The sequence below is a fragment of the Thermobia domestica genome, chromosome 3 (genome assembly GCF_964235325.1).
Source record: "Thermobia domestica chromosome 3, izTheDome1.hap1.1, whole genome shotgun sequence".
NCBI classification, from domain to species: Eukaryota; Metazoa; Arthropoda; class Insecta; order Zygentoma; family Lepismatidae; genus Thermobia; species Thermobia domestica.
The window spans coordinates 237,377,232-237,449,320 of NC_137456.1; the positions used below are offsets into that span (position 1 = coordinate 237,377,232).

The 72,089-nt window shown below is 36.2% G+C and overlaps 2 protein-coding genes across 2 annotated transcripts; both read left to right on the forward strand.

Moving 5' to 3' along the window:
* Window positions 1-9,097: 9,097 nt before the first annotated feature.
* LOC145680986 (polyglutamine-binding protein 1-like) lies at window positions 9,098-10,810 on the forward strand. The gene has a single exon (XM_081752240.1). It carries the CDS (start codon window positions 9,106-9,108, stop codon window positions 9,988-9,990), a length of 885 nt encoding a protein of 294 aa, XP_081608366.1. The 5' UTR covers window positions 9,098-9,105; the 3' UTR covers window positions 9,991-10,810.
* A 13,001-nt stretch (window positions 10,811-23,811) lies between these two features.
* On the forward strand, window positions 23,812-60,170 carry LOC145680987 (small ribosomal subunit protein uS7-like). The gene is made up of 6 exons (XM_081752241.1): window positions 23,812-23,952; window positions 32,474-32,600; window positions 42,418-42,627; window positions 50,431-50,559; window positions 54,034-54,132; window positions 60,038-60,170. Exons 2-6 carry the CDS (start codon window positions 32,478-32,480, stop codon window positions 60,104-60,106), a joined length of 630 nt encoding a protein of 209 aa, XP_081608367.1. The 5' UTR covers window positions 23,812-23,952; window positions 32,474-32,477; the 3' UTR covers window positions 60,107-60,170.
* The last annotated feature ends 11,919 nt before the right edge of the window (window positions 60,171-72,089 follow it).

The window sequence follows — 72,089 nt, forward strand, 5'->3', positions numbered from 1 at the left end:
TATACTAATATAATCTAACCTAACCTAATCATAACTAACCTGAACCAACCTAACTAAGCTAATGTGAACAGAAACTACCGAAATCGTAACATTTCTTAGAAAAATTAGCTGGACCCTTTCTGCCAAATATTGCCCTTTACTTATTTTATCTATCATAAAACCAGTGGCGGCGATAAGGGCCCCGCAGACCCCGCGGTGCGGGGGGGCCCCGGACCTGAGGGGGCCCCCTACAAAGTACACTTAGCAAGGCACCTTGTACATGTTATTTATAATTTTAATGCATTTTGAAAGCGTTCTATACAGCCTATAACTAATTCTAACAGTTTCACTGAATTAAATAATGAAGTAATCATTAAAATTAAATAATGAGGTATGACTGTGAACATGAATGTCAGGCTGCTCTTTACGATTTTCCAAAGATTTAATTTTCCAGTGTAACATTTGTATATTATTATGTTAGTCTATTATGCCATATTTTCGTTATCGTGTATCTTAGACTACAATTACTGTGTATTACAATAAATAATCGTGTTTACTGGAAATATCTACCAAGAAAACAATTCGAGACATTGCAACTTGTTAATTGAAGAAGACAGTTGTTTACTGAGTAGTTGTCGGACTTGACTACTGCCTTACAGCTGCACCTCACACTTCCTGTCACAACTACCGGTACTGCAGCAGAGAGAAGTTTTTCAAAATTAAAAATTATCAAGAATTATTTACGGAACACCATGACAGAAGGTATATTGCGTGCGCTTGCCATCTTCAGCATCGAACATGAAAAATAAATAAATAAAATTATAGAGAAATTCTTGTTCCTAAAGAACCGAAGGTTATTGTGTAAACCAATGCTATTCAACATTTTTTTCTTCGTGTATCCCCAGACACAGTTCACCATCCAATTGTGTAGCTCTGAAGCTGTTTAAAAGAAATTAAGCCGAAATTAACTTATTAAATTTAATACAGATGATCTGTTGATTAAATGGTGGTGTGCAAATAGAGACAAAAAAAAATCAGTGTGTCAAGCGAAAGACCATTTACAGGGGAATAAAGTGTGCATCCGAAAAATTTACATGGGAAATTTCAAAACATATAGGAGACATCGAGTTCTACTGAGAAGGATTTTCCCCTCATCCTCCCTGATAATTCGTACACTGAGGACAATGTTAACTTTAGAAGTAACGTATTAATGAGATGACTGAGCTTGTTTCAGCGACGCCAACACCTCTATTCTTGGTCCAATCTTCGAGAGTGCGAGAATCAGAGCTGATTCTGGATCCAAACAATTTATGTGCTTCGTTTTTATTGATGTTAATGCAAAGGAACCCTGTTCACACAAATATGTTGATGGAAATGGAAGTTGTGAAATACTCACTAATTTCACTGTACTCTGTTCGAGCATAAATACAAAAGTCACAAATTGACAAGTTATCGAATTCTATTTGCAGTGAACTGTCAACAGATTTCCAGCAGACCCCCAGAAATATCTTCTCGTACCCCCGATTGAATAGCACTGGTGTAAACAGGTCTTAAAAATTTTGTATTCCATTCCATTCTAAGTGAAATATAGTGATAGTAATGCTTACAATAACTTTCCTTCGTTTTACCATGTGTATTTGTGTGTTGCGTGTTCCGATGTGATGATACAACAAGAGTTTCCCTTCCGTTTTATTCTAGGTAACGAGAGTACTGTGTTTTACGCGAGTACACAAAAATATTCTACGTTAATTTTTCTCTGTGTGGAATATAGTTACAGTATAATCACGGATAACCGAAACCCGAATTATGCGAAATTGCAAATCCAAAGACATGTACTGTACTGCACGGGAATAATCTAGAGGACGGGGACGCGCTAGGCTGTGCCTAATCCATATATCATTAGGATAAACAATTGCAGTACTAACTACAAATAGAATACGTACTGTAGTCCTAAAAATGTTCATTTAACTTACAAAAACTAAAAACTGAAACCACTTGCGTAACAGATCTTAAGTTCTGAGTCGGCCTCAACGCCATATGTTAACGACTGGTGGACCACGACCACCTGAGTGACGAACAGGTGGTCAGCCCATTGCGTCACCCTCCCCAACAGGCGTATCACTTCTCAGTTTTCCTCACGACGCTGGGCAGACGCCAAAAATTTAGAGTACTCCAGCGGAGGATTGAACCCGAGATCACGTGGATATGAATAAAACGCACTCACCACTAGACTATGGAGCTCCTTAACTTTAATAAAGAACGTAAGTGTAGCCTACAAAGAGAGTTTCGAACTTATTTGATCTTCAAAACATTTCAGATAAATAAAAAATACTGTAGTACAGGCCCGGTAATAGATGTCCATAACTTAACAAAAATATCCGGAATAACCACCCTACTTTAGTTCGGTTAACCGGGGTTATATTGTATTATTATTATTATTATTATTATTATTATTATTATTATTCGTAGTAACTGTAATCATAGTGATAATACTGTTAACATTGTAAAATGATACATTAGTATGCAATAGAAATTGTAAATAAAGTTCGAGTAACACATGGCCTTTTGTTCAGTTTCTGCGGGGGGGGGCCCGAAGCCGGTATCGCCGCCACTGCATAAAACATTTATAATGATTTTACACTAGCAACCCTACACTTGTAAACATAAAGTACAGGTGTATTACTTTGTATATAATTCTGTTGGTTGCAGAAATTTGTTTTATATATATATATAAATATGTCTTTTCATGCAAAGTATTGAATTTTACGTGTAAATCTTCTAAAATGTGGTGCTCCAAAAGTACACCAGAACCCTTCTGATTTTTATACTTTTTTCTCAAAAGGTATCCAATTTAACAATATAGCGGCTGATATTAATATCAGTAGGATGAGCAATGTAGTTAGCATAGAAATTCTTCAATTTTGTACTTTTATTAAATAGAACTATTTCATAATATTGATAGACATCATTCGGTCAGACAGAAAAACTCTTCACATGTATGGCAAGAATGGGTAGGATTTCCTACAAGATACGTCATAACATTTTCCGAAGATATATCCTAAGATATTTCCTAGGATTTATCTCGTAGTGTATAGCGTGACTTAAATGTATTAGTTTTATATTTTATTGCTATTTTTTTCTTAAATCGTTATTCTGAAAAGCAGTATTGGAAATGGTATTGGTCAAGTTTGCCATATCATATTTTGCGAAATTTAGGGATAAAATTCAACAGTCTGAGGGGGAAAATGTTTATAAGGAACACATTTCGGTAGGTGGCAATATTAAATAGTAAGTTATATGGCTGTATTTTATATTTACAAATGTAGGATTACTAAGGTAAAATCATTACAAAAATGCTATACGATAGTTAAATTAAGTGACTGCTTATAAAAGATTACTGTATTAAATATTTTCACCTGGTGGCGTGTTTCTGAACAGTGTACAAGAGCTATAATATTTACAAGTACAGCGTTAGTAGTGTGAAACCATCTCAAGTGCTATAGGAACTCCCATCACGGCGAAAACCCACGTGTTTACACAATAGGCAGCGCCAGGATTTTGGTAATGTGGGAGCAGGACCGTAAAAAAATATATTAACACGGTACGCAATATAAACTTTTATGTACATATTTAAAGAAATTTTATACATGGATGTTGTACGTGTATGTGAGTTATGGATTTATATATATATATATATATATATATATATATATATATATATATATATATATATATATATATATATATATATATATATATATATAAATTTAAGTGTACACTCCGCATAAAAAAATTGCGACAGTTAACGCCGTGCAGTTAGGCCGCCCAATATACACCTTCTTATCCCATAATCGTGTCAGGTAAAGAGACCCCCTCTCTCTCCTCATTTCTTCTCTCCCATATCAAAACTAGCTAACAACATAAGCGCAATTCTAATTTCAAATTACACATGTATTAGTTTCGATAAAATGAAATAAAACCGAGACGAAACAAGATTCATAGGTTGATGTAGGGAGAAACTAAAAACACACACAAAGAAAAATTGAAACTAATGGATGTCTATTACACAGAGATTCAAATATGAGGCAAAGGGAGAGAGAGAGAGAGAGAGAGAGAAGAGGAGATAAGAAGAAGAAAAAGAAAAGGGAGAACAGGTAAAACTGTTTAATTCTAACGTAGTAAGAAAAGATAATAACCATTTCCAGAAATCCAACAGTAATATAGAAATAGCGTTTGTTTTTACATATTTTTTCAGAACTATTCGAATATATACAGGATGCTTTAAACATTCATTATGTCACTTTCATAATGAATAGCATACTCAATTTCCAGTAGTAGTGTATATCTTTGAGATACATCTAATATAATGATCAAAGTTTAACACACATGCTTTGTTTCCGTGTGGTTCGATTGCAAATTCGGTAGTGTTCATTGGACGTACTGATCCGAAATACTTTCTAATATACCCAGCAGATAGCGTTGGTCATATCCTTCATTTCAGACTACTAATGCAAACTGAACAAGAAATAATTTTAGAAAACCGAAACGAAAAGGAAAAGAAAGAAAGAAAATTGAAGAGTGCTATTTCACTGCTAAAGTTTTATCAGAAATACCCTATATTAAAAGTCCAAACTGTATCCTAATGAAAAGTTACAAATGTTCTAAAGAAAAAGTTTATGTTCCTCATAGATGTAGCATGTTTCAAATTTCAACGTGCATAAAACACATTGAATTATATGATGGAAACAAATTTTGTGTCGAACTAGTATAAATAAAATTTTGTTTTCAAATAACCAAAGAGGTACCATTTTCAAGTCTTTTCCGAAGATGTATCTGTTCCGAACATCCAGTATTGATTTTATCTCTTCCGGATATAACGTAATTTGCACAGATAGAATGAACACCTGGCCCGATATACCTGGTCTGGAGAATCTAATTAACTGGGAACTTCGGCGTCGTGTTTTTCGTGCTCCGAGAATAACATCCCCATTCCTGGTCACCTCTGACATAAATACTGTTTAAACGCAAGAGAATAAGTAAAATATCTTTTTTATGATATGGGCTACGGAGCCTCAGTCGAATTACCTGGTCACTACGGATTTGAATCCTCGATTCAGTGCTGGTCTATAACCTAAGCAACATCATCCGACTGACACGATGATCCGTTTGAGCTTTTAGCGTGTTCATTCTATCTGTGCAAATTACGTTATATCCGGAAGAGATAAAATCAATACTGGATGTTCGGAACAGATACATCTTCGGAAAAGACTTGAAAATGGTACATCTTTGGTTATTTGAAAACAAAATTTTATTTATACTAGTTCGACACAAAATTTGTTTCCATCATATAATTCAATGTGTTTTATGCACGTTGAAATTTGAAACATGCCACATCTATGAGGAACATAAACTTTTTCTTTAGAACATTTGTAACTTTTCATTAGGATACAGTTTGGACTTTTAATATAGGTATTTCTGATAAAATTTTAGCAGTGAAATAGCACTCTTCAATTTTCTTTCTTTCTTTTTCTTTTCGTTTCGGTCTTTTAAAAATATTTTTTGTTCGGTTTGCATTAGTAGTCTGAAATGAAGGATATGACCAACGCTATCTGCTGGGTATATTAGAATGTATTTCGGATCAGTACGTCCAATGAACACTACCGAATTTGCAATCGAACCACGCGGAAACAAAGCATGTGTGTTCAACTTTGATCATTATATTAGATGTATCTCAAAGATATACACTACTACTGGAAATTGAGTATGCTATCCATTATGAAAGTGACATAATGAATGTTTAAAGCATCCTGTATATATTCGAATAGTTCTGAAAAAAATATGTAAAAACAAACGCTATTTCTATATTATTGTTGGATTTCTGGAAACGGAACTTTATAATGTTATTATCTTTTTTCACTACGTTTGAATTTCACAGTTTTACCTGTTCTCCCTTTTCTTTTTCTTCTTCTTATCTCCTCTTCTCTCTCTCTCTCTCTCTCTCTCCCTTTGCCTCATATTTGAATCTCTGTGTAATAGACATCCATTGGTTTCAATTTTTCTTTGTGTGTGTTTTTAGTTTCTCCCTACATCAACCTATGAATCTTGTTTCGTCTCGGTTTTATTTCATTTTATCGAAACTAATACATGTGTAATTTGAAATTAGAATTGCGCTTATGTTGTTAGCTAGTTTTGATATGGGAGAGAAGAAATGAGGAGAGAGAGGGGGTCTCTTTACCTGACACGATTATGGGATAAGAAGGTGTATATTGGGTGGCCTAACTGTACGGCGTTAGCTGTCGCAATTTTTTTGATACGGAGTGTACAAAAGTTCTTTTTATACAATGGCATCAATTACAAAAGCTTTGGTTGAAGATGTGTTTTTTATCCACCCAAGCAAAGTTTCTTGTTTTGATTTAAACATTTCAAGGGCAAATTAACTTGCCTACATGCGTACATACAATAACAATTCAACTAGCAATTACATCGCATTGTTCGCCAAAGACGTTCTGCCTAACATCCTAATCTCAAAAACCATTAAGTTTTACTTAGAAAAAAGTAGAAAAACACTGTATGATAGGAAGTAACGTATGGGAGATTTAAGAAGTCACTCAAATATATGCAAATATAGGAAACAATAAATATACAAAATAGAAACTTTTATTGTAGAAAATGTGAAAATCGAAGTTAATGTGGGTGCAACTGCACCCACTCTGGCGCCGCCAATGGTTTTCACTACCCTCGCTTACGCATATATCTGCTAACTTCGGACGCACACCTCATTATTGAGCGTGCCAGTGTTGCCACAATCCTAGCTCTGGAGTGGGCTGAAAAATAGTACCAAATTGAAACAAAAAGGGCTGAATTCGTTGTTTTATACCAGTGTAATACATGGCTCTATAGCACGAAACTAAAAGAGATAAAGTTCTAGAACACTCCGCCCCCCCCCCCCTTCGAAGAGTCCAAATCAAGAAAACGCTCTTTTTAAAAATTATTAAAAAAACATCCAAATAGGAGGACCCAGTGGCGTGGCAATGGTCTTTGGGGCCCTATGAAAAATTCCTAATGGTGCCCCCCTCACACATTTAATAGGCCAATGTATGACCATCTGTAACTTACGCGTACGCGCCATATCCTACATTTGATTACCTTTGGGCAGTGTTACCAACATGCTAAAACAGGGCTAAAAATTCGCTAACTGCAAAAAAAAAAAAAAAAAAAGTCATCACATCTACAAAAATACTGTAATATTGCAATCGGTATTTAAGAAGATCAGCTAATTATTACTATCCAATAATGTTGAGATTAGAGCCTAAATAGGTCAGTAGTATCGTTCTCATCCATTTAACACTACGTCATCTCAGTCAACGTCAGGAGCGGACGAAGGCAAAATTTTTACCCTGCCACTGAGTCTTTCCCCCTCACCTAGTCCTAGCCTATACTTTACATTTTATTACAGTGATGTTAGAAACTACGTTCGAAAATTTATTTTGAAGTGCTCGTTTGAGCGCCCCCTGACGTTAGCGTCCCGGGCAGTTGCCCGGTTTGCCCAACCTTTGGTGTTTGTGCTTGGTTCTCTGTAGCTGCAGTACGTGGCAATTGTACTGTGCCTCATGACAACACTTTTTAACTCGTTTTACTCCACATCTTATATGTCATAGAATTTGTCGTTATTGTTGAAAGCCTGTTGCGCAGAGGAATTTTATTTATAGTTAGTAAGCTTATGTAATATAGGACTGGTATCGTATTAAAACAGGAGGATTAATTTCTTAATCATACAGTGCTATAACCTCGACGAGTTAACAGTAATGCCAATAATTTGATACGCAAATGTAATAAACTGCGAGCGAAGTGAGCAGGAATTTTTATTCTTGGCATGTTTGGAAATGAAGACCACCATTTATATAAAACTTGGAGCTCCATTTATATAATTGCTTCTCTTTTACTAAAAACCGCCCCCCCTAATATACCGAAACGTCCTGCGCCCTTAGGCAATGCCTACCCTGCCTACCCTATTGCTACGCCACTGGGAGGAGCCCAAACAACCGTGGAAGTAGATGAAACTTTTCTCGCACGTAGGAAGTATGACAGAGAGCGCAAATTAAAAAAGAAAATAGTTATCGTCTTCGGTATGTATTGTAAGGAAATCAAACGCGCCTTTATTTCAAAGTGACCAATAAACCAAAACGGTATTATGGCCATATATGAATATACATATATATATATATATATATATAACGAGAAACAAATCAATTCTCTCCGAGTTCGCTCCTTATGACGTCACACAGTATGAGTAACGTGAGATGTAGGAAAAATCTTACTGACACTTTTGAAAATGTGACAAGTATTTGTTAAATGGTGCTGAATTGGGTAGAATTGTACCAACTTTTTCACAAAAGGGGCTGAAAATGCCTGCATAGTACCAACGATGCCGATGAATGACAAAAGGGGCTGAATTTGGTACAATTGTACCAAGTGTGGCAACAGTGGAGCGTGCCCACCAGCTTATCCCTACACTCACCTAGTTAGATAGCATTTGTGCTTTTTTGTAGTTACCTAATACAGATTGGTTTTTGTTCTTTTACTGTAGTTTTTATGGCACATGTCTAGACTGTATTTATACGAAAATTATTAAAGAATTAGTGTTTTAACAATTACTTCTATTGGTCCCTAGGACTATATATATATATGTTAAGTTGGATATTATTATGTCGTGCAGCCAAATGTTTTGGAAGACAATAGGAAGAAAATTCGTGATAGAATTATAATTTTTCAATATTTATTTCGTGTGGTTTGCCTAAACTTGGTCTGCACGTTGCAAATATGCGTATATTACGTAGCTCTCTATTATGTTAACGTCAATACACTCACTATTTTTTTCTTGAGTGGCATAATGTTATTTGCTTTTCCTATTTATACCTTTGTTAACCATTTCCTCTCGTAATGTCAAAATAAAACTAAGCATTTTTAGTCTAATAGAGATTTCAAAGTCATTATCAATTATTGTATTGTTCTCCCTCAGCTAGTGTGAAATGTATCATGCGTGTTGGCAACATTGGTTTGTATATAACAATAGTTGAAAGAAATAAGAAGTGTTTTGAAATTGCTTGGTTGGCTTGGTGTTTCAAGATGTTACCTGCTGTTTTAGCGGCTCGGTTAGCTAAACGTGGAATACTTAAAGTTGATAATCATAAAATAGACTCAACTTCAGCAGGTAAAGTTGCAGAAGTAGATAGTTCGTTGAATTGTAGAGAGTCTGAAACGATAGAAGAAGTTATTGCTGAGAACTACGACTGTCAACCGAAGGAGGTTCCAAATAGTAACACTAATAACAATAAAAATGTTGCTGAATTTTTTCCATTAGAACCGAGCAAGAAATTGAAAGGTCATCATGGTTGCCCTAATAAGTACAATATTTTCCATGAGTGTTCAACTTACTGTTGTGAACGATGGGGAAATGGTATTAGGGAACCTGATCGTGCTTATTTAGTCAAACAGCAAAACATGTTATGGAAATATCCACTTCCAGAACACTGGAAGGGAATCTATGATCCTGGAGTTGGAAGACATTATTACTGGAACACGAAAACTGACGAAGTATCATGGTTGCCACCCAGACACCCTCGTGCGAAAATCACATACCCAGCTGCCCGTTTCAGGGAAGAACTACAAATGATTTCTATGGAGGAAGAGGACATGCTCAGTGAAGATGATACTGAATCCGAAGAAAGCGAGGAAGATAATTCTCAAGAAATCGTGCGTGATGGCTGTGAGAAGCGTTGTGAAGAACGACAGAGATGTCACTGGCAATTAAAGCGTGATGATCTCGATCCCATGGATCCAGCTGCTTATTCTGATGCTCCACGTGGCAGTTGGACGTCGGGCCTGGGAAAGAAGAATGAAGCCAAAACTGGTGTTGACACAACTGCTTCCGGATCGCTATACCAGATGAGACCATATCCTAGCCCTAGTGAAGTGCTTCGACTTAATGCTGGATTTCCAAAGATCAAATAGTTTATATAGCAAAAGATTTAACAATAATACTGGGATTCGTAAGAATACCTTCCTGAAGAGTATGATTATTTTTAATATACCGGTGTCGTATATAATATTTGTTATCCTAGTGTTTAAAACGCTATAAATATATACTATCCGGTAACAGCTTCTAAGTGTAATTTGTGAAACAATGTTTATATAAATTGAAGTACAAGTAGAAAAGATAATTCCGACCTAAGTCTTGAACAGTCGAATCGTGCAAGTTGACAAACTGTTAATCTGCACCGTGTACGTGGTTATTCAGTCTATGTGTTTTGTTCTAAGTGTGGATATATGTATACATAATAGAGATATGTAACCAATGTAGTTAGTTTGTTAATTTAGTGTATTATTGTCTGGAACATTTCAAGTGTAAATTGTTTAAATAGTTGTTTAGAGAAGCATCCGTTCTTTTGAAATTTCATAGAATTTAATATCGTTAAAATCATATTAAGTAACAAAAATGTAATACAAGCACCTTTTAGTGTAAACATTGTCCAATGTTCCGATTCACTATTCCATTTACAAGCGATTTCAATCACTCATGATCGGAATACTCATGATTGGAAAGCAGGTTATAAAAGGAAAGGTAGTTTAGTTAATTATGCACATTCGAAAGGTGTTTGAACAATTGAAATAGTAATGCCCAGTTATTTCTAGTCAAACGAAAGACGAAATATAGAAAGATAATTTGCTTACGCAAATAATATATACGATACTGAAAGAATTGAGCAATAGCTCCTGCGCTGTTTATCATATGATCCTTTATAATTTAATAATAAGTTATTTTGGTTCAATATTATTGGTTCCAATTATTTTACTATTAATTCGCTTTATCAGCTCATGTTCTTAGTCATTGTAAGTGTTAAAAAAATAATTTGCGTAGGTGACAACGTAAGCAATACCTACAGTTATTCTTATTGATGTCTTCAATCATTTCATATATGAAGGGTAAGGGGGAAAACCAAGGAATGTCCATGTACGTGCTTTACCGAGTGCTTTGTCCTATCTCTTGGTGACTCTTGGTACTATTTGACTGTATATGCCATGCATGCGTACATGTAGAAATGTCCATGTAAAAAGAGGCAAAAGATTTAATAACCCTATTCTTTTTACGCGGTTTTCAATATTAAAACGCCGTTTTCTCGAAAACGCAGTTTTGTGACATTCTTTCTTTTTTCCCCTTACCCTTCATATTTCCATATGCACACTATGGATGTTTGAAATGGAAGAATTAATGTTAACAGATAGAGAATGTCACATAAGTAATGCGATGAAAGTACCTAATATAACCAGTAATAAACTTGGTAAAATTGTTTTCATGGATTTTATGTTCGAGTTTAAGGTCGTTTTCAGCAGAGGGGCTATATGAGACGCAATCTACTGTTGAAGTGGAATCCGAACCACTTTCCGGGTTTTTATCCGAAGTACCGGGAATCGAACCGGGGAACACGCTCACACAAAGCACAAACGTTATCCACGAAGGACCACACACACTTCTCATGTTCTGCTTAACACGATTTATAAGTAGATTTCAGTTTGGTGATATCTCGTAAAGGCTTTTGAATATAGGTTTACGTCCCACCACCTTTCCAAAACAAAATGTAGGGTCACTTCCAGCAATGTCATGTCACATTTTGCTAAAGACAGACAAAATTATAAACTCATATAAGAAATTCACGATTACTATGCAATTGACTGAACATGTATTTCTCAAATTCAAGGGGGAAGAAGTTCTCCAAAAGACGCCCCTGGACACTTCATGCAGCTAATGAGAGGGTGAACAAATGTATCAGAGGTTCTTTTCCTGTAATAATCAGAGGCAAATACCCCCTTCCCCTGAGCTTCACAAACACATATATCTCAATCAATTGTATAGTAATACATACTAATAAAAATTTGAAACTTATATTGATGACGCATCTTCCTTCCCAAAGCAAAATCTAAAAAGGACTGCAGGTAATGTAATGTAAGTCTTTCTAATGAAGAGTGAGTGACTTGTGTAATTGATAAACTGAAATTGAAACCATTCAAATAGTCAGTGTCATAAAAAATATGGACAATTCAAATAGTATGCAGCCTATGAGATAATTAAATCACAGTCCCTATGTCACAAAATAATATGACCCGTTCAAGTGGTATGTATACGCCTATATATTACGTAGCTACTTATTAATACATGTTTGCTTACCTGATTACCACTGTGATGATGCCCTAATTTGAAAGCTGAGGGCTATGGTGGCTCAGTTGTAGAGCTTTTACCCCTGGTGCGTGTGGTCCCTAGTTCAATTCCCAGCAAATTAAGTTTGTGGTGGACAACATCGTATAAGTGGGTTTTCTCAGCTACTCCCTATTCCTCCCACATTCTCATTCCACGAATTCTTACTTCGTTCACTTTCCTAAATCATTGTCTCCCTTAGTCTAAAGGTCATAATTCTGGGACGTTAAACTGAAATATTTAATTTTTATTTTGAAAGCTCTGTATAATAATATGGTCAACATTGGTTTTGCCACAGAAAAAAGTGTAAGCTGAATTAAATAGCCGGGCTATTCGAAAAGAAGGAACCAATTTAAAATATTTATTTCTAATGAACAACAAGAGATAAAGGCATACGATACATCACTCGATAGAGAGAAGTTTGAAGTTTTAAAGCCCCACATATTTCCATTCAATGTCTACAGGGCGCTGTGGTTTGCTTACGAAAAATGGTGACACTCAAAGAGAAGTTGGGTGTGCAAAGAATGAATCAATTTTTATCTGCGAGGCTACGTAAAAGAGTGCGTTTTTACCAGCTATGCCAGCTACTCTTCAACATCTGCGAGATCGAGTTGTTACAGAAAAGAATTCAGTAACCAGGGACACGTTAATTCGTGTGTAGCAATAACTGGACTAACGATTCGACGTTTGTCGGAAAACAAATAGAGCTTACATTCAACGTGTAAAATAAAGCTTTGAACTATAATGCCCAATGCATAAAGTAAAACTTTGAACTGTTCTCCATCAAGTGGTATATGTATACTGCTAAAAACAACTAGTGGGGCAGATGACAGATCACGTAAAATGTCTTACGAGATGTATCTGGTCCAGTTCGGAATATAATCGAGTAGCATGAATGCACAACGTAGTAAAGGACTGCTTCACACGCCTGTGCACATGACTGATGACGCAGTGCTGCGAGAAGGCGTTTAGTAGCGTGGTGCTGCGAGCGCTTTCAAGCTCAAGGAGTCATCTATGTTCAGTGTGAGCGTTCAGTGCGGGACAAGCCAACGTAGTGAAATGACTCAACAGCGTGATTTGCCAAAATCACTGACATGACAAGCTATCAGAAGGTGGGAAGCTGGTCAGTCATAGCGGGAGGGGACAAATGTCATTGAAGTGGCACAAAGTGTGATTTTCCCATTGTGGACTCAATTTTAAACTACTGGAAGTGTTCGAAGAAGTCGACAGGTCGTCCACAAGCAACTAGAACCACAGAGACGTTCGTTATCTTTTGTTAGTAGCCCGTTGAAATCGGCGGCAAAATACAACTCTGCTGCAATGAGTATTCCAAACAGTAACAAGACGCACAATATCCAGTCAAACGGTCTGCAATCGCCTTCGAGAAAGGGAACTCAATGCACGAAGACCCGTCGTGTGTGCCAATAACAGCACATTATGTTGCCAGAAGTTTGTGGTCGGAGGGACATCAAGGATGGGGTCGCAATTGAGTGGAGCCATATTTTGTTCTCTGTGACGAATAGTAATTCAATGTGGAACCTTATATTCGACCTGTTTTGATCTGCAAGGAATGAAACATGAAACAATCCAATATTTGTACGAGAAAGATCCTCGTATTGTGGTGGTGGACTTGTAGTGTGGAGAGGAATCATTATCGGTGGGCATACTAAACTCATATCTTCCGAAATGACTATTTGACAGCTCGCAGGTATGGAAATGCGATCCTTCAACCTCTCCTCCTGGCTTATGCTGGTGCTATTGATGATTAGTTCGTTTTTGTGAATGATAATGCTCGTCTTCACAGAGCTCGGTTAATGGATGGGATGCTGGAAGCTGAGGGTATAGGTCGTATGGTGTGGCCAGCATGCTCGCCAGATCTGTATCCCATTGATCTTAGATATACTTGGCAGATGGAATCTGGCTAAGCCAGTACATTCAACAACCGTTCCACAGCTGGAATTCCTCATGTGCTCTTGTGAGCTGGGTGAACTGAATAAGGTGACGCCGCTGCGGTACTTTACTTCTATCTGTAAGCATGTTTACTGCAGCAAACTTGGTGTTCAAACAGAAAGTTCGAGTGCATTGGGAAAACTTTATTTTCTTATCCATTTTAGATTTGACAGTTGACACACTTACTCAATACTTCAAGTTTAGACTGAATGCATTTATTAGTAAGTGCGAAGAAAATTCCACTCCAGATGTAACATTTCCAAAGGGAAAAGGGGATAAACCTATGATGCCTACTTAATCTAGATAGTCGTTCCCTGTAAATGCATACTTTTACCATCACTCCACCAACAATTGGATTTCGTGGTGAGGTCTGCGATGTACTCAATTTCCTTTATGCACCGCTCAATCATCCGGGAAAATCTTTTTTCTCAGTCTTTCTTTGAGTTTAACGTCCCAGATTTATACCCTTTAAGCTAAGAGAGACATGATTCAGGCAAGTTAATGATGATGAAAGAATTGGTGGAATGAGAATGTGATCGAAATGGGAGTACCCTGAGAAAATTCACGGACACGATGTTGTCCATCACAAACTTACTTGGTCGGGGATCGAACTAAAATCCTATGCATAAGAGATAAACGCTCTACCACTGAGTCACCGCGCTTCTATCTCAAGAATAATCCAGATGCCGAAAAAGATGGTAGTCAACGGGAAATCAAAAACCCACCAGATCAAAAACCGTGCATTTTGCGGGTAGAGGGGTAGTTAAGGAAACCACCCTGGACATGGTCACGATCAAACCATTGTCTTGACCATTTATGATTGTCAAAGCAGGTCGTCAACTTTTTTTCTTTTCTGAACTGACAATCTAATACAGAAAACTTCCACACTTACTTACTCTTAGAGAACCAATAAATGGCGATTCTTGATGGTCACCCATGAATCTTAACCTGTATACCTACCTGGCCGACCGCACAAGCTGCCGAACGACAGGAATGGAATATGCCTAACTCATTTGTATTGGCTCGAACATTTACAAGGGTTTGCTTCTACGCTGTACCTGAAGAGTTAATCAGAACATGATGTTAGTCAGTGTCCGCGGGGTTTATTTTCGAATGCTGTCACCGGAATGAAATCTGACAAACATTAGGCCTAAGATGCCTTCATTCGCCCTTCCTGGACCAATGGTGAACAACATCCTGTCCGTGAGTTTTCTCGAGGTACTCCTGTTTCCTCCCACATTCTCATAAAATCAACTCTTCCATCATCATTCACTTGCTTTAATCATCGTCTTCCGTAGACTAAAAGGCATAACCGTGGGACGTTAAACTGAAAGATTTCATTTCATTTCCTTCTGACCCAAATATATTTTTTCGTCTTGCTGTGGAGAATGTTCCACTTCGAATTCGTAAAGCAAAATAACTTGCAACTGTGGTTTTTCCATGGCTCATTTTTATACGCTCCTATTCAACAACATACTGCCTCCTGACTGCCAGGGTACCCTATTCTATTGGCCGAACGTGTACAGGGTTTGTAACATTGGATGTGTGACTTTAGTCCATCCCTGTGTTGTGTTAGTGATGCAAGTTTCCCACCAGTAGTTGAAGTGGATACCTCATTCGCACCAACCTAATAACCTGAAACTACAGTATTATCAGTACTGTTATATAACCCAATAAACATTTTTTATAGGTTCTATAGTCAGCAGAATTGGGACCAACATTGACCCGATACATTTGACGGCCAATTGCTCATGGAGAAATTTCTGTTCCTTGTTTCAACGTGGAAAGGTGTAGGTTCTTACTCGCTGATCATTTAGACTAATCGTAATTTCTTTAAGAATTTTCATATAAACATAAGAGAAGGGTTGCAAAATCTTCCACTGATCGATCGTAATTACGATTACTATGAAGCTTAAGTAAAAGAAGAAAATATGAGAATACTACAACAGGTGTGTTGGAGTCCTTACCCGCATCGTCTCATAATTAGAGTGAATGAACCAAGGACCATTCCAAGGCAATAACATCCTTGGAATGAACTGATTTTATCTGAACTGAAAGAGAAACGTGGAGTTTTACTATACGGATCCATAATATAAGTAATAAGTAGTTGGAGTTTGTAGGAACGGGTTAGAAGCCCCGCAGGAGTTTGTTGTGTTCTGTTCTCGACATAAAATGGGCAAGTTAAAGACTTTCTCTAATTTTCCCTACATTTTACAATCTGTTGATCCGTATAGTAAAACTGCACCAAGAGGAAAAAGTAAGTGGCTACATGTGACGCTGTTTGATTTTCAATGGAAGAGTATAAACATTTTTTAATTACTATTCACTTTCATTAATCATCTGTCTCCTTTAGCTCAAAAGGCGTAATGTTGGGAGGTTAAACTAATTTCATTTCTTTCTTTCTTTCTTCTTCTTTTTTTTACCAAAAGATAAGTTAACTAGCTAACTAGTGTACGGTACAATTCGTTCGAAGGTTATCTCAAACACATGTCATTATTTGATTACAATCAAATTATAATCAATATTACTATTTTATCATATATATTATTTGATTATAATCAATAATATAATAATCAAATCAATAGTTATTGATTTTATTTATTTCTAATCTCTGTGTAGCCCCATGGTGGCTTCATGTAGAACATTCATCTGTGGCACGTGGGTCCCTAGTTGGATCCCAGTTCTCAGCAAGTTAACTTCGTGGTGACAAACATCCTGTGCAGGAGTTTTCTCGAGCTTCTCTTATTTCTTCCCAGTTTATATCACCATTTCATTTTTTCTCATCATCATCATCTTTTTAGCTTGGTATTCCTGGGGCGTAAAGCTGATGGACTTCATTACATTTTTTGTCTCTCAAATACAGTTGTGGACATAAATCTAAGTCTAATATGGTCCAAAGCATAATCAATAAATCTAAGGATCCACTATTTTTGTTTGATTTGTGAACCAGGTTAACGTCAACTGAAGTTATTTACGATATATATTTTACATATATTTCAAACTCAAGACATGTTCGTGGTGTGAGAGTGAAATAGTGTCTTTATCATGTACACTTTACGCATAGTGTAAGCTGATATATATTAGCGTGAAAAATACCAAGAAAAACATATTGGTTCCTATCCCAAAGAGAAAAGGCCATGGAAATGCGAAGAACACAGAATGTAAAGTTAACTTTCCCATGCATCAAAAACACTGTGTAAAACTATCGCACAACGAATAGAAGGGAATATCAAAGAACGGCTATCGGAGGACCAGTTTAGATTCAGGAGAAAAAAGTGGAACAAGGGAAGCAATACTGAGCGCATGATTGATCATAGAATAAAACATCGGAATAAACAAACCAATTGTTATAGCATTTGTAGATATAGAAAATGCTTTTGACAACGTAGATTGGAATAACTTGTTCAGAGCGCTGAAGAATCTGAAAGTGGATTACAGAAACAGAAGAATAATATACTAACTTTATAGGAACCAGACAGCTGTTATAGGAAGAGATAAGAAGGAAGCAAGAATAAGCAAAGAAGTAAGGTAAGGATGTGTACTTCCACCTCTCCTGTTTAACATCTATATAGAAGACGCTATGAAAGAATTCTTTGATAAAAGCGAGAAAAATATAAAAATAAATGGCCAGGTTTTCAGCACAATAAGGTTTGCTGATGAGTGATGACATAGCACTGATAGCGGAGAAGGAACGGGACTTGCAGGAAGCATTTTCAAACTTGAACGACCAATTGGAAAAACATGCAAAATGAAGATAAATAACAAGAAAACCAAAGTGATAAAGTGCACAAAAGCAGGACTTTAAGGGGCAAACATATGGTTAGATCGAGAGAAAATCGAAGACGTTAGGACGTTCTCCCATTTAGGAAGTCTAATCTCCTTGGACGGAAGAAGTGAAAAAGACGTAAGTTCCAGAATAGCGCACTAAACAAGCATTCAGTACGAAAAGAGGACTACTAACATCAAGAAATGTGTCGTTGGACGTTCGTAAACGATTTATTAACACCCTGGTATGGAGCGTGGTGCTTTATGGATAAGAGACGTGGACATTGAGAAAAGCTGAAATATCCAAGTTGGAAACATTTCAAATGTGGTGTTGGTGCAGAATGCTGCGCATATCATGGACCGGAAGGATAAAGAATGAAGACGTGCTAAAGCAGGGATGCAAATAAGCACTCGCCCGAGGCGAGTGGTTCATCGGTGCGGGCGAGTATTTGATATCATACTGAAGGTAAGTAAATGATTTCTATTGTGGGATGTGGGCTAGTAGCTTTTTTCTTGGGCGAGTAAAATTTTGATGCTTATTTGCATCCCTGTGCTAAAGGAAGCTAGTGAAGAACGACGGATCATGAAGACAATAGAAAAAAGAAGAAACAACATGCTTGGCCATCTTATTCGGCACTCCGATTGGATCAACGTGCTGATAGAGGGAAAGGCAGAAGGAAAACCAGGAAGAGGAAGACCAAGGATAGAATATCTAGATGCAGTTACAAAGAAAAGACCTTATCAAAATATAAAACATCTCTTCCAAGGGAGAGAAGAGTTTTAAAATTTCCATGTTGCCCACCCTATGGTTGAGGTGAACAACATGATATAAATTATATTTCGTGGAATAAGTGCTTAAAATGAAAGTCAACATAAATAACCTATAGTAGTGCAAATCAAATTTGTTAACAACTCGTTCGTAATAAAGTTGAATCGACGTCTTTACAGTTTGTAAATTAATATTGCATACAGTAAGGAGAATAATATTAAGATGGATCTCGCAGAAATAGTAATAGAAAGTAGAAACTGGATCTGGTTGATAAAAGACAGAAATCAATGGAGAGCTTTTGTGAACGCTACATTGAACCTCCCAGGAAAAGGCCATAGAGTTATTTAATTAGAAGAGATTATTAACTAGTAGGCCCTATAGTAACATAATTTAATCTGTTTCTCTAATCGCTAGATTAGAAGAACATAGTGTATTCTATCAATTTCGCCCGATTCAGTCACCGGTATTATTATTATTATTATTATTATTATTATTATTATTATTATTATTATTATTATTATTATTATTATTATTATTATTATTATTATTATTATTATTATTATTTATGGGAAAGTGACCGCTTTAACGTATAAAGTAAATTATTATATATGCAGTTGTACAACATGCTGAAATTTAGAAAATCAAACTTCAGTCATTTGCTTTATATTCAGTAACTTCTTAGGCTTCCGACAGAACTTAGGTACTAGTTACATGATTTTCATAGAAACATAGTATAGGTCGTTTCCAGTGGGAGGATCTTAAAGGACTTTTCAAATAGTTTTTTTTACCTCCTTAATATTGCGTATAAAAATGAGAAAAACATTTATTTATTTATTTATTCCACGTGTCATTTTTTTAAAAAATAAAACAAATAAAAAGTAGTAGTGATCAGGCCCGCAACCAGAGTGGGCTAGAGGGTCTGGCCCCCCTAAACTTTTCGTAGCCCCTCCAGACCTTAACACAAAACACTATTATTAATACAAAAACCACAATTTAGCTATTTGTAAGAGAATTTTTAATGACTTGGTCCCCCTAATATATCCATGGCTCTCCCAAACCTCTGTAGATGGTTGCGGCCCTGGTAGTGATCCAGTTTATAAGTATTATACTGGTTACACTAGTTAACAAGGTTTTGGTAACATAAGAGAAAACACCTGATCTTGAAGAAACTGTGTGCACTGAATTCCAATATGCATTCAATTTTTCTCCGTTAAGTACGTTTTCCTTGACAAAGGGATTTTTGGAAAATTTCTTCAAAATTTTCCTTTTTCGCCTATTTCATAACCCTAGCTCCTATTCCCTTACGAATAATAACACAAGAATTACATCAAAGAAACCTTGATTAATACTAAATGGACCCTCCAAGTTTCAGAACAATCGCGTTATTATTTATAGAGAAATAAATATATATATGTATATGTCTATGCCTTCAGATCTCTTGATTTCGTGAAAAAAAGACTTACTTCATTACCACAAGCACTGACATAAAATACAATACAGTACAATTTACACGTATCACAGTTTACAAGAAACAATAATACAAATATACAAAAATGTCATGAAAAAGGCATTAAAAATACCAGAAGGTATGAAACTTCCATTGATTGACACAAATGTTCACTACTTCCTTCTTATGCAAGAAGTAGTGCATTCTATAACAAGACCCCAACAATAATCCCCAATCATTGAAGGATCCCATCGTCCCTGTAATCTTTTCTCCATTGCCATTATGTTTTGGCTCGCCAATGTTTAACTAACTGTCAAAGCTATCATCAACCATGCGTTTCCTGATCTCCCACTGAAATCTTAGCATCACTCAGGTTAAGAAACTTATATTTAATGCTTGAAACCTTCACCAGTTGTGTCCATGCCTTTAACAAAATTCTCCATAACTACTAACTTTATATGAAGTGGAGGCAGTAGTATCTTATTATGATATACGAAACGAGCTTATTTCATGTAGCATTCTCCGGAAACGTAGTTCACTCGATATTCCCACAGTCATTCACTTCATAATGCGTGTCATCAGCTCGGCTATCCTATAAACATAAAAAGCATTCCGTGCAACCAACTGCAGTCCTAATAGAGTACCAACTACCTTGAGATCACAACATATTTGCCAATAATGGTCGCCCTTATAATGTGTGGAATTTAGCAAAGTTGACATGATGGCATTGAGTTGAATCCGAATGTACATTTCGTTTTCCTCCAGCACGTACAATTTTACCGCGATAGAGGGATTTTCGAGAAATTCCCTAAAAAATGTCTCTTTTTCGCGTATTTCATAACCCTAGCTCCGGTCTCCTTATGAATAATAGCACAAAAATTACACCAAAGGAACTTTGATTAATACTCAATGAACCCTACAAGTTTCAGAACAATCGCTTTATTATTTCTATAGAAATAAAATATTTATACGTATACTGTGAGTATTGCTCATTGCACCATATTTCAGATATATTGATTGGAGGGAAAACGATTTGCTTCGTTACCACAAGCTGCCCTTTTACATAATGAAAGTCAAAAATCCTTGTACACCACTAGCGCACTTTCATTATGTAAAAGGACAGCTTGTGGTAACGAAGCAAATCGTTTTCCTCCAAATTAATATATGTGAAATATGATGCAATGAGCGGGTCTAGGAAAAATCGGTGTAAGAAATTTCGGTGTAGGAAAATTCGGTGTAAGAAAACTCGGTGTAGGAAAATTCGGTGTACAGAAAATTCGGTGTACGGAAAACTCGGTGTGGGGAAATTTAGGTGTAAGGTAGATTCGGTGTAATACATATTGAATATTACCACTTACGATAATTTACGACACTAAAGACGAAAACCATAAAATGTAACGAATAAAATGTTATTTCCTATTTCAAGAAAAGCAAATTTATTTTTTTGGCTTCAGTCCACTACCTCTTGCACGTCTTTCGCGGGGTATTACTATAAACTACTTTTCATCACACAATGAAGCTGACACTTTTTGTCAGAAATAAAACAATTATAAGTTCAGAGAATAGTTATAGGAACAACTAAAAACACCTTTCCTATAGTACATCATAGAACATATACAAGGTGATTCTTTTAAAACTCACGAATTTCATTTGGGTCTAGAATTTCTAACTGAAGTCCGATTTTCATGCGGTTTGTGGCAAATGATCAAGGAACGTTGGGAGATTTATGGAACTATGTTTACTGGTTTAAATTCATTTGGGGTAATATCGGCCACGCCTCTAGAAAAACAGCAAATATTCGCCACTGTGTCGAATTGGAATTTTGGAATTAGGTGAGGTGCGGTGTGGAGATCTGAGTTTCTTCGTTAGATGGCAACCTCGCGACGGTCAATAAGAAACAAGAAACTGGGCCGTTGTATTGAGAATTATGTTGTGCTACTGTATCAATATGATCAGGACACAGTTACAATAATGTACTCTTTGGAGCAACGTGATTTTATCGTTAAAAAGTTTTTGGAAAACGGGATCTGTTGTTGCTACGCAAAGGGCATTTACACGCAACTTTGCCTCACGTTCTGCCCCAGACAGGAACATAATATGGTCGTAAGTGAATAAATTGCAGGAAACAGGATCGCTTCTGAGGAAGACAGGGAAGCATAGGACCTCGCTGTTGGATGTTGTGAAAGATGTCTGGTACCGACTCTAAGTCACCCAAGAAATTTCTATTCAACATGTGATTTCGCTTCAAACATCCAATATCTCATTCGAACTGTAACGTACAATGGCGAATATTTGCTGTTTTTCTTGCGGCCTGCTCTATATTACCCCTGATGAATTTAAATCAGTAAACATAGTCCCATAAATCTCCCATCCCTCCTTGATGATTCGCAGCAAACCGCATGAAAATCTGACTTCAGTTAGAAATTCTAGAGCTAAATGAAATCCGTGAGTTTTTAAAGAATCACTCTGCATATGTAAGATGCAAAAACATATTGATCAAAAAGTCTTAGTGGAAAGGGCAATATAAAGCAGGATGGTTTTATCAGATAATAGTTGTACAAATAGTTGACTTCTCCTCCAATCAGACACTTTAGTTTGTTTGCCTTAAGGTAAGCAAACTAAAGTGTCTGATTGGAGGACTTTGAGGACTAAAGTGTCTGATTGGAGGACAAATTTCTCGTCATGTATGGGCCATAAAATGTTAAAATCCCTCGAAATCTAGAATTCCAATAATTTCAGGAACACAATTCAATATAAAGCAATATAAAGTAGATAGTAAACAGTAAAAATGATAGTAGACAGTAAAAGTACGTTCTACACAAAATTTGAACTTCAAACTAATACACTCATTTATCCTCAAAGTTGAGTTTTTAATAAATCCTACGGTCTACTTCAATTTGAACTTAAAACTAATACGCTCATTTATCCTCAATGTTGAGTTTTTAATAAATCCTACGGCCTACTACAACGAATCTTTCTTTACACCTAACATTCCCCACACCGAGTTTTCCGTACACCGAATTTTTTGTACACCGAATTTTCCTACAGCGAATTTTCTTATACCGAATTTTCTTACACCGAAATTTCCTACACCGAATTTTCCTGCTCCCGCAATGAGCAATACACACAGTATACGTATAAATATTTTATTTCTCTAGAAATAATAAAGCGATTGTTCTGAAACTTGTAGGATTCATTGAGTATTAATCAAAGTTTCTTTTGTGTACTTCTTGTGCTATTATTCATAAGGAGACCGGAGCTAGGGTTATGAAATACGCGAAAAAGAGACATTTCTAAGGGAATTTCTCGAAAATCCCTCTATCGCGGTAAAATTGTACGTGCTGGAGGAAAACGAAATGTACATTCGGATTCAACGCAAAAGGAGGTGTTTTCTCTCATGTTGGTGCAAAAAGTTGAAATTGGTGACTAGTGTTATCGCAATGAAACGCATATTTTGTTATATGTTGGTTTAACCCGTACAGAAATATATCCTATAGAGGTGGGGACATTCTGTATCATCTTCACAAAATTCCGCGTTCAGCAATAACACCAAAAATGAAAAATGCCTAATTATGGTAGATTATCGTTAAGTTTGAGTTGTATTGACGCAAACCAATACATAATGTTCCCGTATATCCGGTGCATGGGCTTTGAGGTAAGTTTTAGCTCCATAAAACTATAGTTCTGGCAAATATGCTGGTAACATTGTTCAGCCCTCGTGTGCGCTTCCTGTGCCGTTTTCCTTTGAAGTATTGAGGTTTTATGTAGAAATACTGCTATTTAAATAACTAGGTAATTTGTACGCTAATCTTATTTTCTTGTTATGTAACATATTAGGTTGGGTACTCTTATGTCTGTATTATTAGTTGATAGTAGTCCATCAATGCAGGATACGTTTAAGAACACGATTTGAAAGAAGTGTTGGAAAGTTATGATTTTTCACCAATTATTGTCTTACTGTCGTCCAATATATTTGCAATGGGCGACATAATGCCTCTCTTGTCGTAGATGAAGTTCAAGGGAGCCACCAGGAATAATTGTCGACAAAACTATAACACTTTCACAACTTACGTATAAATACAACGTATGCGCTTAAGTGTTCACTAATTACCATGTATCATAGTAAAAAAAGAAGAAAAAGCCTGTGTTGGGTGGCTACTAGAAAACGAATGCTATCTAAGTGATTCGAGGCATGTGGCATATATTAAATTCAAGGGGGCCATTAGAGGTAATTGTAAAAATTACAATTCATGTACGATGTGCGTATAGATCAGCGTCCGGATGTATGGCATAAAAACTAGTGCAGAAAACAAAGGGGCAGGGCAAAGCTGTTGGGCCTGCGCAATAGAAGCAGAGACGGTAGGTAAAGACGTATGCAAGAGAAGTGAAAGCAAGTGGATTTTGGAATGACACGAGCTTGAATAGCACTTGTCATCATTTCATACCAATAATGCTCCACTTGTAAACATAAAATACAGCTTCTATACACTGCAGAAATACACCGCTGGTGGAAAATTATATTTATTAGTAAAGTAATCTTTCATATGCACTTACTTATTTTATCCGTTTTAAAGCACATATTCGTTTTGCACTAAACCTACCGCTTTTCTTAGTGACACGATTACCTGTAATGTTTTCGCACTAGTGACGCTACCTTTAAAATAGCTTTTGTACAATGCTGAAATATTACTGACGGAAGATAATATCTATAGTGTTTTCAAAACTAGAAACAAATTGACGTTTGGAAAAGCACGTGGTACGCTGTTGTCGCTTCGTGCGCAACCCAATGAGTCATTAGGTGATACTGTCTTGAGAGCCTTAACAAGAAGGAAAATCTCTAAATATTTGTTTGTTTGGATGGATGAAAAAATGTTTGTTGACCCAGTTTGTGCATGTTAGGAGGGGGGACTGTGTGTGTGTGTGTTTTTTTTTTTTTTTTTTTTAAAGTCACTTACACGCACAGAGAAACGAAAAACTGAATAGCTTTCTTCGTTCTGAAAACACGTATTTACTAGCAACAACATTGGAATGTTAAGGTCTGTTGGAAGGAAACCCTGCACTCACTGTTGCTAAAATGACATTTATGATTCGACCTTTGCTAAGTGACCGCAATAACTGTGACGTAGATTTCCTTCTTCAAAACAAATCTGCGCGTGTTTTTGAGCTGTCGATTTGTTTCTAGTTGTGAAAGCACTTTAGTTTGCAAGCTTCTCTTAACATTTTTTGCTAGGGTTAGGGCTGTCAGTTTTTTCTGGTTGTGAAAGGACTTTCGTACAGTTCATTTTCATATGAACTAACTTATTTTTAACCGTTATCTGGCATTTGTAAACATAAAATACAACTATAGTACGTAATCGCCTGCGGAAGTTCATTCCTTAGAAATACCTCTTTATATGCTGAATGTTGAATTTTCGTGTAAACTTTTCAAAATGTGATGTTCATAAAGTGTACCATTCCGTTAGTGCAAAGTAACTATATATGAGGTGTGATTGGAAAGTTGTGTGTTGGGAAACCGATTTTGAAAAAAAATAAATTAATATGTACTAAGAAGAAGAACTATTAAAATGTTTTTTAAGAAAACAACCTTGCCTAAGGGACAAGAGAGACTTCTTAATTATTAGAAACATAATTAAAGTATGATAAACACGAGGAGGGATATAAGGAGGATACAGGCTGGCAAAAGGGAAGGACGGAAGCAGCCAAAGACGAGAGGAGAATTCAGAGTCATGTGGGTGAGAGTACACCTTATACTCATGTAAGACTTTTTCCTAGCACTTAGGGGGAATCCAAAAACAATAAGATTACATTGAAATAACGTAAATTTTGTAATTACAAAATATTTTATACAAGAGACCTTACTTAGCTTAATTTTTTTTTAAATTAAGATTTACAAACAGGAAAAAGTCTTACATGAGTATAAGGTGTCCTCTCACCCACATGACTCTTAATTCTCCTCTCGTCTTTGGCTGCTTCCGTCCTTCCCTTTTGCCAGCCTGTATCCTCCTTATATCCCTCGTGTTTATCATACTTTAATTACAACACCTTTTTGTGTGTGTCAGTTTTATCCTTTTTGCAAAATCTGTTTCCCAACACAGTTGTAAGTCTGGGCTTGTAATTTAAAAATGGCAGTATTTACAGGCTGTTGTGATGGATCTTCTTCAAAGTAGTCCCCTGCTTAATGAACACACCGATTCCAACGGTGTTTCCACTTCTGGAAGCACTCCTGAAAATTATTTTCCGTGGTGGTGTGAAGCACTCTCTCCGTTTTTGCTTGAATGTCCTCAATTGAGTCAAATCTCTTCCCTTTCAATGACAATTTTAATTTAAGAAAGAGGTAGAAGTCGCCCGGGGCCAAATCTGGGGAATACGAGGATTGCAGAAGCACAGGAATGTTCATTTTGGCCAAAAATTCCTGGATCGAGAACGCACAATGAGCTAGTGCATTGTCGTGGTGGAGAATCCAATTCTTTTCTTTCCAGAGAGGAGCCCTTTTCCGCCGCACATTTTCGCATAGACGCTGAAGGACACGTTTGTAGTGTTCCTAGTTGACTGTCTGCCCCCTAGGGGCAAATTCATGATGCACGATACCTTTAGATCGAAAAGAAACCACCAACATTGTCTTCACATTCGACCGACTTTGTCGCGCTATCTTTGGTCTTGGTGAATCTGGGCTCTTCCACTGAGAAAATTGGGCCTTTGTTTCTGGGTCATACCCATAAACCCATGATTCATCACCTGTTATTACCCTATTCAAGAAATCTGAGTTCATTTCGGCTCGATTAAACAGTTCTTGGGACACTTCAAGTTTGTGTTGTTTCTGCGCGTGTGACAACACTTTTGGAATGAATTTCGCGGACACTCGACGCATCTTCAAATCATCAGTTAAAATTGACTGAACGGCATAGAGACTTAAATTCAGGTCTTCAGCCATTCCCTAATTGTAAGTCTACGGTTTGAGCGCACTAAATTGCCAACTTTCGCAATGTTTTCGTTAGTTTTTGATGTTGAAGGCCGGCCAGACCGGGGGTCATCCTCTGCTGACTCGCGGCATATTTGAATCTGTGAAACCAGATAAATACGTTTGACCGGCTCAAACATTTGTCTCCAAAAGCTGTTTATAAAGATTGCGTGAGTCTAAGCTGCAGATTTCCCAGTTTTAAAACAAAATTTCAGACAAACGCGTTGTTCCAATTTTTCATCTATTTTGCGCACTTAAAAATCCGCCAAGACACACACACACACACTCAACTGGTTGCTACGCTGTACTGAATAAAGATATCTCGGTGCATGTTTCAACATGTCTCAAGAACACACCAAGCCACCGCTTCCATGCTAACGGGCGATTATATCTACTCCTCCTGAGCAGTGTTGCCAACTATCTTAAAACTTTCCAGGCACACCACGTATGCATTGAAGTTGCCAGCTAGACCAATTAACAAAATTGTTAAGACAAGGTGTTAGCAGCCAGGCGTGACCTCTGAATTAGTCAAAGATTCCATCTGATACAGAGACTTAGACATTTACTGTTGTAACCATGGGGTACATATAAGGGAGTGGCCAGCTTTTGTCTAGTATAGGACTCAAATTTTCAGGCAAAACTAGTAAATCTTATGAAAACAGGGGGGAACTTTACAATGCCCGCTTGCACTACAGTTGGAATCATTACAAAGATACCCTTAACTGTGCTATTAAAAAAAAAAGTCACGTTTGTCTGCTGGTGGGATATCTGAAAAACATATATTTAAAATTACACTATAAATCTTGTAAAAGTTATGTTGCGCGCAATAGTTGCAGATATGGTTATACATAATCAGGACAAACGTACGAATGATGTTCCTTGTAAATACTTTCCTTGGAATTACATTGAATAACAAATGTCTGCCCACAACGAGAAAATGTACGTTGCTGAAGAGAGGCCGTGGGGTATTTAAATACCCCACCAACACAGTTAAGGTTTAATGTAAGATTGTTAGACGGTTTATTGGATCAGTAATTACGCTAGGGATGTACCGATCCCAATACTGCAGAGGCCGATACTGTCGATACCAATACTTTTGGACACATTTCTTGCATATTAGGAATTTTCAGAATAATGAAATGGTCAATATTGTATAGGACTATTTAAAAAACGCGCCGGTTTTGTTACATCAAATTGTGAACTTTGTTTTTTCGAAACACTAACAAAATTCACAAACATTCCGATTTCAAATATGGTGAATGACGTCGGGCATATGACCTCTACTGCGCTGGCATGCAATAACTGTTCGTGAAATTCGCTGTGAATGCCTAACAGCCACATTGTCACGAACCACCTCAATATTTTGCTCAGAACGAGCACTACGACGAGGTCCAGGAATTTGAACGTTCACTGTTAAACCCGTTTCAATGATCTTTTTCACAAGTCTGCGAATTATTGATTCATTCGGTGCTTTATTTCCCCCTAGAATCGCCTGACAGTTGTACATATCTTTCTCTGTTCTGATGAAAAAGTTTTCACAATTAGCACACGTTGCGCTATAGTAAACTGCTCCACTATGGCTAGACACAGACTGAGGAAACGCGAGAAATTCAGACTAGGGCGACAATCGGAATGTTTGTGGGTAGAACAACAATGTAAAACAGTGTCGGCTACCGAGAAATAAAAATTTCCCAGACGATCCAAAACCGGCGCGCTTTTTGAATAACTATATAATTTCGTATAATAAGGCCAGAATTTGACATACGAAGACAAAAAGTAGAATTTCATTTTGGGTTCCACACACAAAAGAATGAATTTCCTCTAAACTTAATCCAGCTCACATAAAATGCCGCTCAGGACACTTGATGATAATTTTCTTCAGTGGTTTCTTCTTGTGCTCAGCGTACAATCAAATTGAGTACCAAAGTGTCCTTGGTAGTTATGGGTACTTTGGAAGGTAAAAGCGGCCGAGCGTAGGACGGACCACTTCATCTTATTCCATAGATCGAGAATGTGTGAAGCAGCTCCATATTCCTCATGAGCCGTTAGTTTCTTTTAATATATAAGTAGAAGAAAATAATGACAAAGTGAGCGTCTTGTGGGTTTCTTCCATAGCATTTTCTTCTGAATCGAAACCTCTGCCTCGTTTGTGATTCAAATGACGGATCTGCTATCCTGACTGAGGACCTTTGACTTTTCTTGACCACTATTTTGGCAAGGAGGGACTAAAATTGTCAATTGAGTACGAGTATTGCAAATCAAAGGCGTACACATGCATAAAGAAATCGATTAAATATAGTGTCACTGCTAATATTAAACAGATTGAAAATAGTTTGGAAAATATATCGGTAAATATTGGTGTCCATTTGCCGATACTCCCAAAAGTGACCGATATCAGCGATACCGATACATCAGTACATTCCTAAGGTATACTTGTGGTGTATATTCTGTATCACAAAATTTTCTCATTTATTGTTATAATTATTATTATTATACAATTTCTTAATTTACGATTCGCAAAACTTGCTCCACCATAAGCTGTCTTACTTGTCACTGAAACTAGAGTTATTTACGCTGCTTTTATATGGTCTCTAAAGAACGAAAGTTAAGAAATAACGAAAAGCTCAAATAACTGTAAAAATTAGTTTTCTGACAAAATCTTCGAGGTCAGAATAGTTTCAAAATCAGTTAAGAGCTCAGAAAGCTTTCACATAAAATACATATTTCAGAATGTAATCATTAGCGGATGTGCCTCGATGTTTGAATTAATGAATTTTCTGAAGCATACGTTTTGTAGTTTAAGCGGCATGATACTCAGTGGTAGAGCTCTCATCCTTGGTTCGATTCCAGGCCAAATTAGTCCATGGCTTTTCTTGTACTCCTCGCGTGTCTTCTCACATTCTCATTCCACCAACTTCTGCATCATCTGTTGTTTGTCATCCATCTCCTTTATCCTAAAGATGGAAAAAATGTTTGTGTGTACTTCAACATTCCTCGGTTTACAGTGTAGGATAGTAGTAGATAAAAATAATAGAAGGAAACAGGAGTCCCAGAGGAACGTTGACTACCAGAAGCTCTCATGCTCTGGAGCACTTACACCAACGAAATGGAATTTTTGAAATGTGAATCATTATCCCACACTACTTCTATGGAATAACCCCCCTTCAGGAAGAGTGATTGTTGTTGATGTCAGATGCCTAACAATATTAAGTGGAAAAAATAAAGACGTAAATGACTGTGAAAAAAAAAAAAAAAAAAAAAACGATTGAGAGCTATTCAGGTTCTTATCCGAGAGCCGTCTCTGTTTCTGGTGTTTAGATGATAACAGTGACAATGGTAGAGTCATTCCATGTGAAATCAACCAAGCCCAAAAACTCATGGTGTCAAATTTCGATAAAACTTGATGTACATATAGGCCTCTATGAGAGATGATCATGCACCAAATTGTAGTACTGTACCCCCTGTAGTTTCAGATTACAGGGTAGTAAAAAATACACATTTGATTTTTTTTTTTTTTTTTATTTAAGTTGGCCATATCTCCCGTAAATAATGAGCTAGAGAAAAAAATAATATACTATTTTGAAGAGGAAAGAATATGCTTCAAGATATGTCAAAAACATCTATTTGAAAATGAAATATAATTTTCCTTGAAAATTTTGGATCAGTGATATCTCAAAGTGCCCGTTGTTCCCATTTGGTTTCCTTGAAATTGGGTACCAAGGTAGCCCCTTATGTCTGACATAAGTGTGCCAGATAATGTCAACATGGGCCAAGAATGAGCCTGGAGTCTACAATGATATTCGTGTGACCATGTTGGGAGAAACAACGGGGTGCCAATATGGCAACTTGCCGATTTGTCAATGCTGTTGAAGTAAGGTGTAATAAATATTTAGCTATTACTGACTTGCTGGAAGTGACCAATTGTCAGTAGTGCCTGTGTTGAAGCAGTCGACTGGCTTCTTCCATCTCTTTGTTGCTGAGCGTGTATGTACGGCCAGTTGCAGTTATGGGATCAGAAAAAAAAAAATCACAAGTAGGGAGTGAGAGCACATCTGGTATATCTGGATATACAAAGGAAGGTGCTGCTCCGTGAGAAAACACAACTTTACTGTTTCGTGTGTCTTGTCGACTTACAGAACTCAAGCAAGCCATCAGAAGCCATCGTAAGTGCAAGTAACAAAGCCTCAGATTCTATCAATAGTAATGCCAGCTTGTGAGCCATCTGCTGCAATTACTAACTCTTCCTTAAAGTCTGGTTTAGAATATTGCCTTATTGCAACCTTTCTTTGAGACACAGGAACTCAGAGTGAAATTTACGGGTTCCAGGAATCTGTCCAGCTGCTTCAAATCTTTCCTTTAGTAAGGTGGCTTCCCCCTCATGTTCCTCCTCTGTGCAGTACACATACACCATTTTGGAATTCTTGCGGTTATTCGTGGCCCAGTTTTACAATTGGCGTGGAGTCATGATCTGATTTGTGTACGGTTTTTGAAGGCTTGCTTTTACATCATTTCTTTTCAGTGCACCTCCAGTACCATCATACACGTCCTTTCCATGTGAAGTTGCAAGGAAATGCCATTCACATGCCACTCCGTAGTCGTCACTTGCCACACCAAAACATTACTGCTAGGTCAGTTACATCTTACTTCACCGGTATTGACAAATTGGAAAGTTGCCACATTGGCACCCCAGATGTCTCTCCCAACATGTTCACACGAAAATCATTGTAGATTCCAGGCCTATTCTTGGTCCAGGCTGACATTTGGCACACTTACGTCGGATATATGTAGCTATCTTGGTACCCAATTTCAAGGAAATCAGTTGGGCACTTTCTGAGATGTCACATCCAAAATTTCCCCGGATTTCCCGGAAAGTGATATTTTATTTTCAAATAAACGGTCCCGACATATTATAGCCTATTCTTTCCAATTCAAAATGGTATATTACTTTTCTCTCTAGCTCAGTATTTACGGGAGATACGACCAATTGAAGTTAACAAGGTTCTACAAAAAACATCAAATTCGTCCATTTTTTACCACCCTGTACTCTGAAACTACAGGGGGTACAGGGCTACAGTTTGGTGCACGATCATCTCTCATAGGGGTCTACATGCACACCAAGTTTCATCAAATTCTGAGACAACGAGTTTTTTTTTTTTCCCTGAAAATTTGACTGCTTTCACATGGAATGGCTCAATAGAGCGCTGTGAGTGTTATGAGCTTTTCCTGAACTTCAGGATTTATTTATTTTTGAAAATACCAAGACCATTAGCGATGCATTAATAGGAAGTAATGAAAAAATATTATTTTATTTAAGACAGAAAGAAAAATAATATTTTTATTAATTTTATTTTCTAGGAAAATGGAAACTGAAAGTTTCGAAGATAGTACTTTGCCTCTTGCTCAGCCAGCAGAACTTCCAGAAATTAAACTGTTTGGCCGATGGAGTTGTGATGATGTACAAGTTTCAGACATGTCACTGCAGGTAGGTTACACCATCATGCTGATTACAGGCATGTTTATAATGAAGTTGCGGTATTTTTTTCGATATTTCAATATGCATAAGGAATGTGGGTAAAATAACTTTCATAACTAATTCAAATTTGTGTAAAATCATGGGTAAATACGGATAAAGTTCTGCTGGAGAACTTAATCAACTTTGGCGACAGAATTTTTCGTAATTGCAAACACTTGATGCTATCAACACGAAACAAGAATAATTATTTGAACTCCTTAGTAGTTGAATTGAAGTATAAAATGGATTGTATTGTGTTAAGGTTAATAAAAAACATCCGAATAATTTAAAACAATGAAAAGAAAATCCGTATTATCAGCATGAAACAAGAAGACACATTTGGACTCTTAGTAATTGAACTGAAATATAAAATGTTGAATGTTGTGCTTAATAATAATAATAATAATAATAATAATACGAATATTTTAAAAAAATGAAAAGAAAATGCGAAAATTCGCCGAGGCCATCGTGTCTTATATCTTTATGCTGGCCAAATTGAATATCCAAATTAATAATGTAGCCAGATGGCAATTGTAGGAAACAAAAGTGGGATACTAAAAACCTGAGAACTGTGAAACTGAATCGATTCATAGGAGAATTCAAAGAAAACTATTTAAATTTGGAAAAAATATACATAGGTACTAACGTAGTACCTGTAGTAGGAACATATAAAACTTTGTATTCTTCGGACTCCAGAATTAATTGCAGAGTACTCCGGACAAAAAACTACGAGGTACAAAACAATTTTTTTTTTAAGAAAAGAAGAAAAAATAGAGAAGAGGCCAAAAGATGTACACTTCTCTAAAGCATAATTGTACTCTTGATTTTTTTTTTTCTGAGCCCCTTAAAATTGTCAGTTTGGTAATAGTGCATTCGAAGTAATAGGAGGGGAGGTCACAATAATAATTTTAAAAAAAAGTTATAATAACTTCTGAACACAGCGTACAGTTAGCTCATTGAAATACTCAGCTTGTCTTTGGTTACTTAATGTAATGATACCTCAGAACAAAATAGTACCTTGGCGAATGCAGAAATCTTTGTTGTAGGTAAAACACACGCTAAAATTCGTTAAGCAAACGAAGAGGGTTGTTAAGATATCCGTTATCTATCTATACAATTGGAGGAATGCGTGTAGTTGTTTCGATGGCCGTGCATGTTCTTGCTTTTCTGCGAATTCAATACCTGTAAACCTGGTTCGAATTCCACTAGGTGATTTTATTTATATTTTGTAACTTTTTAGTTATTCTTGCCGTACAGTTTTGTAGTATATGTATTAACTCTTTGAAGCACGGTGCTAACTTATATTTTACCACCTTTTAGATAACGTTTTAAAAACACCGTGCCGCAAAGAGTTAAACGAGGGTTATTGACAACTTTCGAACATCTCCAAAAATAAAAAGTTGCAAAGACGTAAAACCTAATTGCAAATCATTTTTACATCAATCCGTAAGATTTTCTTGAATCTGAAAATAAATCCGGAGTTCTAGTGTTCACGAAATCACTATCAGCCATAATGACTTCCTCATCACTGCTAGAGCATAGTTCATTATTGTTAGTAAGCTAGGGAACAAGGGGAAAAAAGTTTGTGAGGGTACTAAACTTGGTAGACATTTTATTTCTTCGCAGTTTGTTGTTACACCTACAAACATTACGTTATTTTGTTGCATCAGAACGATTTTAGACTGTTTTCCACAGCGATTTCACATTTTATTTTATTTTTTAAATTAATGTCTTAATAGTTCTCAATAGTATAGTCCAGTTACATAACACCGTTTTCTATACTGTCTATCATAAGAATGCCTTCAGAGTTCTATAAAACAAGGGCCATCACCTTACCCCCGAACAATCTCACATGAGTATTTTGGGAGTGGAGATGAGATGTGTTTCCTACTGCTTTCAACCTGGCTTTGTCAAGTTGAAAGTAGTGGATGTAAGTCATATCGTATCCTGAATTATGAATTTTACTAAAATCTTGTATCTAGTTAGATAAATGATGTGCTTTCAAGTAAGCACTCGCTTACGTTTTCCTATACAGAAGTTTGTCCGGGGAGAAATCAAAATGAGTTGGGGCCACGCTTGGATACCATTTGATATATCCTAGCTCCGGCGCAGGGCAGTGTTTTAATTCCAAGGGGAGAGGGGAAGAAATATACCTGGGAAAAAAATTCTCTTGTACGAAATGCCAAAGACCTTCGATTCTACAATACCATATCATGGATGACATCAGTGTTTTGTGGGTCAGTATTGTCTAAGGTGCAGTGGAGCGAAGTTCATTATCAATGAATGTCTGACAGTTTTGAAAATGCGCAACTCAATTTCTCACAGTTGCATTAGAGGTTGCACGATTTCTCAACGTTTGATACATCCAAGATGGATTCTTTAAGATCATTCCCTTCTTGTGGAGGTACTCAATAAAAGCTCGGTTTTTTGTCTGCTGTTTCCTGGTCATGCTTATTCTCAGAGACATTTTATCGATTTGCGGGGCTGGAGACAACAATAAATTGTGGGGCTAGCTAGCGATGTAGGTGAAAATTCTGTATCCATCACGAATAAATTTTTTGTGCTAGTTTGAACTATCCATATCAGTTACAGTGATAATTCTCTAAATATTTAAAACGAAGGGGCAGTAATATTATTATTAATAATAATTATAGTAACATCCAATTCATGACATTATAATATAGTACTTAGCAGGGTTGGCTGGTTTAAAAAAAATCGTAAAAGTGTAAATATTCGTAAAATCTTGATGAACACACATTTGTGGGTTATCACGTTTCCTCCCGTATATTATTCGTATTATGTTCAAACCTACATTCCCATTCATTACTCAAAGAGATTATACTACAAAAGCAATTGGTTTTTAATATAAGTTTATGAATGTTTCTTTTGTGATTTTTTAAGTGTTATTGTTATGCTGTAAGATACACGAATTTTCGATATGATTTTTTTTTTTTCTTTTGGATGTCGCAAGGAAACAACAAGAGACGAAACAGAAATAACACGTCTCCCTTTTGTTTTCCCCTTGCTTCCCATCAAACCAGCTGCTATGTTAGTTCATCTCTCTCACCCTCTCCGTAAGAAGGAATCCGGGGTTGGATAGCCAACACGTTGCAACTCAACTTTCTTAGCGCAATTAAAATAAATTGCACTGCTTTAAGAAAATTCTAAGACCAATCCAATTGCATACTCGGAGACAGATATAGTATCTAAGGAACGGAAGTAACAGTTGTGAACAATATTGTGGAATATTCAGCTTTTGGTACTGTTATAAAAATAGGTCTGCAAACACATTAAATAGAAACCTTTCCCTTAAGGGAGGACTTGTAAATTAGCTTTTGTAAATCCATAACTGGTAGAAGTAGCTGTGAGTTAACGAATGACTATTCCTAATGTTTCTCAGATTTAACCTTATAGAGTGTGAAGAATGTAGAATGGTCCTAGTTAACATTTATGTGTAATCCCGAGTGAAAATATAGTAACTTTAGAGTAGGAGAAGAGAGCAGCTGCTTCCTCCCAGCCCAAATGTTCTGTATTTTGTGTAATACCATATATGGAATTATGTATAACCAATTTCCTCTCGTAAGGGTATAGGAACACTGTGCGCAAAACTAAAAACTCAGGAGCGAATACGCCCTTCTGAAATCCAATCAGAAAGAGAGTAAACTTGAGCTAATATGCAAATTAGCCAACGCCCAATTCTAAGGATAGTTTAAAACCTTAGAGACGCTCTCCAAGAGTCAGTCGACGTCTTCAATCCAACTTTGTAGTACCGCGTGTCTGCATGTGTGTTCTTCATTCGAACTTAGAGAGTTTCTGACTTCATTCTTTTTCGGTCTCCAGTTCCAAATTTTATTCATTGCTCTATCGGTGTGTTCGACTCACTTCAGTTTACGAACTGAAGTTTCAATTTTATACTCTGTGAACATTAGCTCTTGCATCTCATTCGTATAAGTGAACTTTTCACTATAACAACTTAAACAAAACTCTGTAACTCGTGAAATTATTACTTATACGATCCAGAAGTATAGTGTTCTTATACTTATAATTAAAACGAGAGTGGCCTTGTACTCGTTTATAATTTAACCAATAAACTTTTATATATCTATTCTACTAAAATCGTTATTTTTCATTTAAAAACAAAAGACCGCCACCACTACTAACAATTAAGAGTTGAGGAAAGCCTCGAAGATTGCCAGGATCCGCGATCTCTCGAAACGCTCGATCGCTCGACGCATTACAATGCAGTTGCAATCAAAGAAAAATTCTAAATATTGTTTCGTTTTAATAATGTTTGCTCTTGATAATATACATCGAAATGCTGTACTTTAATTCCGGGGGGGGGGGGGGAGAAGCATACAAATCCCACGAGAGGAATTTATTGAAATCAAAAATATCTTTGGTATCTATTTATGTATAATTGAGTCAGAGCAAGTAGACTCAAATAATTTGTATCTATATTCACTTTTCTTACTGATATGCAAATTAAGTCGTTGTATTTCTTTAATTTGGACTAATAAAAGTCGTAGTGAACTAACTTGGACTAAATTAGTTCATCTGTTCTCTACAGTATTTTGAAATTGTCCATATGTAATTCTGTGTAATGGTTTCACTTGTGCAACTGTTAATCTTTTTGTCCTTCTGAAATGACTCTTGACAGTCGTATTAACAAGTATGTAAAGATCAATACAACGTATTTTTATCAGGAGTCCTTGAGTGAGTCGGCAGACGTATCGCACTTGTGACCAATTAGTCCCGGTTTCGAGTTCAAATGGAGGACAATTTGTTTCAGATGTAAGTCGAGAAAGGGTTTGGATTCTGCTTTAAGCTTATGTGACCCCTTGTAGCATAACCCATTCGTTTAATAATAATACCAAGGTGAAACAAACTTATTTCTGTCCATATGCGATATAAATACATAGAGCAAATTATTAAAAAAAAAAAAAAAAAAAAAAAAAAAAAGGTTAAAAAATAGTTTTTTTCAATAAAAAACATGGTTTTTGCCAACCCTGATACTTGGAATATTCTAAACAGCATTCACTACCTTTTACATTGCATCAGATCAGTTCGAATTAAAACAACATGCCTTTATGAACTCAGTTTCGTAGGAATAGGTTCTATTTCCGCACTTATTTTTATAGCAAAACTATAAGATTTAGAAATCTATGTAACTTCCGGTTTCAATTCTGGTCCTCTTGTATCAAAAACTGTAATAGAGAAAATTCTTTCGCATAGATTCAGCATGTGAAGAACAGGTTTTGTCTTCGTCCTTATCCCTCTGTTGCAACCGGAAGAAATAGAACTACTACTTCCAGTTTTAATATTAAAGCCCATACTTTCGATATTTACCGTTGTTTTACCATACACAATGTATTCCATTTGTTCATAAAAGAAAGAAAAAATGGTAGTTTTAATTTACAAATTATAAGTTTGTACATCATTTAATAATTCACGATGTCTATTGAAACTTGGCAAGAATCATCAGGGAATAACGACACAAAGTTCACCAAATCCTGATTTAAACTGAACTAGGGCAGCAGCAATGATTGTGGGACTGAACGTGAAAAAGAACGAGAGAAAGAAGAGTTAGTTTACGAATTGAATATTTTTCCCAGGTGAGGAAGGAGGGGAGATAGTAGAATTTGCAATAGTCAAATTTTACAAAGAAAGAAAAAAAAAAAATAGGCAAACAACGGAGGTGGAAACAGAGGGGCACACCTATGAGAATAGAAAACCAGAAGTGGAATATAGTGAACAAAAGGAACTAAATCAGCCATTTTCAAACTGTGTCAGGAAAAAGTTAGGCTATATAGAATATAATGAACGCGTTACAGAAAAGTTTATATCTTTTAGAGCTACTTTTTGTTATTTGATAGGTAATTGCATTTTCGTAGGCAACGTTTCTTTATGATAATATATATAATTATTTAGCTTTAACATAAAAGAAGTTATACTTTTAGTGTATATCGTAAAAGTTTAAGTTACAGTGAGTATATCCAGGAACTGAAAAAAGATTGAAAAATGTTGGACTAACTTCTGTTAATTCTATTCAAAACTTCTTAGTTGATTGCATACAAACCTATTGACCTATGCTCCACAGTTCATGACAAAACCAACGATGATAATAATAAAGGTTATTCTCTATGTTTGGCGGAATTGGAAGGTCATCGTGCATTACGAGCTGCTGCCGCCGGGCAGAACTATAGAATCGGACTTACTCTCGAGGCGCAAATGCATCTAGCAGTTCAAAGGAAACAGCCAGAACTCGTCAACAAAAGGAATGTGTACTAACGCCAAACAGTATACCTTTTTAACGACCTGTTAGAGATCGAGAGAACTTGGCTTTGTATAACAAGGAGATTATGGTGTTTGTGAAAAAATGATAGATCATCTTCGAATTAAATGGTGCATATGTGGCCTCATATCGTTATTTTCAAATTACAATAAATACATTCTCAGTTTTGGGTTCCAAAGGCTCAATACTTTTTAGACAGGTTGATAGTTCATTATGACAATATTGATACTCAAGACTATATAAGATTTAAATGCATAGAAGTTTCCGCTATTCAGTATTGGACAAGAATACACGTGTTGCAACAATTTTTTGCCTGAAGCTGGTTACCCTGAAAGAATATGAAGTTATATATTGACTTGATTTGTAATGGAGTGAGTTAGAATTAATGAATGCCACTGAAGCACTAGCCTTCGGCCTGCTGGGGGCTCTGTCCCCAGACTCCTTCATTGGCTTAGCCTACGGTCTCCCATTTCTCATGTATCAGCTTTTGCATCAACAGTGAATTTCATGTATTTGCTTCCTAAATTTGGCCAGCTGAGGGGTTCGCCTCCAGAGCTCAACCTTTGCTCGGCCTACGGCCTCGCACGTCTTAAACCCACAATTTTACCGAATTTCAAGTTTCTTTTCCTACTTCAACTGTCTAAGAGATAAGATTTTATATCCCAAGAAAGTGTCCGTTTAAATAACGTGGGAATTTCTTCATCACTCCTTTAGATCCCTTAAAAATTAAAGATGTTTACATTTGGCAATTTTTCTGTGGGTTTGTCCCGGAAGGCTGCAATCATTCCGAATTTCATCATTCTAATCCTGCCGGAAGTACCTAAACATTTTGTGGTGTAGATGTCCCATATAAATAACATGGGAAAGATTTTTCAGTTCCCCATAAAATCACTCCAAAGTGGAAATTTTTAGCGGAAAGAAAGGAAACAGTTAATTTTTAAACAATCTGCAAACTTTTTTTTTTTTTTTTTTCGTATCCAACCATAAATTCGCTTTACGCTCCGATACCTTGTTGTACCTGATTTCAAATACAGTGAAACCTGTCTTTAGCGGAATCGAGCGGGACTTGCAAAAGTTTCCGTTAAAGTCAGGTTTCCGCTTAGTGGAGGTAGACCTTTCCTTTCTTTAAAAAAAAAAATACATGCTTATAAAGGGACATACTGAGAAAATATATTGCTGTATGTACATTGTTCGATTACAGTACTTCTTTCTTCTACGAATAAATACACACACACAAAAAAATTCAAATGAATACAAAATATGCTATGCACACGTTTTCTTTATTTTTCTAATAGCTAAGTAGGGTTTTCTGTGTACATTGCTGCTTGGCTGCTTGACTTTCCTCATACACTTTAGCCTCAGAAATTATACTAAGTGAATCAGAATCATTTTTTCGTAAGGCAAATTTTTGCAGCTCCTTTAAACTTCTGAGAGAATCTTGATATGTATTTATTCTATACTATTCTTGGAAGTCGGTATCGTATTCCTCTTCTTCCTCTATCTCGTTATCTTCTTTCCGACATTCCGTATTATTCTTGATTAAGTTGCGGAGATTAAGGACAATTTGTTGGGGTGAATATGAGTAGTGGTTGCGGAAAGTCAACACTGTCCAGAAATATTTAACAAAAGAACAAACATTTTATCGCAGACAGTGTAATGTATATGTCTCACAGAATGTCTAAACATCTTCTAAACGCTGTAGTCCGGAACTCAGAATTTTCCGTTAAATGTTTATTTTTCTTTCCGTTGTCCGCGTAACACAGTTTCCGCTTAATGAAGGGAGTTTTACACGTTTTGTTTTCCAAAATTCATGGGACCGTGAAATATTTCCGTTTAAGACAGTTTTCCGTTTAATAAAGGGTCCGTTGAAGACAGGTTTCACTGTATTAGAATCTAAGTGACAATGTATACTCAATCACGAAGCATTCAGCTAAAATCTAGCACAAATAGTACCTGCTTATTCCAAAGAAACATTAATGTAAAATAATTCATATCTCTGAACCTTGCATTTTTAATTGCATCATCTTGCTTTCTGCTGTGACTTCATAACATGAGCTGCAAATCATCTGATAACAAGATTGATTGTCGGAACACCCCCGAAAATTTCGACAGTCATAATCATTATATACAGGTTAGAGCGAAAAGCATTAATGATTGCTTAAGGAACCACAGGGAACGAGGGGGTTAAAAAAGTTATTTTTTTTTAGTGTTTTCACCTTTTTTGATATGCAATTCACATCGTAAGGTTAAACAAGGGCGAGTTTAGTTATTCAGTTGCTACGTACTGACCCCCGCACCACCTATTGGGTCCCACCCGTACTTAGTCCCGTATTTTTATAAATTTTCCGACCGTGAAATTCAAAAAGTTTGGTCGTGAAAAAACCATGAATTCGATTACAAAGCGGAAAGTGTATCAAATATATTGCATTTTCTTCCGTAAGGTATGTGCACATTTCATGAACATCGTACTGTACCCGTATTCAGTTTTACATGTCAAAGTATATGAGGCAAACATTGTTTATTTATTATTTATTTATTTATTTATTTATTTATTTATTATTAACCCTAGAAAGGCCGTGCTCGCATCTGCTACGTGAAGGACCAAGAGGGGGGTCAAATTTTCTCGCGCTGGTTTTATGTAGCTTTCAGAGTGTATTTGTTCAATATGAGTTAACATGTTTAACTAAATTTGAAAAACGAAACTATTTTCAAGGAATTGTGCTTTTATTTGTTAAAAAAAGAGGGCTAAATACAGTGCATAAAACTACTTATATATTAAACCAAATTTCTTATAATACTATGCAGAAACCCAGTATTACAACTAACACTCGACAAGTTCTGTGAAAGCCTAAGTGTTTATGTAAAGAAGAAAAGTAACATTTTCAAAAAATAATACACGTTTTAGATATGGGGGGGGGGGGAACGAAAGGAATTTTGGGGAAAACAAAGACGGGTAGCCCTTATGACCAAGGAAAATCAAATCGGCCCGCACAACATGAATTATTATTATTATACAAAAAGACAACGCAGTATATTCCGGTTGAAACGAAGCGATAATGAATCATAAAAAAAAAACAATAACAAAAAACAGAGAATCCTGAATGCTTATTAATCCATATAATCTAAATAAAAAAGAACTCGCGGGCAAAATTGTCCCCTCTTGATCTTTCTAGGGTTAATATTTGCTCATTTTGTTACGTAGACTCGACAATTGAAAATTTTCTTCTCAGTTTCTTTTGTAATAAAGATCTTTACTGCATATCTAATATATCCATATCTTAAAAACCTTATAAGCTGCATTTACCATTTACTAGGTATTCTCTTATGTTAATTGAGTTAAATAAAGCGATGTGAACAGTTACACTAGAGCTCTGTACGTAACAGCTTTCTTCGGAACTTAGCAAATTAAAGTGAACTAAATGTCAAAGTAATGTACTTCTTATTTAGGTTCATTATTTGTGTAATTCAAGCTGTACTTGAACATTTTCTTTACAGGATTACATAGCTGTAAAGGAAAAGAACGCCAAATACTTACCCCATTCAGCTGGAAGGTATGCAGCCAAACGGTTCAGGAAAGCCCAGTGCCCAATCGTTGAACGTCTTACCAACAGCTTGATGATGCACGGCAGGAATAATGGAAAGAAACTGATGGCAGTGCGGATAGTGAAGCATGCATTTGAAATTATCCATTTGCTTACAGGAGAGGTGCGTGCTTGGTTTTAATTAATTGTGATTCACGTATCTAGTAGAGTTGTGTAGCGTATTTTTAAAATATTATTTAGTAATTTAATAATAGCCATTAAAATATGCATATGAATATGATGTTCGTTATATAAAAGAAACCCAAAAGCCAATTAAAAGTTTAAGTACTGACCACTATGTATATTTTTTTTAAAATTGGAACCATTGTAATTTCCTTTCTACTGAGTACATTTTTATTTGATAATGCGAGATGGAAAGGAAGGAAGAGAAATCATCAGCAGGCATTTATAATATATAAGTTACCTAACATCAATAAGTAAGATGTCTCCTTTAGAAAAATACAACCGGCATATCTTAAATCAAAAAGAAAGAAAATAAGTATAATTGTTAATAGTTTCCATGCATATCAATTCCTGTAGAGATAGCTTTCAAAGTGTAGAGTTCTTACAAAGGACAAATGAAGGGTAAGGGGAAAAAAGAAGGAATGTCACAAAATTACATTTTTGAGAAAACGGCATTTTAATATTGGAAATCACGTACAAAGAATAGGGTTATTAAATCTTTCGTCCCTTTTTACATGGAAATTTCTACATCTACGCGTGCATGGCATATGCAATCAAATAGTACCAAGAGTCACCAACAGATAGGACAAAGCACCCGGTAAAGGACATGCATGGACATTCCTTGTTTTTTCCCCTTACCCTTCAAATATAAAGTCCTCGGTATGTGAACTTCTAAGAATAAGTGGACATAAATGCTAGAAAGTTTGATAAATTCCGCTTCTAAAACAGGGAATATTATGGGTTGGAGAAGAATTAGATTATGGGCGGAAAATACCTAAAGTTGCAAACAGCTTGGTTGCCGTTGTGTGGCTTTTATTGAAATTGTTGAGTGAAGTAGTTTCTGTTATCTATAAAGTTATGGAAACAGGTATCTTATTAAAACGAATTTCAAGTACAGTTGAGTTACGTAAAGGGTCTGGCAGAAAAGTCTGTTTTCAAACTGAAATTATGGCTAGACTGATTATTTCACATATGACTTTTTCTTTCCCTTTGAACTAGAACTCAAAGTATTTTACTTACAACAGTAAGTTATGAAACACCCATTCTTTTAGAAAATTATGCTTCATGGCATCTAAAATGATTCGAACTGTCTATAATGTCAGTAAACCTCAACAGTGGCGTCTATGCAGGATTCTGTTTTTAAAGCACGCTTTCAGTTAAGTTAAATCAATCATGAATACGGCTCTCAGACATAAGAAAACATCTGAAAAAATGTATAATTAAAAAAAGAGATAGGTGTGGTATGTTTCGTAACTAGTTGTTTGTAAGCAAAATGCTTTGAGTTATAGTTATGTTGGATAATAAAACATCATATGTGAAGTGATTAGTCCGCTCACAATTTCAATTGCAGACAGATGATTAGTCTAGTCACAATTTCAATTGCAGGTCAAGTTCTTCTGCCGGTCTCTGTATAATGTATGAATCGACTGCATCAGAATAAAAGTTAGTGTTTCATATGTGTCTCTCTGTCTTTTGAAGGTTAAGTTAGTAGTTTTCTTTCTTTTTTCTTTTTTTTTCCCTCTGCAGATTGATTTAATATACGGCCACTTTATAAATAGCTTCTAGTTTCAGTTTTAACAGGGAAGGGTAAATTTCTATAATATCTTAGTTTCTGATTTTATTAATAAAATGGCAAAATTGAGGAAAATGTTGAATTGTGTAAAATGAATTACGAACATCGTTGGCACTTGGGTTGACCTGGATTTTTCTCATTATACTTCGATTGGAATGCGTGTTGTAAAAGGGGAAGGAGGGTTAATTTTTTTTTGCTAAGAATAACGGCTTGGCTATTTAAAATTAAATTTTGATCATAGTACTTTGGTCAAGATTTTTCTTTATCAGTTCTTTGTGACTATTTTACATGCACCTATTCTGAAGAACCTACATTTCACCTAATAATATTAAACCATGAATAAATATTCCTTTTTTAGACGCACACAAAAAGCATTATTATAGACTAGCCTGTGGCTAGCTGGGGGCTCCGCCTCCAGACCCCTGCGTTTCCTCGACCTAGACCTCTGCCTAGCATCTCTGATGTTATCAGCCTTTTCTTCAAGAGTGAATTTCGTACATTTGATCTTTAGTTACATTTCCTGAATTTGGCCCAGCTGCGGGCTCCGCACCCAGACCCTCGCGTTTGCTCGGGCTACGGCGTCGCACCTCTTGTTCTACCAAATTTCAAGTTTCTTTTGTTACTTCAACTATTTAAGAGATAAGGTTTTATATCCCAAGAAAGCGCCCATTTAAATAACATGGCACCCATTTCATCACCCCTTTAGATCTCTTAAGAATTTAAGATATTTACTTTTGGCAATTTTTCTGTGGGTTAGTCCCGGAAGACTACAATTATGCCAAATTTCATCATACTATAGCAGGGCCAACAACAGATATTCTCTGACGTTTCTTATCCCATGCAGAGGAACAATGCGGCCTCTACTTTGGTACTAGTGTTACCAACCACGATCACTCTATCTTACACCATTTATTATATTGCCACTATAGATGCACCGAAAAGCCTTGACACGTGAGTAGTGACAACGTCACTACGAGCTGTCAGATACCTTCTCTTGTTGGCTCCTCTGTAATCTTGCCGGAAGTGCCTAAACATTTTGAGGTGTAAAAAATGTCCTCTATAAATAATATGGGGAAGATTCTTCAGTTTCCCATAAAACCACTCTACATTACGAAATTTTTATTTTTGACGACTTACTTAGGTAACGCTATCGAAAACGTACAAGCATACTGAAATTCAAGGTTTTATTCAAATACTAAGTACCTCAAATATGAGATTATAGGTCCAAAAAATGTCCATTTAAATAACATGAGGAATTTCTTCATCTCCCCTTTAGACTCTCTAAAAATATTCACTTTTGGCAGTTTTCCTGTAGGTTGGTCTGAAAAAGCTACAATCATGCTAAATTTAATCATTGTAGCTCTACAGCAAGTGCCCAATAATTTTGGGATGTAAAAGATGTCCCATATAAATAACATGGAGAAGATTTTTCAGTTACCCATGAATCCACTCTAAAGTTGGAAATTTTTATTTTTGGTGATTTACTTAGTTAACGCTAACGAAAACGTAGAAGCACACATAAGCTTTCAAGTTTTTATTTCAATTTCCAAGTACCTTTAAAAAAATTTTTTCATTCTACCCTTAGACCCCTTAAAAAATTAAAAATATTCACTATTAGTTTTCCTGTAGGTTAGTCCCGAAAAGCTACAATCGTGTAAAATTTCAACTTTCCACGTCAACCGGAAGTTCCCCTTTATTTGATGTCAGTTCATGTAGTTTTATATATAGTTAGGCTGTTGCGTGCAGAGGAATATTAAAGAGCATCTAACATCATAAAAATTAGTTCAGTGACGTCACACTATAATGACTTAATAGCGAGTATGGGAAGCTGTTTGCTCGTGTTACAAAATGTACTTTACATTCAAAATATAAAAAAGGCCCCGGTAACTTAGTAGTAGAGCGTTCACCTCTTGTGTGTGGGATCCTTGGTTCTATCCCAGCTCGCACCAGTGAACTTTGTGGTGGACAAACACCGTGTGCGTGAGTTTTCTCGGGGTTCTCCAGTTTCCTCCCACTTTCTTCATTCCACCATTTCATTAATTTCTCATCATCACCGTCTCTTTTAGCCTAGCCGGCATAACAGTGGGACGCAAAACAGATTTCATATTTTTCGAAATATAAAAAGATTGTATAATAATTACTATCGTCAAATTGAAGGAACTTACTAAATCAACGATTTCAGGGCTCATAGCGAGTCACTTTTTTTTTTTTTTTTTTTTGAACTAAAAGTTGCTTTTTTCAAATTTGTCACTAAAAGTTACTTTTTTTCTTTGGGGGTAAAGTGACTTTTTCGTGTGATTTATGTTTTGCATTGGCAGTTTTCTAAGAAAAATATAAAAATAAATGGAAAAAGGCAGAAAATTGTTACTCATTACTCTTCTTAAAGTTTCAGTACTTGCTGCCACATGTGAAACAGTCAGCTTTATTCTCACTTCAGTTTTTATTCTTTCTAAAATACAGTGGATGGTTGATGGATGCTTAAGCTCTCGAGGTGGGGTTGAGAACCCTTCAGTGTCTATTCTTTCTTCTATCATAATAGTCTTTTAATTTTCTCTCGTAATAGTTAACGCTCCGCCCAATGTTGTATGTGTGTGTTTGTGTGGTTTATCATGTTCGTCTTGTGTTATGCTTCTTGTATGTTCTTCGTAAGAGTAGATGATGAATTTGAATATTTCATGGTTTTGAGAACTCTCAATGCTAAGTTAAATATAATGTGTGGGATGAAGAAATTCGGAAATAGACCAGAACTGGTTCCACTTAGAAGCTTCTTACATCTGCTAAGTCTGCTTACCGTAACTACAAAGCATACTTAGAAAACCTAAGAAAGGAGGTAGCTCGAAAAGGAGAAGTTAAGAAGAAAAGATGAAAACAAAACAACAGAGAGGCGATGGAGAAATTGACAAAGGAAAAAGGGGGCATGATGAGATTTTTGGGCACTTTTTCGTGTGCTTTTGGTCACTTTTCAACTATTTACAAGGGACCAGAGCACTATGAGCCCTGCGATTTTGAAAACAAAAGTTCTGTTTTGAGGGTTTCTGATATTTTAAAGAACATTCATATTATAAATATATAGCATTAAGAGTATTAAAGGAAAAGGCTTAATAGTGTAGGAATACAGGTTAATGAATCCTGGAATATTTGAGTGAATAAACCACTGTTGAATATGCATTTTGATCATTTAAGCAAAAGATAGGACAATATTACAAATTATTTTCTGAGTTTTTTTTGATTTGAGTTGCGTATAAATGATGATGTGGAGTATTGAAGGTAGTCATCTTCAGGAATGTTTTATGTGTATACTGATGTAACCAATTCCGTTGAGACAGCAATTTATCCCCTTTTCTTCGCCCTTCAGCCTGTTTCCTCGTTGTCTTTCAGAAACTGGAATTGTTTTATTTATTTACTTATTTGTTTTTAGTTACTGCCAGGAAGAAGTTCCAGTACAATTGCTATGGAATATGTTCCTGTCAGCCTGTTATTCTGTAGAAACTCCTTTCATGCATTTTTATGTCGAATATACTGTAATGTCATCTGCATCTTTCGTACTTGATTATTTACGAGGAAAGTGAGCAAAATATTAGTGTGCTAAGCATACTTTAAAATTACTGGGAAGCCTGCAAGCTAGTGGTCAGGGTTGATTGAATTAAAGCATTAAGCTTTAAACTAGATTTAAAAAAAAAAAAAGTGATTTTATGACGTGTTTTTCTTCTGGAATAAATACGGAAAAAATGTAACAGGCGACACCTGAGCTCCCTCTCCCTTGCTGAATCTCACGGGTGACGAAGCTCAGCAGAGTCCAAACCAAGTCATAAACCCCGGGCTAACCCGAGGGGGCTCGAATCTGATGTTGTCTACCTACTTGTCGTTTAGCAGCGCCAAGAGGTACCACGCTGTATCCCAGTCTCTCCTACTGAACCTAAGGACACGCCTAACTCGTTCACTTAGGAGGTATCTCGAAGGTTTTCCTCGCCCGATAGGGACGAGAGGGAATAAAGCCCCGTCTACATCACTTAGCGGAAGAGGTCCACCGTACATTATCGATATAATGGGCGATGTAGTCCATCTGCACCAGGCGCACGCATTCTCCCAGTAAAGGCGGCAGCAATAGTGTGCCTCACAACCGTCAGCTGTATCGCGATGAGTTACCACGTATACTCCCGGGCCCAATTGTCCGTTTTAATGACCCATTTAGGAGGCTTATAACCTCTTCTTCTAGCACCTTTGATATCCGGTACGAGAAAATTTTACGCATACTTAATAATAAAGATTATTTTGTTACTTTCTGCTCTTATGTATATTCTCGACAACCAATGCCCTAGTCAATTGGAATACTGCTTTTCGATTATCTTTTTACGTTCCATGCTTATGCTCTGAGGAGGATAATGATGGAATCAAGAAAGTGGGAAGAAACGGGAGAACTCCGAGAAAAAAAAAACACACACACAAGGTGTTTGTCCATCATAAAGCGCATTTGGTAGGAGCTGGTATTGAACAAGAGCAGCATGCACCAGAGATGAATGTTTTGCCATTGACAGGGTTTCCACCGACTTGGAAAATCTAAGTCAGAAGAGAATTTTATGTATAAATGTTTACTTCGCGGAGCAAATTTCTCGTTTTGCCTTACTCAGCTATTTGTTAATGGATACTTTATAAAACAAATTAGTTTGTGTTGCAATACTTCTCTATACACAGACATACTATATACATGTTATGCATATTAGAGGAGGAACACCCTGGTTGGGAAAAGTATAGTTGCTTTTTTCACATTATATATTGACCTGGAAATTTGTAAATCTTGACCTGGAAATGTCAGGGAAGTCGTGCTCGCTAAATAAGTTTGATCCCTGACAGCCCCCCCCCCCCCCGCCCTATACTTCTCGTGAGATCAGCAAAGTCAAGCAATGCAGGGTCTGATGGAGACAAGATGGGTGACCGTTCTTAGCAAATTGTGTTGGCATTGTGGCATCCAGTATCGTTAGGACATTTGGGAGCTACTTGATAGATAGAAGTATCGAATTCCGTTTAGAAAACAAGGATTAGTGGCGAGGGGAGTCGATGTGTTGACTACAAGATTCGACCCCAAAGCCATGAATGCCACAAGACGGCTGAAAGGACTTGGCCACCTGCGGGCTTTTGCACTAAGAGTTTAGTTTATTTATATATATATATATATATATATATATATATATATATATATATATATATATATAGCTATATTCTTGACAATAGTTTCAATTGACAAATTGCAAGCATTGAGACGTATTTGTTATTCAAATAGTGATTAAACCCGAAATTTCATTACTTCATTCCGTATCTCATCTTCTTTTGAGCAACGTAATATGACCAAAACACTTTAATTATATTGTTATGTATCTGAAGAGAAATTTCATCATCTATACATTTTGTATATATATATAAAGTACGTTGCACACAAACAACCAACCAACCACCAACATTTAGTGATATGTATGTAACGTCTTGGTATACATATTTTTGTACTGGATACTTTCAAATGACATAAGTTCTCTTCTGGTATACAACAGTATAATTTAAGGTTTTAGGTTACATTGTCCAAGCGAAGTAGACATACAGAAAAATGTAATGAAATTTAGGTTTCAGTTGTCATTTGAATATCGAACCTGTCAATGTCTGTAGGCTTGTCAGCTGAAATTGTCAAGGATAAATCAAATCTACGCAACAAGTTAAGATATTATAATCTTTATTATTACTTAAGAATGTAGTTAATAGATCATTGATTCTTAGTGTTACAGTGTTGCGGGAAATCAATGTCGTCACCGATTCATTTAGTATTGTTTGCTTATGATTGCAACTAGGAAAATTCCTATTTGATCTCATAGATTTAGCCAGTAGCCTGGTGCAGTGACACAAGTAGTTTAAATACTATTATAGTAGTAGTTAAAAGATTACCTTTGCCTTGGGTGATGGAAGTTACCTTGTTCCTTCTTATTCACAAAAATGCAGGTACTAAGATGGCGCTACATAAGTCTTTTTTTCTTTCTTCCTTCTTGCTTTTAATTCCTTGTTTGGTTTCCATCAGTCAAACTGCTCTTAATTTCGCGACTTCTCCGAAGCTTTGAAAAAACTGAGAACGTACTGTCGTAATGTAATATCTAAGCGATTTATTTTTTCTTCCTGTTACAATTATTGCAGAATCCGCTTCAAATTCTTGTATCAGCCATCATTAATTCCGGACCACGTGAAGATTCAACGCGTATTGGACGTGCGGGTACTGTCAGAAGACAAGCTGTTGATGTGTCTCCTCTTAGGAGAGTTAATCAGGTAAGTTAATTCACTGTTTTAACGTACATTTTGATCCGCTTGAAAAGGAAGAGAGGGAAGAAAATATGATACTGCAATAATAAATGTGATATTTAATGTAGATTTGAAATATGTGATAATCTGACGTAGTTATGTTTGAAAAATAACTTTATGTTGGTTTGGAAACATTGTTATTCTGGCGGTATTGCGGAATACTTTACCTACTGTCTGTCCTCCCTCTGTCGATATTTGCATCGTACAAAATGTCAATCATTCTTATGAGTTAGTTTAGAAGTTACAAGGGCATATCAAGATAAATAGTCCACCCTGTATAATGTAAAAGATGAAATCTTTAAGTTTAACGTCCCACGGTTATGCCGGTTAGGCTAAAGGAGACGGTGATGATGAGTAATGAATGAAATGGTGGAATGAAGAAAGTGGGTGGAAACGGGAAAACCCCGAGAAAACCCATGGAAGCAAGGACTTCATTAGAAAATAGTGAATTCAGATTGTGGAACGAATAGTAAATATGAAGTGGTTTTGGTCTTTGAAGTATGGTGAGAGAGCCTGGATATGGGATCAAAGGTAATATAAAAAATAGGTAGATTCGGTTGTGCTAAAATACTAGAAGCTGTGAATGCCCTTATGTGTGGGTTTTCGTGGGGTTCTTCCGTTTTTCTCGCTTTCTCATTCCACCATTATCATGCAAATAATCATGAGTGTCCCTTGGTCTCGTGAGTAATCGTGGACGTTAAAAAAGATGAAAGCAGTGAATTTTCTTAGGTTAGTGTTTGTGGACTAGATGTGAAAAGTTTCAGGTGTGTATGTAGTAAGGTGTGGCAAGATAGTTCTGCAGAAAGCTCAGGTGGACCATGATTGACTATTTAAAAGGGAATTTAATTGAGGAATTCATGGATGGCATCATTCATCATTCTTGAAAGATCTATAGTAGATATGTGTGGCAAATTGCTGTAAAACTTCGGACCAGTAGTTGAAATAGTTCATGACCACTGTAATAGAGCTCTTCTGTACGGAACAAATGGCCGTACCGAGATTGTACCAAAATGTAGCACCGAGATTACGTTGTGCTTGGCAAGTGTGATGTTATGGTGTATTCGGAAAGTGTTCTGGAAATGGGATAAACAATTTATATTGGAATAAAGGATATTTACACAGTATGTCTATTAAGTTTATAGACTGGCAACACTAAGAAGATAAATACTGCCATCTGGCATTTAGAATGTGTATAGTGTGTCATACATGAACGACTTTTAAATTAACAGTGTTGTGTACCCTAGCCATAGATTTAAAAGTACAACAGAGTTGGTTTTCTTTCTCTTTCTTTCTTTTTTTTCTTTTTTTTTTAAAGTGGGAAAGAAATCAATTCTTCAGAAACCGTTAAAGTGCTAAAAACTGCCTGTAACAGTGAAAACTTGTGACGTGCCAATGTTGTGTTCAAAGGGATCGTCAAAAATTGAATGAAAACTACACATTAGCACAGGATAATTCCCATGGCTCTTGGAATACACAAAAACACAGCATCTTCTTGGGTTTTCTCGAGTTCTCCCGTTTTCTCCTACGGTTTTCATTTCATCATTTTATTCATCTCTCATCATTACCGTCTCCTTTAGCCTAGCCAGCATAACCGTGGGGCGTAAAACTGAAAGATTTCGTTTTTATTTCAAAGACACGGCATAAGATTGTACTTTGGGATCTTGAGAAGAAAAAGGTTTGTGCGCGATTTGCGTAACAAATGGAATAGGCCAGGTCACAATACGTTGTTGTCCAACAGTTATATATAAACAGAAATACATGACTTTTAAACTTCTCAAATTATTCACGAGATTTGGCACTGCCGACTAGTTTTCATCTTCTGCATCTTCATTTTAACTCTGTTTTTGGAAATTCAGGAATATGTGACGGTGCTTGCATCGTAAGAAAATATGCACAGAAGCATTCAGCAACTGTACCATAGTCCCACTAAATATGGAGACTTAGAAGGGATGTGCATCAAAGACTTGTCTTACATATAAAGGTAACCAAGAAAGTTCTGTCGCTTTTTCACCCACCACCTTCGAACATCGATATGTCACCTAAGACGTACCTGGAAGGTCAAACGTTCTGGAAGGCCATGGATTCCATTGCGGTAGAATTTCATGGGCGTGAAGCGAAGAAGGTATCAAGTGCATTTAGCACTTCTACTAGGGATTTGAACTGATGTCCTCTAAGGTTATTGTCCAAGAAATGAAACAGGTGATAATCAGACGGTGCAATGAGCGGAGAGTATGGTGGATGCAATAGGATTCCCATCCAAGGCGTAGAATGGTGTCCTGGGTCATTCTAGCCACGTAAGGCTTAACGTTGTCCTATAATAGAAGGACCCCTTTGCGATTTAGTAGTGCTAGCTCCAGAGTACTGAGTTTTTCTTGAACACTGTTCAACTGCTGCCAATACACAGTTGCATTGATACCCTGACCAGCTGGTAACAGTTCCCGATGCACGATGCCGTGAGCAGTATAGCAAACGCAGGAGGACCTTCTGGTGCATTGCTGGTTTCGGCTGTTTTGTAACCGGTTCATGGGATGCTAACCAATGATGATGGTGCCGTGGAACTTCGTACAAGACCCACTTATCATGACATGTCAACACCCTGTCCTGATATAGCTCCTTCCTCAGACGAGCCAGCAAAGAAATACAAGTGTCTGCTCCCGTTGCCTTCTGGCCCGGAGTTAAATCGTGTAGGACCCATCGACTCAGCTTGTACTGCTTCCCAAGTTGGTGGAGGTGCTGCCGAATGGTTTTTCCACTCACACTGAATTGTAGTCCCAGTTCCTCACATGTCAGGCCACTGTTCGCCTCAATTGCTGACTGAAGATCTTTATTTCGTACATGTGTTGATCTTCTGGCACGTGATTTGTCTTTTGAGTGTTTCGTCACCGTCCTTAATCTTGTTAAACCATCACTGGATTGTCTGCGTAGTCACGACACCCCCACCAAAGGCCAGAGATATCTTCCGGCCCGCTGCAGCGGCGTTTGACCCCAGTTTGAATTTGTACAGCATACACGCCCTTATGACGCTCTGTGGAGGTCCCATGTTCACTCTGTCCTTACGCAAGTTCACGTTGTAACTGAAAGGCCACAACCAGGTAGTATGTTGGATATACCCACACCTAAACGGATCTTCACCTTATGTCCCTTCGCATTGAACTCACGGTGTAAGGGCCACTGGAACACAGACCTCCATAAAAAAACGACAGAACTTTCTTGGTTACCTTTATATTTACACTGAGAGTTAAGCCAGTCGAAAAACTAAGTGAACATTTCCAGAGGTTAGTTCTTAGTTTATTCGGGCAGACCAATAATTGCGGTCAAAGGAAAGCAAATTGATGTGGAGTTTATTTTAATATTCCACGAATATTTTATTTTCTGTATAGTAAGCGTTGATATTGTACATTGCACGTTAACATTAAAATTTTATGTATATTCTCTTTGTAGGCTATCTGGTTGTTGTGTACGGGCGCCCGGGAAGCAGCCTTCAGAAATATTAAGACTATTGCTGAATGTTTAGCAGATGAACTCATAAATGCTGCTAAAGTAAGTATTGTTTAAGGTTCAAGGGCTATATATATGAAGAAATTTCTAAAGGATTATTTATTTAGTTTAATGGGAGTTAGTGTTCTATTTATTTATCACTTCTTAAGTAGTCGTTGTTTTTTTTTTTTTTTTTTTTTTTTTTTTTTTTTTTTTTTTTTTTTTTATATATCACTAAACAATCACTGCTGTTTTGAACTAGGTGAAATTAGCCGTCGACCCATTTTCAGCTTTCCGGATTGGGCAATGATCTTGCTGTCGTGTAAAATTGTGCAGGCTCAGTGTTGTTGTCTTGAAATATAAGGATTGATACATTATTTAAATCTGTTTTTCACTTTTCTCCATTACTGTATTCGTGTTACTTCTGAGCTCATTTCTATTTCGTATACCGTTACCCTTGTTTCGTCTTCATTCTGTGACTCAAGAATTGTATAGGGTGGTGGTTAATTGGCTAGTACCGTCTAGAATAATAATAATAATAATAATAATAATAATAATAATAATAATAATAATAATAATAATAAATGAAATGTTGATGTGTCTGGAAGTGTTTCGCTAAATATGCTTATAGGCAGTATCTTGTTAGTAGCGAATATCTTGTAGTCAGTACTCAGTCTGTTGTATAGGTACATCATAGTATTCAAGATAGCACAAGAGAAGTTCATGATCATAACATTAATATTTTTAAACGTATTTCATTTAGAATAATATTACCTGCTATAGAACCGTTTTGTTCATGCCCTACACCGTAATATCAGTTATTTGTATGAATAATAATAATAATTATTATTATTATAATCTCAGTAATAAAATGCAACATTCGTTAATATTGTATTCATCTCCCGTTCAAAAAACTTAGTATTATTGTAGCAGCTGTAGGTTTAACATGGATGGTTCTGTGTTGATACTTTCATTGAACATGTAAGTTATAATACATTTTAAAATGGATTATTTTAATTAGGATATGTTACTTACAGCTTTGCTTGCTTCAAACCTATTTCGTAGGAGTCTTCATTTTCATTTATAGGTGTGATATACGTAACATGTGTCTAGTATTTTGAGTGATTGAAGTACTTTTTGAATAATTCGAAGAATATCAGATTCTCTGTTGACTACGTTGTATTTCAGTGAGTAATATGTTGAATCTGTTGAATATTTGTATATACGAGGGACATGCTGAAAGTTTTTAGATATACTTTGAAAAATCAATTTATTTACATAAAACCTTTCTCAATTTCTCGAAATAGTCCTCACAAGCATCAATATACTTTTGCATTCTTAATATATATATATATATATATATATATATATATATATATATTTCAAAATTAGCTTTTTGGAATATCAGGAATTTCATTATTATACCCCACGATAGCCTTTTCACTTGTTTGAAAGCAATGTCCTCGAAGCTTTTCCTTGAGTTTGGGAAGGAGAATCATACGAAGCTAAAACTGGAGAATAAGCCGGATGCGGTTGAATACGGACTCCACTTTCCTGAAGAAATTCTAAAGTTTTCGATGCAGCGTATAGGCGTGGATTATTGTGATAAAGAAGAAAGTGAGACAGTAGAGACTTTAAGTGGGCAAATCTCCAAGCTTCAAAGGCACTCGGAAGGCAATAAGTAACTTGCTGTCACTGTACGTAGATCATCTAACTATAGTTGCCACACAGCCGGTTTTAGAGAGAAAAGATGCCACCATAACTTTACTCACGCTCCGTGCTCTAACTTTAAAGGTGAAATTTAATTTTGAAAACTCCATACCATCCACTGTTGTTTTATTTCAGGGTCATAGTTGTAATTCCATGTTTTGTCACCTGTGACGATATTATAACCGTCTTTACTTTGCCCCTGCTAAAATTTTGTAGGCATATAGCGTCATCACTCCACGTGGTAACCTGATTGCTTAGGCGTAAGCACATATGCGGTGCAGTCATTCCAGTGCTTGTAAAGGACCATCTTTTATTATGGACTGGGCTGCAATTGATCCAATCTTCAAGGTAGATTGAATTTTCTCGTATGTGATATGGCCATCTTCTTTCACAAGATTTCATACTGTTGCGACATTTTTATCCGTAACTACTGTGCTAGGGCACTAGAGCGAGGAGCATCTGTCAGATTTTGTTGGCCGTGTGTAAATTCCACAAATCAATTTAAAACCGTTGCGCGTAAAAGTCCTCGAAACACTTTTGTAAACAATCATGGCATTATTCTTACCTTAAATAGTTCTTAAAATCGTGAAAGATCATTGCACGAAAATCACATAGCTCGAGCTCCATTGTTGCCGACTGACATTCTCAAACTAATCTACACTTCCAGCCCTCTAATTCTCAAACAAAGAAATATGCAGCTTTGCAGTTATACCTTTCACCGCTAGAGGGCTTACACATTTATGTAGAAATTATTTGGTTGCCAGTTCAGTAGCGCATTTTACTTTTTATAAATTTTCAAATTTATATGGTTTCTAATTTTGGAAATTTAATCCCAAAGGTTGGGGGAGGAGAGATGAAAATGCATTATCAGTCATTAGAATCGGTAGCCGAAAAGAACGAAATTCAACGTAAATGCACGTAATAAGAACATCTTACTCACTTGCTCGAGTTCAATACGACTGACTCAAGGGAAGTAGGAAGAGAAATTTTCAGTACCTTTACGTGTAACTTTTTCACACTGTCTCATGTGGTTTATATTATTACGATTTTTTTAAAATTTTGTTCCTCGAAGAATGGGGGCTCTGGAGTAAAAATAACACTATTCAACATTTTTTCACTTTTTAGTTTTTATAGAAATGAAAGTAGCCTTCTTTATTGATTTTTAGCCACAGAACGCAAAATACGCACTTAAAATTATATCCTGGTTCAGGTTTCTGGGAAATTTAGCGTTTTATATTTTGCATATAACGCTATGGGATATTATAAGTGCATGATTTGAAATTATTGTTTTACACGGTACAAAGTGTCGTTCTTGACAAGTATTTTCTGCATTTTCGACTTGACAACGTTGTACGTTATCAACAGTTAGTGCGAGCGTCTCATGAGTTACGTGAGGCAATGATTGCAAGTTGCAACTAGCTCCAGTTAACGTCTCTAATCGTATTCATGGTGTGCTTCAAGCAATAGTTTGGCAGACTGTTTGTGTTATTGGTGAACCAGCAGTTTGAAAGTAGTAAGTGAGGACATTATCGCTGTTGTACATATTGTTTTCATTGGGAAGTGTCATTGATTCAAGTAAAGTGCAGGAATGCCCCGCGTTTGTAAAAATTCGGTGGACAGTGTGTGCTACATATATGCGGACGTGATTTGTGGTTCCAGGAAGCGGCCATTGACTGCTGCAGTGCGAAGAGCATATTTACTGTACTTTGGGTATCGTGTTGGAGACCAGGATAAATCATGGGCTCCCCACGTTTGTTGTACGAGTTGTTCATCTACTTTCAATTCCTGGATGCATGGTAAGAATGTTTCCATGTGCTTTGCTGTGCCCGTCATTTGGCATGAACCAACAAATCATAGTACATACTGCTACTTTTGCATGCTACCCTGCTTGAAGAAAGGTATAAATACATAAATACGAAGAAGAGGAAGATCAAATACCCAGTGATATCCAGTGAAGCATTCGTCCAATGGCCCAAGGAGAAGGATTGCTTGTTCCCCATCCCCCGGCTACCATTCAGGCGGAAAGTGATACAGAGAGTGAAAGTGAAGGTGAACCTGCTCCACATACCAGTGACACAGATCCTTCATTTGAGCCGAAAGCAAACTATCGTAAACCTCACCGACTCACACAAGCGGAGCTTCTTGACCTGATTAGAGATTTGGAACTGCCAAAGAATAAAGCTGCGCTCTTAGCATCTAGGTTACAGCTATGGAACCTTCTGGAGGATACAGTTAGGGTATCAACTCTACGCGATCGTCAAAAAGATCTTGCAAAATATTTTTGCTGCACCGATGAGTTAGTATTTTGCAATGGTGTTCCAGGTTTGATGCAGAAGCTGAAGATGCCGTCCAAAACAAGCTTTAAGTCTGTGCTCCTGTACAACAGTAAGGAGATATCAGCATCAATCCCTGCTGTTTATGCACCCCTAGGTAAAGAAAGTTATGCCATGTTGGAACGCGTTCTGGATCTTAGAAAATATCGTGAACACAAGTGGTTAGTTGGTGGTGATTTTAAGGTGATTTATGGTATTAATTGATGTATAATGCTAGTTATTTTGAACCTTTTTTTTATTCTGCTTGGGATTCAAGTCTTAGGTACAACGTTTACTAGTCGAGTTGTGATTTCACTTCATAGTAGGCCCTATTGTGTTGTTGCGTAAGGATGTAAAACAGTAATAATAATAAAATCAATCAAATCCCAGTTATTTCAATTATCAACTTTATCTGCGGAAGGTATGGATATTCTACCTGTTCATTTTATAACTCGTTTCACTTATTCTCCTTTACCCTACAGGGCATGACAGAGACTGAAAATGAAACATCGTGACTTCAGTTAAGTCGCTAAGCAGTTATTAGAACTATTTTAAACAATGAGAAATGTAACATTTTGCTATTGAACGTTCCATATTAAAAAAAAAAAAAAAAACTCATAATAGTTCGGATTTTTGGGTACGTAAGTGAATCGTAATATGCAGTCGCTACACGTAAGTAGTGTAGGGGTTACAATATCAGTTTTGGTATCTTGTCAAGCACATCTGACTACTATAGCTACTTCAGTAAATCGTGTGCTATGTCGAATAGAAGCAAAGCTTTGTCTAAATATAGAACGAAACATTGTCAGTCATTTGAAGTACGTTACTGAAAAAAGGCAATTGCCCTATGAACCTATCTTCTACCAGGCCCTCAGTTTTTCGTTTTGTTGTAAAGTACAGAGAAATCTAAATCATAGCATGTTCCAGGGAAATATTGTGACATAATTAATTGATTAACTCTATCACAAGCCACACACGTGCAAGCATTTGTTTTCGGTGTTTTTGCTTCCTCATTGAGAAAACATTTGTATCTAGTTGGAGACTACACGGATCTTCCCTCACACAGAAGTGGATTCTCTTGTGCTCACGTCGGTATTCTGTCTTTCTCAAACAGTAAGAATAGGACGGTCGGAATCATCATCTGATGACACACACATCATTCAATTATAGTCATACTGATACTCATTTGTAGTGCTAGTCATTAATCAGATTACATTCAAGTCTTGCGACATTCACCTTTCATCTCGACAGAGTCCAGAGTGGTAACTTATTACAGAGGTCAATTCCTAAGTCTGTCTTACACTCACTCACAAAGATTATTGTAAGATTAAGTAAGTGTTTTATAATGTCAATTAAGTTTATTCTTTTATTTAATTGCTTACTAATGGTATGTGTTCTGCCAAGAATTACTATAATTCTTTACTACTATCAAGTTACGAGTTACTCACTTTTACTAAAACAATCTTTTAGATACATAAAATAGGTAATATACATATACGTAGATACATATAGGTAATGATTTTTTCCTAAAATGGTCATGCAACCTTCTTGTTTACCAGTGAAGCGATTTTATATGAGATTATCTGTAAAAGAAAACATTTTGTTTATTTCATTGCTTGAAATCTTTAATTGGTTGATAAAAATATATATTTCTTATAGACTAAAAATTAAAGGAAATCTTTGAGGTTTATGTCCCACGATTATATCGGCTAGGCTAAAGGAGACGGTGATGAGAAATAAATGAAATTGTGGAATGAAGAAAGTGGGAGGAAACGGGAAAACTCCGAGAAAACCTACGCACACGGTGTGTATCCACCACAAAGCTCACTTGGTGCGAGCTGGGACCGAACTAAATACCCCATTATAAATGGTGAAAGACTCAAGTGTATATTTTAGAGGGAGAGACGTATAAGCTACTGACATAATTATGATTACTTTCTTTACAGGGATCTTCCAATTCCTATGCTATCAAAAAGAAGGACGAATTGGAACGAGTGGCCAAATCTAACCGTTAATAGGATATCTTTTTGTAAGAAAATGAACCTTATATAAAAATGGTAATAAATCAAAAACCGTGAATGTGAATTGTTTTATTGATAAATACATATTTACTCCAAATATCCAGAAATGGCATTTGGTGTGTGGAATTATTATTATTTTGTGGAATTCTAGTTTTAAAATGATGGTGTAACACAGGGTGGTCCAGTTCGGTGTCCTTATTTCATGTTGAAATAAAAGACAGACTTTCATAGGTAAATGAATGTAATTACGTCTGATAATTACAATATTCACTTGGATTTTTAGTTGAGCTGTTATTTTTTGAGTTTAACACAATCTAAGTGTACCCGCCCTCTGAATGTAGCTAGTCAGTCATTCACGGAAATTGGCCGTAACTCGGTGTAAGAGATCTGAAATGATGGCTAAATTTTCTTTTAGGGCATGTGCTTCAGTTCCTCCAGTGTTTGCAGCCGAACTCTATACACATTGTCTTTTAAGTACCCCCTCAAGAAAGGGTCAGGAGTGGTTAAGTCTGGGAATCGTGGTGACCATGGAACGTCCTCAAATCTGGGAATCACATTTTCAGTGTATATGGTCCTGAGTGTTACCATCGGTTGCCTTGTTGCGTGGGCCGTTGCACCATCTTGTCAAAACAGAACAGATTACAGATTAACATTCTTCTGTGGTAGCTGTGGGAGCAGGAATTTTGTTAACCTATGTGTTAATCTTTCCGTTGTTAAAGTAACAGGTTGCTCGTGTTCATCCTCGAAAAAGTATGGTCCGGCAAAACCCTTAGCCTCCACATCACACCGGAGGACAAGTTTTTCACTGTGGAGGTGCTTCCCATGTAGTAGACATGGATTTTCAGGAACCCAATATCTAGAGTTCTGTTCATACCCTTTCAGAAAGCAATTTGCTTCATTTGTCATGAGAATTGAATCAAGAATGTTCTGGTTCTGTTGCCTCCAATAAATTCTGCACACTTTCATTTTGTATGGGTGAAACTTGAGATCATATCGCAACATTCGTCCAACACTGCTCCTAGGAAGATTCAGTGTGAGGGAATGTCGCCGCGAACGTCTGTGACTTGTCAGAACTGTCTCCCGCATGCATACGATGTTTTCGAGTGTACGGACTATTTTCTTATGTGGGCGTGTTTTGTCACGTAAATTACCGCTTGTGCACCACCATGTAACCCGCCTACGTATTGGTTTTCCTTAATGGCAATTTCTCTTCCTTGCTTGTCACCAAATGTACGTCTGAATGCTCGCTGCACGTACACGATTGACTCACGTTTTATAATTTTTTCTACCAAAACGCGCTCTACCAAAGCCACCTGTTACCGCCTGATAGGATCTCACTCACCCCCTACCGTTTCTGGCCAGTGTTGCCAAATCAAAACTAGAAACCGAGACTGGGTCACCCTGTACATAGTAACTCCTCCATATTGGGATATAATCGTAGTAAACACAAATGCAGTAATAAATTCATTCAGTGGATTAGAATACCAGATTGTATAAACATACATTATCAAGTACTGTTAAAAAAAAAAAAAAAAAAAAAAAACAGCGGTTTCCTTAACTGTTCTGGTGATAAGATATAAAAGAAGAGGGCTCCTGTAACAACCGTATACTAACAGTAGTTTGTAGTGCTTCATTACGTTATAATATAATTAACTTGTACTAGATGACAAATAATATAGTTTGAGTTATGTCTGATAATTTGAAAATTCGGTCACCGCTTTGACGTTTTTCAACAGAGAAGAAACAGAAGCGCACCGTAACATAATGTACTTAAAACATTAATAAAAACATTAATTACAATGATCAAAGGAACGTTGGTACTGTAGAAAGTTGATGGGCCGAAATTCATCTAAATGCAAGTGAGAAAGAAAAATCATTGGAAGTCGTAATGCGACATTAAACTCGACCTTCTACGGTCAGGGTTTTCAGTATTTTAGGCTGGAGCAATAGAAAAACCCATTTGGTCGCTCTTGTTTCAATTCTGATTGTGCTTGAAAAAACGAAAAGAAATTTCTAGTTTTATGCCCCACGATTATGCATGTGGCTAAAAGAGAGAGATGATTGATGGAAGTAAATGAATATGGATCAATTGGTGGAATTATAATGTAGAAGGAAACTGAAGATTTTCAAGAAAACCTTCGGAAATAATGCTGTGCACCATAAAACTCACGAGTTCCGATTGAACCAGAGGTGAGTGCTCTACGACTGAGAGCCGAGCCAAGCTCCTTTCTTCCTAGTTTGTGCTTGAATAATATATGATTAAAACTATGTCGCAATAGACTCAACTTGCTTTATTATATAATTTAGTTTTATTTGTTTTATTTTCAGCTATAAACCATTTTAAACTAAAATACAATAATAATAATAATAATAATATAGAAACTGGGAAGAAGCTCAGCTAGAACCTCAACTATCTAACACTTGACAGATTGGACAGGAGATTTTGTGGGAAAAACTTCATTGAAGGTAACTGGCTATGAGCCCCGGATCTCTCTACTACGAAACAAGAATTTCAACGTTCATCTAGAAAACAATTCTTTTAGATCTTTAAAAAAAGGAAGGAAAGTAACAAAATAATATAATCAAATTTCTGAAATCGAAGCAATCTATTACATAATTTCCGAGTGATATCCTTGTAAATTTAGAACCAGTGGAAGCTCCAGAATTCTATAAGAAGGGAATCATATTGGCAGTGGCAGTGAAACAAGATTTGAGTCCACTCTCTTCAACGTCCCCCGGCTTTGTGAATTTTCACTTTAAAATCTAATGTGAGATAAAATAGTATAGAAACAATAACAGTGAATTTGACATAGCATAAAAATATATCCGTGAATGTCTTCCATATAGAATTATTGAACTTAATTTTAAATACATTACGTAGCACAAATAATTCAAGCTATATAAGTTTAAAACAATGAATGTTGCCAATTCTGCTCAGCCTATTTCTACACTTTGAATTTCTTAATCGATTCTATAAAAATCATTCGGTTATATACCCGTTAACTTATTATCAGTGTAATTTGAAACGGATTCAAACTAAGTGATAGTGAACAGCTAACTACTGTAGCTTTATTTCTTGACTTTCAAATAGCGACAAGATTATACTGTCATTCTGCATTCAAATTCTAATTTGCATTTTATTTTGATTGTTCCTAAAGGAAATGAGTAATACATTTTACCATTCCTTTTCACCACTAAGATGTAGATTTACTATTTAACGTAGAATCAGAATCACAGGTGGTCCTACCAGAAATTGAACACTGCTATCCCCCGCCGGAAACGTGTTTGCTAATAACATATTCAAGAGGAAGCTTCAAAATATGCATGACATTCCGCAAGTCTAGAATGGACCGAACACTCAACTTATGTGTGTGTTTCTGGCCTTAACTACTCTACAGGCTTGACAAACAAAGAAAAGAAGAAAGTACACATACATGAGGCATTATCTGTACTGAAATCATCATAAAGGTCATCAGGATTGTATATGAGGGTTGCAAACAAACAAACAAACAAACAAAAAAAAATCATTGTTTGAAAACCTACCGTCAAGCTCCCTCACACTTGAAGCAATCCCTATTTAGTTCCTTCCCTCCTTCCATTCAGCGCGCGATCAAGACAGAGCTTATTGGCACCACCTTATTTCCTCCTCTCCCGCTCGCCACAGGGGCATATAGAAAACGAAAAAAATGCAGTCACGAAAACTGTGTGATTACATTGTACCTAAGAACCTGCGTTTAATGAGCAGTTGTTGTGGTAGCAGCGAACGTTAGAAAGAACCGTGTCAGAATGCTGAACAGAGGATATGATTTGCACTATGTTACCATATGAACATCACTCAGGGTTACAGGCTCGATATTAAAATAACTAAAATTTGTGTTCGGTCGTTCCTCATTCGTATACGGGAGTAAATATCTACTTTTTTTATGTTTTTTAATAAAGTAGGAGGGCACGTGACTTTGTGACTACATTACTGTCTCTCTAGATGTATAAACCAAATTACTTTCTATGTTTAAATATTGTAGGTATTAGGAGTTGAACCTTAGAGAATTAATCCTTATGCTTTTTGATCGGAAGATGTATATTCCTTAAGGTTTTTCTTACGTATTCAACTGAGCAAATTTCTTTTATATGAAATCTCATTTACGTGAATGTTATTCTTGTATTTGTTCCAATGTAATTGATTTCTCTTATAATAAGAGAGTTGATCAAGTTAAAAAATTAATTAATTATTTATTGTGTCTAGGACAGTCGCTATTTATTAGTAACAATGGAAATAAAACTGGTAATGTACATAATTACAGTATATAAAACTATAATTGTTATGTCATAATACACTCCGGCAGAAAACGTAGTATGTAGGTGACTTAATTCATAATTAGACACACCTCACATATTTTGGTTAGCCCAAAACTTTTAAGAGTACTTTTGTAAACCTACTATATTACAAATTAATTGTGTGAAGTTAAACATGTATATCTTATATAAATGTCAATTCTAAATATATCATTGATCTGGCAGAAGTCGCTACACCAAAATATTAGTTTCGAGATACACACAATTTGACTGTTATGGCCCTGCGTAGCGTAGTCGCTAACAATCTCGCCTTCGGTGCGAGCGGTCCCGGGTTCGATTCCTGGTGGGGCCACTCGGTCGAAAAAATGTAAAACGCCTTTTCAGGCTAGCCACCCTGAATGATTCTTTCCTGAGTTTTCCTTATTCATACCAAGCAAATGCCGGTGTGGTATCTAACTTATAGGTCCCAGGCTGCTTCCTTCCTTTCCCAACCCTTTCTTCCTTCCCTTTTACGGATAGTGTGTTCGCCGAGGGACATTATCCCTCAAAACGTGACGAACAAAATGGCCTTAGATGCCGAAAGCCAAGAAAACTAAATCCTAATCCCAAAGAATTTGACTGTACTGCCGCTGTTTAGTTTGCTGTATTAACGTTCAAAAAAGTCAAATACAATGACTACGATATATTGTTTATCTATAAAGGCCTTTCAAGTAAAAATTCCTGTATATTCGGTAGACAAAAGTTTTGTTAAAAAGAAAGAAAAAAAACTAACTAAAGGGCCCGGCTGAAAGTCGTTATTGTTTGCCTTCCACCCACTAAGACGGAACCAAGAAAAGTGCGAATAGGCTAGCTATTGTGACCAGTAGACAAGCTAAAAAAAAAAAAAAAAAAAAAAAAAAAAAAAAAAAAAAAAAAAAAAGTATTAGGTGTACGTGTGCATCTGGAAGACTAAATACTTTAATACTTTTATGAATCGTCTATACACTACTGACAAAAAGTCGAAATAGACACGCAGGCCTACTTGGAGAATAACCGATGCTCATTAAATAAACAAATAAATAAATAAGTTACACAAGCGACGCGGTCAACTATTTGTGGTAAATAAGGCAGCACTCATGAGCAACAAATCAAAATTCAACTGCAAGAATAAAGAAAAGTTAAGGCGCGACCACAGAACTTCAAAAAAATGTTTAGTTCTTTCAAAGTTTCTATTCAGCATACAATCATAAGCTAGGCCTACCACTGGTGGATCCACGTGGAAGGCGGCGGGCCTAAAAGCTATAGTTTTAAAGACCTATATATAAAATATTGCACTACTTTATTTAGATTTGATGTAAAACTACTTGTTTCGAGCCTTTTCTTCAAACATCCAGTAGGCGATCCCTACCCCATCTTAAAGAAACGTCTACAGATGCGTCGGTACCGGAGGCAAGGAGGGCAGCTGTCCCCCTGAAATTTTCATGGAGAGATAGATACTCATTTTACTACTATATATCCTTACCCCTACTTTCCGCCTGTTAAAATATCACATAACAGTGATTATGTGAACTAAATTTTGTTTTTAATGGTAATGTGAAAGAAAATATTTATTACAGATTCATCTTTCTCTTTGAAACATAAGATCGGGAGCTTTTTCTGCCCTATGTTAGGCAGAAAGATTTAGGAAAAGGTTGAAAATTCTCTTTATTTCCATTGGCGTACATTTTCTAAACACTGTAATTTCTTTAATAATTGTTGGTTAAGTAATCGTTGGTACGAAATGTGAAACGAGTCGTCGAGTGAGATTTTAAAGTTTTAAAAAGATAACAGTTTAAATGCATAACTGGATTTAAATATATTTTCTATAAATTTAAATTACTGTTCTTACAAATAATATAGTAAGTTTTGTAGTGACAAGGGAAATTTATCCCTTGTTGCAATGGATCATTCGTAACCAGACGGTAGGATGGCTTGATGCAGAGGAGGGGGAGGATTCCCCATTCACATCTACAAATCGCACACCTGAAAATCGCACATTGCAAAGGGATATATAGGAGAAGGTCTAAATATGAGCTACTACTTTTATTTTTCGAATGTCAATAAGATGTTCTAGCGAATGTACGAAGTAAAAACTGCAATTATATTGAGAGATGTTAACTTTATAACAGAGTTACAAATATAGCTGAAAATCCGAAAACTGATAATAATAAACACAGTTTTCTGAGAGAGGTCATAATGTTAAGTTTTAAAACTATGGTCTGAATATGGGCTATCTTCAAAGTTTGCCACAAAGAACTAAGAAAAATTCTTAAAGGTACAGAATAAGATGAAAAAATAGTGTAGAGGTGATGACTGTCTATTTACAAAAGTAACAGACTTATCTTCCTTTCCCGCACCAGCACATTCGTTATGTGTCCACATTGAACACATGATACACCTAACCTATAACCCACTTTGTGTATCTTCAGAGAATTTCCTATCGCAGTACATACAATTTGCATCTTAAACACCAGGCATTTCGTGCCCAACAGGCGTATCCAAGTTAGTATCTTCATCATCACAAAGATCTAAATCAGAAAGCACCATCCCACATTCTTCTGAGTCTAATTCTTGGCTTTGAAGTCTAGAGCTTCTTGTCTTCTTTTCTGTCGAGATATCTTCCTTTTACCTTTGCGGATTTGTGGTCAACGGTAGTCAACGATAGTCTTCGTGCGTTTACTGAACGTTTGTAAGGAAGTAAGAACTGTTTCTTTGTGAGGAGTACCCGTTATAATAGTAACAGGGGCTGCTTTTCTACCGCGGTTGCTGGCGTTTTTTCCATTACAAAATCTGTTGAAGTGGATTTATGGATTTACTAGATTTAAAGTAGCAGGTACTGTGTCTTGAGTATCTTTAAATGTAAGGCAGGAAAACTCTTCAAAGGAAGATGTAGAAGGGACAGGATCTGAAAAATCGTTATTTGGCTCGGATCTTGGACCGCAGTAGGTCTAAGGGTTGGGTTGCATGCTTTTTGTGCTTCAATTTCAGAAATTATGAAATCTGAATCACTAAACATATTTGGATTCCGTGGACTCATTAAAGTTTGGGTAGAGCAATCGGTGGGGTAGTGGTTATCGTGCAAGACTTCCGTGTGGAATATCTTGGTTCGATTCCCCGTCAGATAGTATCGCTTTTTGCATAAAATAATGGCTGCAACTGTGCGAATTAAAACGTTATATCCGCAATAAATAAAATCGACACTGGATGTTTGCAACAGATAAATTTTCGGAGATGACTAGAGAATGCCCCCCTCTTTGCTTATTTCAAAACAAGATTTTATTTGTATTAGTTTGACACAAAATTTGTTTCCATCCTATAGTTCAATGTGTTTTAATCAAATTTGAAATTTGGAACATGCAAGGCCTACTACATGTCTAACGCAAATCCAATTTTCCTTTTGAATATTTGTAACCTTTCATTATGATACAGTGTGGACTTTTAATATAGGGTGTTTCTGCTGGAAATTTAGCAGCAAAATAGCAATAACTCATTTCACTTCCTTTCCTTTTCCTTTCTTTTCCTTCGTTCTTTCTTTGTTTCTTTTTGTTCAGTTCACGTTAGTAGTCTGGAAAGGACGGTATGATCTACGTTACCTACTGGGTTTATTAGATTGTATTTCAGATCAGTACGTCCAATGAATACTACCGAATTTGCAACCGAACAACGCGGAAACAAAGTATGTATTAAACTTTTGACATCCTAGATGGGTCTCGGCGATCTACAGTTCTACTGGAAGTTGAATATTTTATTTGACCACCAAGTTTCGTACTCATTTTGATAGTGACTTCATGAATGTTTCAAGTAACCTCTATATAGTCGTATTATTATTATTATTATTATTATTATTGCATCATTTGTCGGATCTAGGCCTGTGCAATGTGTTGATATATCGATATCGTCAATATCGATATTGACATATATTAACATTCGATATCGCAAATATATCGACATCGATATAGCAACATCCTAAATTTTCGATATCTACATTCCGGGCCGAGGTATAGGGGGTCCCTAAAACATGCGATGGATAAGAAACAAATCTTAATTTTTTTTACAATAATGTCTTCTAATCACAATTTCTTCCTGGTCACAAATTACAGTCTAAATAAATCCACTTACAAATTTGCAATATTATATACTGTTAGTTCTTAGCCGCCAGAATTTTCCTGTTTCCGAAAAAAGAGAAAAAAAAGCACCTGTCAAAAGTAAGTGATTTGAACTTTGACCTAGAATTTATGTTAAGAAAGTTTTTTGCTCCTCTCTCTCGGATATTACCATCCCTTTTGACCTTTGGGACCGCTGATTGACAAAAAGTGCACAAATGGCCGATATATGCGCACACGCTCTTAGGTAGAATCAGAAATTTTGAAGAGGAAACGCGTTTTTAATAATAATAATCGTAACATTAATAATAATAATAATAATAATAATAATGCCATGATTATTATTATTGTTATAACAATTGGGTTTACAATAGGGTTCCATCTCTCTATCTTGCATGGGAGGTCCGCAAGTCTGCTACGCTACTGGGATCCCTTATTCTGTGTCTGTTTCTCTTTCCGTTTCTTGTTGATGTTTATTTTTGTGCTGTTAGGTTTTTATATTAAGCATTTACATTATGTAATCTCTTTCATTTTTTACGACATTTTTTTTGTAGAAGTAGAGAAACTGCTTTCCTCTGATATCTATTTCTTACCATTCGTCTTGTTTTAACTACTTAACTAAGAACATTTTGTAATTTTTGTCACCCATTGCCCTTACAATAATAAAATCGTCATTCTTAACAATTTATTTTAATATCTTATTTGCAGTTTGTCATATTCTATATTTGTAAAAAAAAAAAAAAGTTTGGTCCAACGCCTATCTAATGCTCAATCACACCAATGACCTTGTTTTTGAGTTGCCTACTATTGCAGGAAAGGAGGAATTGAAGGTGGTAATTCAATTTTGGATTCGTGTATACAAATGCCCCATGAAAGAGAATGGCCAACTATATTTACATATATAACTACGTAAGGTATAAAACTCTTACCAAAGAGAATGAAATAGTTCAAAAATCTTGGAAATTTACATTTTTGGTAATTTTTCCCCACAAAAGGGAACGATATAGACCATTGAAACGTACAGAGGCACGTACCTGGGTCCGATACTACCCTACCAAATTCTCAAGTTTGGCAATTTCCAAAATTTAAAAGGAATGGTCCTATGTACTCCCCCAAAAGTTACGAGGTGGGTTAAGGTACCTCTGTCAAAATCAAGAAAACATTAACCCCTATAACGTCATACATTGTGACCAGGTCACGTGACATCTGTAAGCGAATCAGAAAAACATGTCCTTAAGGTTATTCATTACGTCCAAATAGTTTGTGTCTAAAACGGTAGATGGCGCCACCGTCACCAATGTTAACATATACAACTAATAAAATTAAAACAATCAAAAATAAAATGAACAATTCAAAAATTAAGCAAAAACGGATATAATCTGGTTAATGGACGTTACAAAATCTAGGGAATGGTACGTGTCGATTTCACTTATTGTTATTAGTTTCATTGTTAGAGGCCACCATTGTTAAGTAAATAATCAACTTTATCTGCCGTACTTTCTACCAGAAACTGACCAAACTTTACACACCCATTTAAGATTGAAATATCTAGGGAATGGTACGTGTCGATTTCACATATTGTTGTTAGTTTCATTGTTGAAGACCACCATTGTTAAATAAACAATCAAGTTTTTCTGCCACATTTTCTACCACAAACTGACCAAAATTTTCAGAATCATTTAAGATTAAGCTATCTATGGAATGGTATGTGTCGATTTCACATATTGTTGTTAGTATCATTGTTAGAGGCCACCATTGTTAAACAAACAATCAACATTAATGGCCATACGTTCTACCAGAAACTGACCAAACTTTGCACATCCATTTAAAGTTGAAATATCTACGGAATGCTATGTGTCGATTTCACATATTGTTGTTAGTTTCATTGTTGTAAGACACCATTGTTAAATACATAATCGTTGGATTTCTTCATTATTAAACAACAATCAACTTTATCTGCCATATTTTCTACCACAAACTGACCAAACTTGCACAATCATTTACGATTGAGATGTCGATGGAATGGTACGTGCCGATTTCACTTATTGTAACTTTCATTCTTAGAGGCCACCATTGTTAAAAAAAAAACAATCAACTTTGTCTGCCACATTTTCTACCAGAAACTGACCAAACTTTGCACACGCATTTAAGATTGAAATATCTAGGGAATGGTACCTGTCGATTTCACATATTGTTGTTAGTTTCATTGTTGTAAGACGCCATAGTTAAACACATAATCGTTGGATTTCTTCATTATTAAACAAACAATCAAGCTTTTCTGCCACACTTTCTACCACAAACTGACCAAACTTGCACAATCATTTACGATTGAGATATCTATGGAATGGTACATGCTGATTTCACATATTGTTGTTAGTTTCGTTATTAGAGGACACCATTTTAAGTAAAGAATCAACTTTATCTAACACACTTTCTAACACAAACTTATCAAACTTGGCACAACCATCGGGTTACCACAGAGATATCTACTGAATGGTACCAATCGATTTCACATGTTGTTAGTTTCACTGTTCGAGACCACCATTTTAAAACAATCGTTGGATTTCTCCATTATTAAATAAACAATCAACTTTATCTGCCATACTTTATACTACAAACTAACCAAACGTGTCATACTTATTTACGATTGAGATATCTACGGAATGATACGTGTCGATTTCATTTATTGTTATTAGTTTTATTCTTAGAGACCACCATTTTTAAATAAACAATCAACTATATCTGCCATACTTTCTACCAGAAACTGACCAAATTTTGCATACCCCTTGAAAGTTGAAATATCTACGGAATGCTATGTGTCGATTTCACATGTTGTTGTTAGTTTCATTGTTAAAACATACCATTTTAAGTAAAGAATCAACTTTATCTAACACACTTTCTAACCCAAACTTATCAAACTTGGCACACCCATCGGATTACCACAGATATATCTACTGAATGGTACCAATCGATTTCACATGTTGTTAGTTTCACTGTTCGAGATTACCATTTTAAAACAATCGTTGGATTTCTCCATTATTAAATAAAAAATCAACTTTATCTGCCATACTTTCTACCTCAAACTGACCAAACTTGCACAATCATTTACGATTGAGATGTCGATGGAACGGTACGTACAGATTTCACTTATTGTTGTTAGTTTCATTTTTAGAGGCCACCATTGTTAAGTAAACAATCAACTTTATCTGCCGTACTTTCTACCAGAAACTGACCAAACTTTACACACCCATTTAAGATTGAAATATCTAGGGAATGGTACGTGTCGATTTCACATATTGTTGTTAGTTTCATTGTTGAAGACCACCATTGTTAAATAAACAATCAAGTTTTTCTGCCACATTTTCTACCACAAACTGACCAAAATTTTCAGAATCATTTAAGATTAAGATATCTATGGAATGGTATGTGTCGATTTCACATATTGTTGTTAGTATCATTGTTAGAGGCCACCATTGTTAAACTAACAATCAACATTAATGGCCATACGTTCTACCAGAAACTGACCAAACTTTGCACACCCATTTAAAGTTGAAATATCTACG

Excerpts from the sequence above, each read along its gene's own strand:
- LOC145680986 (XM_081752240.1), top strand. The coding sequence starts at position 9,106 with ATGTTACCTGCTGTTTTAGCGGCTCGGTTAGCTAAACGTGGAATACTT.
- LOC145680987 (XM_081752241.1), top strand. The coding sequence starts at position 32,478 with ATGGAAACTGAAAGTTTCGAAGATAGTACTTTGCCTCTTGCTCAGCCA. Across the intron at positions 32,601-42,417 it reads TTTCAGACATGTCACTGCAG|GATTACATAGCTGTAAAGGA; the intron begins GTAGGTTACACC and ends TTTTCTTTACAG. Across the intron at positions 50,560-54,033 it reads CTCTTAGGAGAGTTAATCAG|GCTATCTGGTTGTTGTGTAC; the intron begins GTAAGTTAATTC and ends TTCTCTTTGTAG.